This window comes from Trichoplusia ni (assembly GCF_003590095.1).
Source record: "Trichoplusia ni isolate ovarian cell line Hi5 chromosome 6 unlocalized genomic scaffold, tn1 tig00003143_group5, whole genome shotgun sequence".
Classification (NCBI taxonomy): Eukaryota; Metazoa; Arthropoda; class Insecta; order Lepidoptera; family Noctuidae; genus Trichoplusia; species Trichoplusia ni.
This window is the reverse complement of record NW_020799632.1, coordinates 1-54278: the sequence shown is the minus strand read 5'-3', so window position 1 is coordinate 54278 and position 54278 is coordinate 1. Positions and strand designations below refer to the sequence as shown.

Here is a 54278-nt window from a genome sequence, read left to right as displayed (position 1 = left end):
CTACTTATAAAAGAATTACGAATTTCGGACATAAAATATTTTTGACGAAAGTGAACTAAGACAAGATATTTCCTCGTAATTATTAGACTCTCAAAAAATTCTAGAATATATGTTTTATAAGATTTTAAACTTAAATTAAACTGATTGAATTAAAACACGTAAAGATTTAAGGCTACATAAGATATAGAATTCGTTATCGTATTGTCCTCGTAGTAGGCTCTACGATCCGTAGCGCTACGCACGTTCTTATAAGATTTGTTTTGTGTATTGTGAATGTTATAATTTTTTATCAAAGATTGTTTGTTCAGTATTCCTTAAAAAAATTAAAAGCTATATTAAAACACATGTCTAAAATAAAACTAAACTCAATTCCCTCTATGAATAAATATTCTAGATCCAATCTACATGGCCAAGCTTAGTCCTTCTTCACAAATATGTATAATTGAAAGTAAATTCCACTGCATCATAATTTTACATTTCTAATTTAATAGCATCCAATGAATAATAAACCATTTCATTCTAAACAAATGCAGGATACACAAAAGCCTTTACCGGACGGTGGCAACTGCTGTCAAAGACACAACTTATGAATAACACACAAAATGCATGTTTTAATGTATATATGTACATCCATTCAGTAAATACTTGGTTCGTACGAGGCCTACCACAACCTCCTGAAGTGATAATAAGGTTGTGTTGAAAAGAGATGCCACTATACATCGTATAGAGCGACATCTCGCTTTATCAAGTCCAACTGTAGTAGACTAAGAGGTGTGGTAGGTCCAGGCTCAGGTTTTCCGGGTGAATGACTACAGATGCAAATGTACGGAACCCGTCTTCTGCCAATTAATACGAGTACCCGCCGGGAAAATTGCGAGAAAATCGAAAATTATTACTACACTAAACATTTTATGATATTTTATTGATGCTATTTGTTTGCGGTCATGTTTTGTGAGACTGGAAGGTGAGTCCAGTATAGCTTGGGAAGAGGTTGCGTGCACTGTAATCTGTAATGTTGTAGTTAGATAATTCTTTATAAAAATTAATAAAGTTTTGATTAATTAATGCACATGAAACATACTTTACAGAAAACTTACCAGAACAATACCTATTTCTAAATTTAAAAGTCATAATAAAATATCTCCTGTTTAACAAGATTCAACAAAACTATTTGACTGTAGCTAAAATTAGATCAATGAAAAATTGTAATATCAAATTGTAAATCCCAGTGTAAGCAGAGTAAAACTTCTGACAAACAACAACTTTCTGTATTGAAAAGGAAAGCACTACATTTAGACTTCTTCATTTCACCCATCAAGGTCTACTGTTGGACATAAGCCTCCCTCATGTTACACTACAACACCCCGTCCTGTGCCTTCCGCATACAGTCCAAACCAACAACATTTTTAGGCCATCGGGCCATCGGACTGGAAAAAATAAAATAAAATAATAATTCTAAATTAATTACCTACTGTAACTTAAAATACAGAATAAGTCTGAATAGAACCAAACCACTATGTATCTTTGTCAATCGCAGTCCAATACGGAAGCTGTAAATCTCGATACATGTTGTAATCCTGACTGAACAAGTAATTACCGCGCTATCATTCACCTCCAGGTGGACGGGACCTATAATTAGGATTATATTATATTTGCTATAGAGTTTCCGTCACTAAGAAGGTCCTATTTGAATTTACACGTTTTTAGTTGACACGCAACAATGGATACACATGGTATTAACGCCCGTCAGTCAAAATAAAATCCTTGGAGATTATTTCGATTTGTAAATAAATGTTGCCATCATTAGGCTCATACGAGTTGACATTAGTAAAAAGGTTTGTTTAAAGTTTAATTTTACTTTATTTTTTTGTCTATTAAACAACAAAAAATACACTTTATTTACACATATGTTATACCTAGTATTTTTCGAATCGGAAAGAAATCCATCGAGAGATTGAAGGATTTCTCTGAAATGAAAATCAATTTTGATAGCTGACTAGATATCTCTAACTTTACACCAATACACCTCATAGTAAATTCAATACCTTTTTTTGTATTTACAATAAAAATGAACATGGAATCACAAAGTAATATAGTTTATTCCAAAAACTTTTACCCCAACACTCACGGAACAGAAATAGCTTATACCTCTACATTTGACCCCGCGATCAGTGAATATATAATGTCGGATTGATCAAGATATTACATATTAATGGTTATTACAATCCTACGGCAGTTACGTTGCTTGTTTATAATTCAGATTCTGTGTACCGTGTTTAGAGCTGTTTGAGGCTTAGTATGAGGAAGACGATCGTTAAGCATGACTTAAGTGGAAACTCAAAATTGTAGAGTTCTAATGTTATTCAATTGTGTGAACAACATTTTCTTGTTTGTTTTTCTTCTAAATATAATTAAAATATCATATCTAAAGTTATAGTGTATTTGAGCACCTTTTTCGTAGCCTTTAACAATATTTACAACCATGATATAGTTTTCGAGGTAAATAAAAAAAATCGAAATGTCACTGTAGGAAAAGGGTTTTTGTTGTTCTTTTGTCGTATTGTAATAAAATTAAGATGTGGATAAAGATATACAATTAATAATAATTAATAATAAAATAATAATATAAATATCTATATTCCATTTTCTTTGGACTTTAAAATAAATCTTCCATAGCTCTTTCAATTATATAATATGGTAATGCTTAGTATTCCTAGCACAACGTGACATAAGTAATCGGGAGACCAGGATGTGTCAGGATATGAGGTTGACATAATCAGCTGATCTGACTTTATCAGAGCTATCTTAGAGCCATGCGATACGACACACAGGGGTGGGCCGACAGACCTGTAACAATGTTATGATACCCTGGTACTTATTAAATGCGGTAGGGAAGTCTTCTTTGATTTCCATTAGTTATAAGTGACACTTTTTGGATGACAATACTCTTTGAAGGCTGTGTCCTAGTTTTAATTTATCATTTATCATGTTCTTGTATAGTAAAAGTTGAGAAATATGCAAGAATTTCCGTAGATTTTCATTGTCCTGTATGCCTCTTAAAGTAATATTGTTGCAATGTGTAAACACAGCCTAGAGTAGACCGCTACTTGAAGATGTGCTAGCAGGATTTCAAGACCTATACATGCAGTAAAATATACTTTATTTAATGGAAAAAATATGGACAAAAGTAAAAATGAGTAAAGCATAACAAAATAACATGTAGAGGGTAACAAATCTCCACCAGCAAGCCCGCTACAGAAGAAATGGTTGACGTTAGAAGTTAATTAAAAAAAAGAACTACGTACGTCATAAACATAATGTCTACCTCCTTTTCACTGACTGGAATGTCCCTCGCTAATTCATTGATCCGTGCCAATTCATTCGGACACCTCTACACATACCACACGACTTTTTTCATTCAACGATGTTCATCATTCGTTCTCGACTTCCATTCAATTTCTTCTTTAACGGATATTAAAGTTGATGGTATGCAAGACAACTTAATTTTAGGTGATTGATAATTATAATTCTCGTGCTTTTATGTCAAGCTCCTGTTAAAATATTAGGACCGTCTTAGATATGAGTCGCATTTCAGTCTAATTGTCAAAGTCATCTAATTGTATGTTTATATAAGGAGATTTAAACGAACCAACTTTTTAATTATGATTTTGTTCGAAATTAATTTTATATTAAAAAAAATCCTATTTTCCATAATTTTTTCGGTGCAAAATTGTATGAAATGAACATGAAACCTCCTAATATCCTGAGTTTCACACAGTCAATACGGAATACCAGTATCGCAACCCTACCAGGGTACCAGCAGTCTTAGCAAGTGGTTCTTGCACCCGTCTAACTCGCATGTCTGCCAGCACTGGGCTAAAAGTTCAATGACCGCCCACAAGTGACAAACGCTTATTACGTTTTTTAGTACAAGTTCATTTGGCGATGATGGGAATTGAATATGCTACCGGTAAAAATATTACCTACAGATTTTTTTACGTATTCGAGTTTTTTAATATTTTTGGTTTCCAGGTATTTTTGTTGGTGTAAAAGTTTGGGTATACCTTAAGGAAGGCATATGACGTCACTAGCTGTTACCCGTGACTTCGTCCGCTTGGTTAGAAGATAAAAGGAACTATTTCGTAGCTAGTTAAATAAATCTGAATAATTAATCAATAGAATAAGATTTCTGCGTTTGCCAGATGACAATACTCGTTATATTTTTAGTAGCTATGCTTGTAATATCTATTAATTTCCATTATACAGAATTGTCAATAAAACCGGGAACAAAGAAGAGTTTTAGTACGAACTCATCAAGTTTTGCTATTTAAGCAGCTGTTTTGACTATTTTTTTACCTTTAGAAGGACTCTAGGTTTTAAGACTACAATTAAAAATCAAAGACGTGTTCGTCTTTGGGCATATAGGCTAATTTTTTGAGTTAAAGCTATACATGTCCCAAATTTTATCACAATCGGTTGATCAGTTTAGACAAGTGAGCCAAACAGACCGTCAGCTTATTCCACATTTATAATATCTTAGTATGGACAAAGTTCACTGACCATAAACCTAAATATGAGCATGATGTTTATCGCTCGTAAGATACCAGTTGCATATGCGACGTGCATTGTTTAGCATGAGTAAGTCCCTTTTTGCTACCCACCTCTATGCTGAAGGTATGCATGTAAAAGGTATGACTTAGGATTCCATGCTAAGGATACACCTACTTACTTCAAGACTAATATTTCAAATAATTAATTCAAGAAATACATAAAATGTTCCACAACTTTTACTTCAAATTTTGATGTCAATATCTCTTCGATCGCTAAATACGTGGTTTTCTAGTGTTGGTGATGCATTTACAGAAAATTATTCAAGTTTTAAACATCAAGGAAATGTATGAAACATAGTTTTGTCAAGAACTTAAGTCACGGACATAGTTCTGGTAAAATAGGTATTATTTAACTTACTTTTCTATTAAAATCACATCACACAGACACCCAGACTAAGAACAAGTACTTGTGGATCACACAAAATCTTGTCCCACGTGGGGATCGAACCCGGGACATGACGCACACGATTGGTTTGTCGTGGTGACCTTAACCACTCGGCCATAAGTGGACAGTCAGTTTATTGGAGAGAAAACAATTTCCTATTCCATAAAGAAAACCTTTATTAAAGTTTCGAAAATCTCTCTTCAAAACACATATTTCATTTCTTAGACAAATAGTGTTTTGTGCGAAGGCACTTTAACACTTAATCGCAAAAACCAACAATTACGCGGATAGCCACCACAGCATCCGCAAAGCCTTATGTGTAAAGCCGTCATAAGCGTGCTTGAAAACAAACTTACACTTTCAGTCAATTAACAAACACTCCAAGCAAAACCGAACGAAGTCGTCATTGCCGATACGCAACTCATAACATTGCACACCACTTGGAGCGACAACTATAAACTTCTAAAAATAAGAAATTGAATCCTAACACTGCACAATAAAAGTTATTTTTGAATAGAAGGTTATTAGAAGTATCAATTTGATGTCGATTGTAAAAGAAAGCAGAGACCAACATTTACCAGCGAGGTACTAGGAGTACATAGATTGATAGGAGGTGTAAGTTGCGCGGTAACACGCCTCCGCGGAATTACGTTTAATTAACTGACATTACGAGTTTATGGCGCCATTTTTACGATTCGAACGTCGAATGAATCTATTATGAAGGGCTGTATAATAAAATTAGGCGGACTGTTTACTTTACGAGTCTTTTTTGTATTTCGAAGACATCAAATATTATTTTTCTTTTGCATTTTTTTTATTTGTTGCCAGTTATTGTCATTCGTTTAAAACGGAGTAAACCTATTTGCTATGAAGAGGTCATGAGACTCCATTGACATTGGTAGTAAAATAGTTTACGATCGTGAGATCCCGGATACAAAGCGTGTTCAAATTGTACAAAAAATACTTTCCTTGCAAAAAAAATGTATTAGATATGTTAATTTCTCTTGCGGAGTTTTTGTTGGCGTTCGTAATTAAGTTGTACATAATGTTGTTTAAACAAAAACACAATAATGTAAAGGACTTATTTCTTATACCGCGCTTAAGTTGTAAGCTATGCTGTTAAGGTTTATGATCATGACAATCACCTGAATTCAACAATCTGACATCACGAAGTTTGTCAAAACCACAATGTTTGAATGAACCTCACCTCGCATTACAATAAAAAACCGGTACACCCACCTAGTAAACATAGACAATGAGGTATTTACACAACCAGATTGCTATGAACCCCGGGTGTATACACTTCCGTCCCTAAAACGTCCAATCTGGTGTGGAATGCGGAAAACAGAAAGGGTCAACCCACAATAGTGGTCGCAGACATGATTTCACGTGGGCAACATTTCTCAATTCGGTATTCCTTTGAACGTGTGAACCTCTTTAGCTGTGATGTACTCAACCTTTTTGGTGCTTATACTAAATAGTTATAGACAAAACAAAGAAAAGTATGTTACCTACTTACATTTTTGAAAATAGAAGCTATTCTCTCACTGCTCACATTATCACACGGAGGTTGCAATACATTTTTTTTTAATCAGATTGTGTAAATATTTAAAACCATTAAAGCGTTTTGTTTGTATTTAGTTATGATAATTATATTTTATAAAGAATACCTCCGTCATAATAAGCTTGTTAGATCATTATCTATGGTAATACATTAGCATTTACAAAAAGGCTCAGGAACAAGCAACAAACAACTCGCATTTGTTAGCTCTTAAGTAGACATCTAATTTATAGACTTTATTAAGTATTATTCGTTACATACATCTAATTAATCGACATTTATTATTAAAATATACACTACAAAAATTTGAAAAAATAATACTTTAATTTTTATAAGACACCTGGCAACATTGCAGTATTTTTTTCTTGATCTTAATCTTATTTCGAAACAGTCTCGGCCTGAATGCACTTTTCCGTAGTCAGTCAGTCTTATAAGAATTCGTAACTCGTATGATACGATTTCATATTTTTACGTGCTTTTTATACTTTAGCAGGCAGTAAGCGTTTTACATGTTAGTAAGCAGGAAAGTACATGTTTCAATGAAAAAAACTTGCTGAAAATTTTTGCTTTTAATCCTTATCATTTAATTTCCTTTGTTTTTCACTCTCAATTCAATATTAATAAATCAAAAAAATACAACTCCTAACAAAAACACCAGTGATAACAGAGTACAATACAAAGCTGTAACAATCTTACGTAGTTCCTTTGCGTAATTTTGCAGAATTTCCCCTGAAAACGACAGAACAAGTCCTTTCCTGGTTGAATATCGAATCATCGACAAGTGAAACGTGACGCAAACTCAACATAGTCACGTTATCTATCGATATAGCCAACGTAAACCGTCAAAAGTACCAGGCGAGCATAACCAAAACAAAAGTAAACTATTTCGACAGCCGTACGCTCAATAAAAACTTCTAAACTTGAACATACCGCGGGATAGAGACGCCGCTATCTGTTGCATCTCCTCTCTCGCTCTCTTTACGTCAGTTGACAAGCAGTGGGTGAACGAACTTCGAGAGTTTACTGGGCTAAAAGTTGAATGTACCTCCGTTCGCGGACATTACGAACAAGATAGCAACTTTACCATACGCATCGTGTCAATGAAATGACGCGAACACGTTTTGGTGTGACGACGAATTTAATCACTAAATCGTGTTAGTAAAGTTGATTTTCCTTTAGCAGTAGCTACGTTGTTCGCCATTTTGGAATAGAACAGCGAGTTTCTCACGACTACCACTACATTCGCACGTTGGTAGTGAGACGTGTGTGCAGATGGTTGTTGCTGTACGTTTGTGTGCGCTCGAGGTTGGTGTAGTCTTGAAAATAATTTCGCGGTCACACCAAGCCGGCGGGTTCATATAACCTGAACCACCTGTCTGTGTTGTGCGCCTAGTTATTTATATCTATGCGCAAACCTATGTAACATAGCTATATGTATATATTGTCAAAATAAACCAACATAACTTGACATACGAAGTTGTTTCAGCAGTGTCGAACGTAATATATAGTTGGCAATCAGGTATGATTGCCGTCGTAAATTTTATCTACAATGACTGCTAATTTGTCTTCGGTGTGTTGTAACAAGAAGAAAAAACGCAATGAAATCGAAAGCGTAGTTTGTAGAGGCTAAATGAATGTAAGGACACCTGCTTCGAACAATTCTACAGCTGCTAAGACGTATACACGATATTTTAAATGCATTACTTAAAAACTAACGCTTGAACATCGGTACAATCATTATCACATAGGCGGCATTTCTGGGATAATTAGAATAGTCTTTTTTATTTTGAACGCATTTGTGTGTCTACAATTGAACAGGGAACATAATAATTGCAATATACATTATCTAATACATATCTACTACTAGGTAATTAAAAAGAGCCAAATATCTCTTCCTAACACATCGGAAGTCAAATCTTGAATACGAGTGAACAATAGAAATGCTATCGCTTTCTGCTAGCCTGGTACTACCGGAGCGTTTCGCTTGTTTTTTTGTCAATCGTACACTCGTATTGTGCCTCGCAAAAAAAAGTATTTTACCTACATTTTCAACATGGAAAATTTAGAAAATGGTTTTAGTAGGTACGCCCTTCATTTATTTAATTCTATGAAGAGAGATCATTTTTGTGATCATGGATGGATCTTTGAAGTATTGCACAATATTTGGTTTCAGGCTGATCCCATAGTGATGGCAGCCTGTATACACCCCACTGCTGGACACAGGCCTCTACTCATAAAGGAAAGGTTAGAAGCATTGATCACTCATTGATCACCATGCCTGTTCACTGCAGGTGTCGGTTTCAGACTCCAATATTCGGGATCCAGATTTCTTCTCGAATTTTTCTTTCACCCTTAGTCATAAATATAACTCTGATAGTCATATTACTACTTTGCCTATGTTACATTGGGACCAAACCTGCACCTTGACAAAACTATTGCACTATTGCTAACAACTATTGTTTTTTTTAAGATACAATAGCAGCAGTGTAACTCATTTCTGGAAAAGATACGTCAAAAAGGCTTATTCTTTGGAAGCAAAATAAATATGAAACTGAAACACTGGAACACCGAAACTAAATTGAAAGCGTTTTTAAATGTCTAGTTATCCCTAGATTCCAGTCTTTGTAGTATCGTGTTCGTCAACCAAGAAGAAAATTTTCAGAACTGACTACCTATATTATATTAAGCTGACTATATTACATTAGATTTACCCATCTAATACAGGAACTATAGAAATACATTTCTAGCTAACCAGTCTAACAACGCGTGGGACATAGGATGACAAGCAGTTAATACTAATACACTGATTTATAGATCTTATCTCTTATATAAAACAAGATTGTGACGGAGATATTAATCACAATCACACTTTAAGCTGAATAGGAAACAGAAAGCCATAGACAATGTAGATTACTATCATTGATACTTTTTTGAATGCTTGAATGCGACCTTTTTACCAATTTGAATATGGAAGGCAAAGGCTGGAATTGGCGCGAAAGGAGTTGAACATACGCAATTTGGTAAAAGCTTGAAAGCAATATAATGTAGTATCTATATTTCAAGTAACGAATTTACCTTGTTGATTCAAAAGATTTTGGCTTATAAAATATTTTTCATTATCTAATATAATTCGAATTAATCATTTTTTCGGGTGCCCAAACATAAGAAATGGATAATTCTCTCGCTTAAGGCACTATAATACAGTAGAGTCATTCCGAATGACTATAAAAATAAATCCAAACACAAGTTAGACATGACTGTACAAATGTACAATTCTTAGCCATCAAGCAAAGTTCAACGGCCCACATATTAAGCCATCAAACTGGCTAAATATCAAATCTTTAATGGGATTCTCCTCCATCAAATTTCATCGTAAACATTCTGAACATTTCCGCAACGGTTAGCAGTCGATAAAACGTGATTCATTTATTTGACAATATCTTATAATCGTTAAGTTTATGTTCTTCAATTGTGAGAAGGAATTGTGTTCACTGATGGCACGATTTCTTCATTTTAATTTTAGTTTTTCACGTACAGATGTCAGCTATGGGTCCAAAATCTAGTGTGTTAATCTGGGGCTTAATCTAAATCATAACTAGTTAGCTTATCAGCAGGCTTCACTGATTCCACAAACCTCAAACTTCGGTAAGCATTTGAGCATGAAGCAGAAACATATCACAAACTAATATACTTTCCATAATAGGTATTATTTAAGTATTTATATTCCGTGAAAAGAACATGAAAACCTTTAGACTGCTAATTTAACGAGGGATAGACAAACCAAGAGTAATAAATGGAGTCAGCAAATTAATATTACATCTACTAGTTTTATGTAACTCGTCTGCTAATCAAGTACTGCGCTCTAAATACTGCCATTAAAAAAGAACATTTTTGTTTTAGTAAACTATTGTACGTGCCTGTACAGCCACCATTTTAAAAATGGAATAGGGAATTACATCATCAAAACATCAGTTTTCCATTTTGGTCACAAGAAAGTCACCCACGTTCGGATCAATTCAAAACAAACTAAAATAGGTGATATCATCGCTGTATACCTACCTACCTTTATATATGTAATATTTTTTTATGTTTAACCTTTTAAAATGCTGCCAGATCAGAAAAAAAAATATAGGTAGTAAGCAGTTGCAGATGAATTTGTAGTCAAGCCTCAACTTAAGTGCAGTAAAGTCACATCTTCCGCATTGAACATGGAAACCATGGGATCATAAAAGGACAAATAGTGTTCTTTTTTAATAATAGATATTATTGCTACTCAGTGAAATTAAGTATAACCTAAAGATATAACATTTTTTGTGATCAACAGTTTGCCTGCCAGATAAATTAATTCAATGAAAAAAAAGGTTTTTAGTGTATTTTTTTTCATTACGTTAAAGCAGACCAGCTAAGGAAACCCAAGACTAAACTATATTTATGAACATCAAAATAACCTTTTCCTTAATCCCATTGTAATTTTCGTACTCAAACACGACAGCCATTTTGAAAATTCAAGAGAAAAGTTTTGAATATAGAACACTCTACAAAACAACGGTTGGCATCTCAGTGGCCGGTCAACGACCCATCTCGCCAACACTGATTGAATTTCAGACTACAATTGATAAATAAATACATTTTATTACAAGCAATCAATATTTTATGGAATGTGTATTATAGGAGCCGAGTCGATATAAAAAATGGCAAATCGATTAGTGAAACTATTCAAGTATCGATTTAGGATTCAGTTTATGATAACAGTTAAACTTAACGTGTGTTTAATATAGTACTGTTATTTTTAGATTAATATGTGGTAAATTATCACAGACATTTTGAGTGACGTCAGAACTTATCTGTACTCATAAAGCTGAAGAGTTTGTCTGTTTGTTTGAGAGGGCTCATCTCAGGAACTACCGATTTGAAAATTTTTTTCACAGTTAGACGGCCCATTTGACCCATTTGGCCCAGGCTATGATAATATTGTATAATCACGAAAAAATACTACCAACTTTAAATAAAAACTACCTATTTATGGGGCAAAAAGCTATTTCACGTTGAATAAAAACAGAATCAAAATAATCGATGCATGCTTAAAAAAAGGGCGAATCGAGCACCTTCTTCTTTTTAGAGTCGGTGGCAAATAGAAATATGAGACTTCATTGTAGATTCTCGTGTTAACTTTTAAAGATGATCTTATAAACTTTTATGAAATAAGTATTGACAACTAAACATATGAAATAGTATTTTCAATTCGGTTATTTATGTTTTTGTTATTAAAATTTGAATACATTAATGGATTAAGATCATAATGACGTTATTTCATCACATTATTGTGTATTTTGTTACAAAAATGAGCAAATGAGAAACAAAACGAGGATTTAAGTAGATTAAATCTACCGCCGTTATTCGATATTGACAAATATTAAACACATTTTCCATTGTATCTTCGCTCCTATTAGTCGCAGGGTAATGGTTTATCGCGAAAAGCCTTCCTCGATGAATGGTCTATTCAACACAAAAAGAATTTTTCAATTTGGACCAGTAGTTCCTGAGATTAGCGCGTTCAAATAAACAAACTCTTCAGCTTTATATATTAGTATAGAGTATAGATTATCAAAAAAAAATAAGTTACTATATTATCATCAGTATTTATTAGCATTGGCAAATGTGGAAGAATGACGCCGCTACGGCATGTAGCGCGCTGTCACGCTTCCAGAATTGAAACAGTCTTACTTTGAAAGGTCATCGTAGGCCCCTTGGTTTAATATGAGATTTTTTTTACAAATATGTGAGATAATTACCAACTTATGTAGTTTTTTGCTGCTCTGGTGCTTTTTTTTTGGACTCATGATTCTCTTGAAGTCCTTTCAAATTTACAACAGTACGAAAAAACGTTATCCGAGAAAATTTCAACTGTCGAACTATCAGAATCATGAAATCCAGATCCAAAAATGTGTCCAACAGACTAGTAAACAGCGTAGCCTTAAAGTTCCGTTCCCTTAGTCAGAACAATAATACTAAGAAATCAAGGGTTTTTATACCAAATTACCATTTTCCAGATTATTGCATAAATGTCAAAGACTTATTTATCTATGCAGGACATAGTCGGGACTCAACAGAAGCGTGAACCAAAGGTCAGACTTGTCAACAACTGGTTTTTATCTATTCTAACGCCATTTACAAAAACTAGAGATATAGAAAATGACATCAAGTAGATAATAATCAACCTTATAAGATTAGAATAATTAACGAAGGCAATTAAACACATTATTCAAGAAAAGTTTTTGTGGGATCATGAAAAACGTTTGAATAGCGTTAAGTTATAAAAAGTGATGGTTTCTTTGCATATAACTGGGGTAATCAAATTAATTCGTGATTATACGTGCTTGCAGTTAAGTAAAGAAAATTTTTCCTTTTATTTCCGCTTGAATTAATAATTATTTATTTTTTAATCTTCTAATATATAAAATTCCCGTGTCACGATGTTAGTAACCGTACTCCTCCGAAACGGTTCGACCGATTCTTACGAAATTTTGTATACATATTGGGTAGGACTGAGAATAGAACAACATCTATTTTCCATACCCCTAAGTGATAAGGGTTGCCCACACTAAAATTTATTTTTTTATTTTTTGGACGAAATTGTCTGTTTTTATTTTTTTATAATCTTGCATTAAAAATACATACAACTAGAAAAAAACATCGGCAAAACAACGTTTGCTGGGTCAGCTAGTATATTATATTATTGAGATTAGTTTTAATTACAAGAGTTGTTTTGTGAATTCCAGATTGGTCTTTTTGATCAATAACTGTTCTTTATCTATCAGGGTTTTTGATAGCAGAAATATTTTCTCTATTCTACTGGACTTAGATCATAGAGTAAGTGTGGCCTATGGTTTTAAGAGGCTTCTTAAAAAAAAGATAGGAGGTTTATTACCTAAAGATTATCTAATGGCTGATCTTCAATTTTAAGTTAAGTTTTAAGATACTTTTATATCGGAGCCAAGAATCCTGGAAAATTCTTTAGCATGTATTTGTAAATAGCAAATGTTTACTCTAAAGTGTTACCAAAATAGGATCATCACTATGCTTACTATAACAGTGACATTAAACACTAGAAAAACATAAACAATCAATTCAAAACAATGTCATATGATGACCCATGCAGGCGCTACTGACTCAAACAAATGCAAGCGAGGCAATCCCAACGTTCATTGAACAGATGCACTCCAATATCAAGCATTCAGTTTTTTCCTTATAAACAAAGTTAGTTTGTAAACACGTACTGAGTCACCGGCACAGTTCCGATAAATAGCTCGTGTTATAGTCGTTTTGTCTGTCTGTTTGTGCCTGGGAAGTGAAAGTGTATAGAAAGCGGTGAAAATCTCGACGGGCGCACGATCTTTCCTCGGCGTTCGTCGCGACCACTAGACAAGTGCAATACCTATGCAACTCTACGTACAGTACGTACCTATCTATTGTCTACGTTTAACGATCCGACGGCCGATGTGAAATCGGCGACCCCACAGGAATTCTAATCTTCATTGAACCTGCTCAATCTCACAAAAGCCACAACCATTTTCATTAATCTACAATTTTATTGTTTCAACGAATAATCTCGAATGATCTCGATACGACCTACCTGTCTAAAAATCAAAAAGAAATCATCATTAAAACACAATCATGAACATTGTTGCTTTTGACCTACATTCGTTGCAGACAATTTTGTAATTAATTTAACAGAAGATAGAGTTTATATTTGAATGTGAGTAGAGACAAAAAAGTGAATGGTTAATGTCAAGAATACGATAAAAATATCTAGGGAGAGTATGGAGAGTAGATCACGGTCAAATATAGACTTTCACTGCTTTCTCTGACCTAAATGTGTATTGTGGTAGGTCGACTGACGAGTGGTTGGCCTTCGGGGTGTCAGGGCACCACTCTTATTTTTATCCGTCACTTTCATTAACCTATGTTTGTAGAAAGTTGTGACGTATTAGGGAGAAGGTAAGAGTCGGGGCAGATGAGAATTAGGCCGGCGTGGCCTAGAGCTGTGAGCGATGTTTAGATTAGGAAATGAACCGCTACTTATGGATGTTATTTATTTGTTTTTTTTTTATTTCGGTAAATTGACTGTAAACATAAATTTGTTTTTTGTGAAGGACTTGGTTGAATGTAATGTATCAGAATGGCTGCTCAAACACAGATCAAGGACACACATTATCTACGTATGTATGACGTGAAGAACAATTCTAGGTCACTTACAAGAATACAACTATGGCGTTTTGTAATAGGACAGCACGGCTATGGTAGCGTCTCTCTTATGTTTGTGTCTCTGTGGCAGAAGTCTACGATAGTCTGGCGACCTCGTAAACACCAATACGCACGCCAAAACGATACTTTGCTAAGTGACGTTCCAAATAGCCTATTTAAGATGTACATACAGCATTTCATTTAACAAAAATAGGATGAGAGCTAACGGTGACATTTGTCGGTAGGCGCGGGACTGCGGACGGTCAGTGATGGGTAATTCATCTCCCAACAAAGACCAGGCCCGAGCTGAACGACGCTTTCGTGTTCTACGCATGCTTCAAATAGATACTAGTAGTTAGCCAGCTCAGAGGCATTTAGGCCGATGCCTGCAGACAAAGCGGGATTGTCTGAAAGCGTTACTACGGCCTCGGTATACATGGTAAGGTTAAAAAACATGGGTGGGTTTTAGTCAGTAGAATTTGACACTCCCTTCCGCTCAATCTAAAGCGAAAGAAGTCAGTTGGTGTTTTTTCATCTGGGAAAAAGGGAAACTTACAAAGACAAAGGGACTAAGCTCCAACGTTAATTTGAGTTCTCTTTACACACATTCAATATCTGATGTATAGTAAAACTTTCTACCTCTTTGGAAAACTGTAAGCTTTGCATTTTATTACAGAGTTTCTAATCCAAAACATCGTGTAATAAACCACAGACAACGTGTATTAATATATGATGGATGACTTCCAAAGCTTTCATTATGCTTGTGTTGGCCCTTATGTGGATTAAGCTGTGTTCATACAAACAGACTTACATTATGAAAGATATGATTTGTTGGCATCCCACCATCACCACTTACTCTAAAATAAGACTGCTGAAATTGTAGGTGCCATATCACTTCCTATTCTCACTTTATTAGTTGGCAGACCTCCTTTAGGATTAACATTAAGTCTGTAAATATAATATTATTGCCTCATAAATAGTGATTCGACAATGTATCATCCTCACGAGAGTTACTATAAAATATAATTGCAGTTGTGGAAGTATGACACCCCACTACACGGCCAAGAGGGATCTTTTTCACGCGAACAACAACAAAACTAGGAACAGTTTATCCTCGAGGGTCTACCATCACACCCAAAAGCAATATTGCAATGGTTGTGGAAGAGTGAGTTTTACACCTGCGATAATATAACTTTGAGAACTGCCGTTATGCCTCCTGGACGACAGAATATGGGAAAAGAGGGATAAGGCTTTAAGAAAACTACATTATGTTTAAAAAAAATGGTGTTTTATAAATATAAAGTGCTTGTTACCTACTATCGGATATTTAATATATCTATGTACCTAACGCACCCTTGCCTTAGTTCTGCCGTGAAATGTGTTTAGTTACCATGCCGTGAAAACGTGTCAATTGTGAAAACTCAACTGAAACTGGCCCTTAGATTTCTAATTTTAGAAACGCAACATTTCTATTCAGTAACGCGTTAGTTTCGAAATTAGTACCTTTGCCTCTTTCCCTAAATAAATGAGATTTTATATTTATTGCTATTTTCGAAATCTGTTAATTTAAATCAGTATAAAACCCACACAGGCTTAATATGGATTAAAGTTCTAATTAATATTTTCGATGAATTATTTTTGTCGGCAAAAACTGCATTTATAAAATGTGAGAAAATCTGAAAGTATAATAGTTAAATTAGTTAACATAATCGTTAAATCTTAGCAAATATTTTTAGATTAGAAAATAAAACATACCTACTAATTCAATTTCGTTTATTTTTCTACTTAATTGGGAATTAAAATAAATATACTAAATGACAATTTACTTAATGACCAAAAGCCTACTTAAAATGCCGCAAATAACCAGATTGAGATTAAAAACGTTTTCTGTGGCCATCGCATTAAAAAGTCTATAAATCAGACAATTCCATTAAATTCGCTGTAAATTTTACATAATTGAAATTGGATTGAATATTTTTACATAATTATAAGTAATTTGTGACTTCTTAATAAGGGTACACAAGGGTACACACCTAAATCTATGTATATACTAATATATAAAGCTGAAGAGTTTGTTTGTTTGTTTGTTTGTTTGTACGCGCTAATCTCAGGAACTACTGGTCCAAATTGAAAAATTATTTTGTGTTGAATTGACCATTCATCGAGGAAGGCTTTAGGCTAAACCATCACGCTGCGACTAATAGGAGCTAAGATACAATGGAAAATGTGAAAAAAACCGAGCAGGTACACCTAAATCATAACTTATATCTTCTACCTACGGGGACGAAGTCGCGGGCAACAGCTAGTAATGAAATAAAAATCGTTTCAGTACCTAAATTCTAGGTACCTGTCTACTAGTAAAACTCATAAAATATTACTTATAAATTGTAATTTGAAATGTAAGGCTCCTGTCATATTACTCGATCACACAGGTACTCATTTGAAAACAAGACCATTTTTCTACATAACAGCTACCTACTTAATTCCGAAAAACTAAAAAATGCATAAAAATACATGAACTAAAAATAATTAAAACATTTACGAATTAGTAATTAACGTCAAAAAGTCTTTCAAATTAACAAAAACCGCCAATTTTCAATTCAAGTAGTGTAGGCGATCGTCGTCGCGAGTCGCGAGATCACCAAAAATCAAGAACGCATGGTAAAAGTTGCCAAGCCAATGTCATTGACCCGGCGGGCATGTGCGATTTTGACCTCAACAGAAGTTTATGTAGCAAAATCAAGTGAAAGTGGGTGCATCGATCTGTTTGCGGGGAAAGTAACCCTTTGGTTTTGACGGACAACCTTATAAGTAGACAAAAATGTATCACTGACTTTTCTTGAAATATTAAGTCGAGAACTTTGATTAATCATCGATTAAATTCAGGACGTAATCGATTACGTTAATTGTCAGTTACATCGAATTAATTAATCGATAAAAAATGCATTAGGAACTCTTAAACAACATGCATTAAAGGTTGTCTTTTTATGGAAGGATATCAGAGCAGTAAAATCTGTAAACTTGATTGTCCGTCAGGCATCTTTGGAATTTGGGGTTGAATTATGGTAACTTAGTGGCTTTAAGTAGCGTCACAATGCATGCACATTATCATGCTATTATTTTTATTATGACATTGTGCAGTTGGTAGATTTTGGTACTTTTCTTTATTCCGTTTAATATGCGAGTGAAACGCTTAGTTCAACATTCCCTCTTACCAAAACTAGCATCGTGAACCAAATAGATAACTTATTATTAGAGATGGGGTGTATGTATTTATTAGTGTTGACTTAATTGACGAAAATTTATAGATAGAATTATATCTAGTAATAGTTATCTAGAACTATAGACGTATAGAAAAGTCTTCAAAATACAAGTATTCCTTAGTTATTCCTGTCAAATAATTATCGAAGTACCTAGCTTTATTTCCATCTAATTAGGTATTTTGTGCTTTTTTATATTCGAAACACAAACGAGAGCTGTGTTAAGAGATAAAATCCTCTTAATGTGTTATTTACAACCTATATTTCGTTAACAACGCTGTCGGCAACTCTGTGTGTGGATATTTAAGCCGCTAAAATGTTTAAATTATCCCGAAGCAAACAGTTAATTCATTAAATGACTGATAACGGCAGTCCGTCATTTGTCATGGCTCCTCGTTCACGTTATTCGCTTGATCGCATGCAATATTTCGCCGCAGGTGCAATTTGCCGTGCATGTCGATTTACGAGAGGCGATTTTTATTATTCCATTTCACGAATAGTTTGCTCGTGAACTAAACGACTATGACTTCTGTTTTCACCGTTGTTTGAATCGGTCTAATATTTATGTTAAACAAACAGATACAAAACATTATTTCCCTTTTACGCCTACAACCATTTACTCAAAACTACATCTATTGGCGCATTAAGTAACTAACAGTAGTCGCCATAGATATCCAGAAATGTTGGTAGACAACGCTCTCTGTATACAAATGACAGAACTACGACGTTTTTGGCTTCAACTGTTTTATCGACATATATTGGAAGTTGCCACTATTACAATAAAATACCAAACGGCGTGACATTTTGTACTTTTGTATCGTTAAAAATACTATTTATTATTACTTTAAACCTCATGGATGTTAAAATTTCTAATTTCTATAAAATATGATTCATTCAACCCATATAGGCTATAGTAATGAACTTAAGGAAAAAAAACCTACCATTGGAAGAAATCTGAGTTTTGAGCGATCGCCACACCGTTTAGCGGCTGCCATGATTTGGCGTTTGTCTTGTCATCTATTAGTGTATCGTCTAGAAAATTACGAAAATGGTTTATGAGAAGTTGTACTGGGTGCAAGTGTTTTTAGTATCAATACTAATAAGTTCTATTCTAGCAGAATGGAACACAAGAGACTACATCAGACGAGAGCACTCTCTCACAAAACCGTACCAAGGTGAGTGACCCCTGGCCGGTGACTTTGATCTTCTTACCTCGAATTTGCGTTAACAATAAAATTTATCAATTGACTACAGGGAGTGGAATGTCGGTGCCTTATTGGGACTTCTTAGGTAGCACTATTGTAACTTCAAATTACGTGCGTTTAACGCCTGACCTGCAGTCGAAGTCAGGAGCGATATGGAATACTGTGGTGAGTGACTATTATCACCTATACTATATTAATTTGTATGATAAGATGCTTTTCGCGTGCATTAACCAGCACGAGGCAACTTTGATCTTTGGTAATGATAAGCTGAGCGTAGTCTGCAGGTGTTTATCTCTTCATAAACTAAGAATACAATGTATGACTTATAATATCAAGTATTTGTTTACTCAGATGAAACGTGAAGGTATAAACTAATTGATTACTGTTCTGCCTGTTGTGTATTTATTAAAATAAATAACTGTAAATGTGTTGTGTCTGATGCCTAATGTTTCTTTACAAAATTATAAGTACTTGTGAAGGCTTCTTTGTAATAAAAATTACTATAGTTACAATAAGTCAATGAAAATATTCAAAACATGCATTACAAATATTTTATTACATATTTCCTGACACTAAGGCATTAAAATACATAAATAAAGTCAGCATAACTATTGTCTTTATGTATGCTTGGAGACCACATACTTTTATATCACTTTATCATGAGAACATTTAAAACAATAGAAACGAAACCACCTCTAATTTATGCAACATAATTTGTAGCTTTTATATAAATCATTAATTTGTATGAAGCAACAGAAATGTAGCTGAGAATATCATAATTTGTACACACTACTCTCAGTAGTGACAAAAATTTGTCTACTTGGTAATGTCCATTTTATGCCAAACATGTGTTAAATTCTTATACATTCTCACATAGCTATATAAATACTAAAAAAAGTATGATAACATACTTTGTGAATGCAATATAAATAACATTTTCTACTTTTTTTTCACTTTAGTAAGAAAACCATAAACATTGTTATAAGCAGAAAACATTTTGATTAATAGCCACAGTGTATATGGCTATTAATAAGATTGTTATTATTTATAACTCATTATCTGATTTAGAATTGTTTATCATGGTTTGGATTGAAGGGGCTTGGTGTCACTGTGAGGAAATATAAGAATAGGAACACTAATGAAATATATACTGTTTAATACTTGTAACATAATAATTGGACAATAATTTCACTTTTACCTATTTCCATATTAAAACAGTCCATACAGCTATGCTTGAGATCTTTTTGCTCTCAAAAACTACTAATTGGTAGTTTGTTATAAAATATGCTTTAATGATATAATAACAGAGAGCTATCTTAAGAAAACAATGATTATAATAATGCTTGTATTAAAGAAAAGCCTTTGTTTCCTTTACTTTACATTTTATTGTTTACATTATTGTGACATTAGTATAGTTCGGTTGACTCATACAAATGTTGACAAAAGAATTAAGCTTATCATATTGCTTTGACAAAATAATCTAATGACACAACTATATCTATTCAATGATCAAATAGCAATTTCCTTTATTTATTTTTTTGTAACAATGAAAACAAATATTATGGCTCAAACCTTGCATTAAAATGTTGAATAGAGCAATAACTATAAAAATGATGAAAAATGTAAGTTTCATAGTTTTTTATACATGTTCAGTGTTCCATTATTTTATTATAGAGGCTTAAACGCCTGCGACCCACCCTGGCAATGCATGGGTATACTTTTGATATACAGTACTGAATTTCTTTATAGAAAGCATTCAAAACTAAATAAACCTCACAGCATAATAATATTGTGAGTATTAGGCATAGGGACAGACAGACAGCAAGAGTGACGTTTCATAACATGTATTAATGATGTGATATTATATTACAGATCTAACAAGTATTTGTTACATATAATCTCCATTCGATAGGAAAAGGCGTATTTTTCTTTATCAATGAATGCTAATTAAAACTCGTGATGAGGAACATAACTGATTATGCAAAATGAACCTTCGGTAATTGTTTAATTTTGCAGTTAGGCAGGCATCTAGACCAAGGTTATGTAAACTGTGCACATATTACGCAAATCTGAACCATATAGCTCACACCTCAAAGTTCATAATTGCATTGCGGTGTCTTAGTCTCGTAAATTTTGAAGTTTAATAATAATCGCTACTAATTTTACGTTCAATTTCATCGGCAATATCAAACAATCATTCCACGACTCATAACTTTTTTGTTTGAAGTTATTATAAGGCGGGTTTTCGATAAACCTAAATGTTTTAATAACACTTGCATAAAAAGTCTTAAATGACCTGCCTAAATGACATTCAATATTAATAAACTACATTTTGCTCCCTACGACTTCGTCGGAAAACTAACAAAGAGGCTCTTTCAGCTCTCGGCACCACTTTCAGTTTTTGTTTAAGAAGTCTTGACTTGACAGTAACTTGACAGATTTCTTAGTTTTAGTCAATTTCACTTGAGCCCATTTTTTTTTTTTTGTAAAAAAGAAGATCAAAACAGCACAGACATGCTGATACATACATACATATACATATTTTCTTTTTCATTCCATTCTAGAATATTCTCCATACAAAAATAATAAATATTTACATAAGTAATGAACTTTGTTCAAAGCAATTTGCATTCAAGTCTTTGTTTACGTCGTCAGATTATTTTATTTGCATTTACTTTGATTATAATTATTGATTGTTGGTACTATTTTCTTAAAACCGAAGAGAACAGCTATGCAACAACATTTTATGGTAATCCTAGTCAAACGATATTACCATTTTTTCGCTTTTTTAAATTATCATTTTTCTTTTGGGCGGCAGTAGGTAACTCTCATTTCATTTTCGCCAAAGAAGGTATAATTGGTACAAAGAAATAAATGAGTCCATTGATCAGAATTTGTATAGGAGTTCCAAAACTTTTTCTTGGATATACTTAATTCCCTCAAATTGACGGAGCATTTTTATTGCAAGCTGTTTAAATTTTGAAAGCAGCTTTTTACGTCATGATGTCGTCATTTTCCCTTGATCAGACAAGATTCCTGTCTGTAAGCACTCGTATTATAAAAATATGCATTTCTATGGACAGAAAAAACTCAATATAAATTCGCGTCACGTTGTCAAAGTTATATTTTCGAAATTGAGAACAAAGAGACGATTACCACAGTATCTACTTGGCATCGCCGCTAAGTTCCGTCGCCAAATCTATCCTCGTGTAAAAATATCAGCGGTATTTGTTTATTTACATTCAGTATCTATACTCTAATAACTCTAATTATAAAATGCTTATAGTCTACAAGGAAAGTACGTAAATGATTAGCAGTTTATGTTTGCTAAGAAAGTGTATTCATTATGTAGGCGCCTGTGGTAGGCGCTAAAGTCGATATAGCTCTTAATTCTAAAAAAAAATGCCGATATTTTTTAACATTTGCGTAGAAAAGTTCAACATCAACTTCTGATTACTTGCTGAATTATTTCTAACACAGTACTGACACAAGGTTAAGGACAACATCGTGAGGAAACCTGGATTACATTACAGATATTTGAATCTAAAATCGCCACCCTGGGATCTAGCGTGGTGATCAAGGCTTAACCTTCCCTATACGGGAAGAGGCCTGTGCCTAGCATTTTGACGTATATATCTTGTTATTACATTATTTATTATTAAAAAACAATTCTCTCTAATCACAATTTCCTTTTCTCCACAGCCCTGCCAAACCCGCAACTGGGAGCTACAAGTCCAGTTCAAAGTCCACGGGCGCGGCAAAGACCTGTTCGGCGACGGGTTCGCGATATGGTACGTGCGCGAGCGCATGCACAACGGTCCCGTGTTCGGCAGCAAGGACTACTTCGAAGGCCTCGCTATTATATTGGACACGTACAGTAACCATAATGGTGCTCATAATGTGAGTTAACTTTATTTGTGTATTTTTTTTGTTCTTACAGCAGGTATATAGTCTCTTAGGCTTCTTATTAAATCAGATCGAAACTGCAAAACAAAGAAAATTTGTCAAAGGATTTAATAAAATTTCCGATTCTCTCTAGTGATGCAACCTTATTAGTAAGCGAACTTGCGGGCTTAAGGTCGTTTCTTATTATATAGTGTTAGCAAAAGTAACTTCTGTAAAATAATAAAACTGTGTGCTGGATTTAAATAGCCTTACACCTTTTTTTAATAAATAAATTAAAGACTGTCAACCAATGAGAATAAAAAAGAAGAAAAATGTCTAACTTTGTACGTACTAAACAGTCTCCTAAAATAGTTCCTGTAAATACGATTTTTTATCAATTCGAAGCCATTACTGCGATGCCAAATTGCGACCTAAATTCTTAAGACTATAGATATAAATACCTATACATTCATGTAATACACCTATTTTTCATGCTAACCTATGGTTTAACTATTAATTTTACAGCCAGTCATAAAAGGCAAGCAACACGATTAGGAAAATTATTGAACATTCTGCCTACTCTCTTGTAACGCAAAACACTATAAAAATGTATGTTATCGGTTGCTGGTTGACATTCTTTGACTAAGTTATGTAACGGCATATCAATATGAAAACTATTTTGAAGAATGCACTAAAATCGGTAAAAAAATATTTTTTTCCCATTTTTCAAATGGTTCCCGCACTGAGAAATTTAGTCCATGTGTCGCAGCGGGTCCTACAAACATCCAAGTCACATACATGAAACACTCAGATTACAAGCATTTTTGGATCACACAAATGCTTGTCCTACTAAGGATTGAACCCGTTACGCGTTAAGCTCAGTGGGTTTCCCGTTAAAGTCAAAAATTATCGTCCATATTTAAGGAAATACAATACAAAATATACTGTACATCCATTATTATAATTTAAAGTAGTTAATTTATAATTATAGGTAATATGTTACAAAAATCGTGTTACAATACCATGTCTGTCAATTAACACAAACGCAATTGATAAGCAAAGCCATACTTATTAACCCAACATAGCGGCCGTTCGAACCATATCCGATTTATCGCATGCGTCCGACGCGTGAGATGCGACAATACAACGCCATCTATCGTCGAACACTAATATCTGTCGCAGACATGTTTTGAGCTTTAATATGAACTTGTTTTGGTATTGGTCCTGCATTTAGGCGTCTGTTGACACGCTTTTCGTAAGGGAATTAGGAGTGGATAGTTTATTTATCCTGACTCCTTACAGAGGGTTAGAAGCTTTCTGGGGCATACACGGGAGTGAATACAGTCAACATTGAATCATACCTTGTTATATCGATCTCATCTCATAACTTTATTTACAGTCCACATAAGTCTATGATGAATAAAGGTCTTAGCACTTAAACGATTTTTTCGAGTTGTTCTTGCCAAGTTGTTTATCGATAGTATATTGTTACAGCATCAGCACCCGTACATATCGGCTATGATAAACAACGGGTCGCTGCACTACGATCACGACCGCGACGGCACGCACACGCAGGTCTCCGGCTGCGAGGCCAAGTTCAGGAACTACAACCATGATACACACATCTCCATCACTTATATGGATGATACGCTCACCGGTAAGATAGAAACTACTTTATTATTCGAATAATGCAACGGCTCACTCGTCCGCCGCTTCAGTTCACGATTAATGACTACGGTTGGGTCCGAAACTAGTCGGGCAATTCCGATAAATAAGCGTCCCTAAACCTTTGCATTATTTAGTAATGAATCGAATGAAAAGTTACTAATAGAAGACCTACTGCTAATTTTTATACTAAAATTTGTTTCTATGGAGATTTCATTATATTGGAGATTTCTCGTTACAAGTAAAAAGGTGGTTGTAAATCCCCTTACCTTAGTAATTCTTACACGCAGGTTTTAACTGTTACACATGTTCCTTAGATTGATTCTTGTTTAAGAAACTAAAATCACGCCTTATCTTGACAGTTATTCAGTAGGTAAATATTAAAAACATTTCTTAACGCTATCACGAACAAACGTAAATCCTCATTCCAGTATCAACGGACTTAGAAGGCAAGAACGCTTGGAAGGAGTGCCTGAAGGTGGAGAACGTGTTGCTGCCCACCGGGTACTACTTCGGCGCGTCGGCGACTACCGGCGACCTGAGCGACAACCATGATATCATCGCTATCAAGATGTTCGAACTCGATCTATTGGAGGCTGTGAGTATATCTGCTAAAGCTAAAAAAATACGGCCTTAAGAGTTACTTACATCTATTATTATACATACAAACACTTATGTTCATAATTAACGGTAAGAACTGTAAGTGTGTATCTTATACAAAAAAGATGCTGACGTGATACCATCTGTATGATCCACAACTGCTTTTTGCTAAGTAGAATGTGACAGACGTCTCTAAAAGTCCCCAGTAGACAAGGATAAAATACAGAAATGCGAGAGCTTTAAATCTTTGTCAATTGGTAACCTTCTTTGGCACAAACAAATGCTATATTTTCTTCTTTGTCAATTCTTTTCTATACACAACTTCAGTTTCAAGATGTATCATTAAAACTTAAATGACTTAAAAAATACAATTTTATATCGTTTACAGCAAAACAAAGACGAAGACCGTTCAAAGATAATCCCATCAGCAGCATCATTCGAGGCACCACGTGAAAGAATCGATGACTCCAAACCAGCGATGTCGGGAGTCAAGACCTTCCTCTACATGATGTGCATAGCGATAGTCATCATCGTTCTAGTGGTACTAGGTATCATGTGGTACCAGAAGAGACAGGAGCAGAGCAGAAAGAGGTTGTATTGAAAAGTGTTTTAAATAGCTTGGTTTCAAAGACATTCCGTTTTGGTTGGGTTTGTTGGAGCTGTGGTTGTTTCATTGGTAACTGAATACTGAAGCTTGGATTAATTTTGAGTAACTTCTGTTGTTTCAATACCTTAGCTCAGCTCTTACAAAATGTATACATAATCCATCGGTCATTCTGAAAAGTCTATATATATTAAGGATAAGAAAAATTACAAATAGGAAACACCTTATTATCATAATGGAACAATTATAGCTTTAACTTATCACAATACAGCTCTACTACTCATTTCAAAATATGTTCAGTCCAGTCGTTATAAGGTTATGGAATGTCTAGAAAATATGGATCTATAAGTATTGTTAAAGAAGTTTCTCGAAAATGTAAACAGCGAAATACTTGAGGTTGGTAATCTTATAAGATGTAGGCCGTCTATCCATTGAAGCGGGACAATGTCGCAGAACGTATAAATACTTACTAATAAGGTTGTATATCTGGTGAGAAAAGGAGATTTAATGCAATCCTATTGATTTTCTTCGTACTCAGCTTTGCTCCGCTTCAATAGACAGGCAGCTTAGGGCCGATTATTCAATCGTCAGCTGTTAAATTTACTTTAATTCATATCATCTAACGATCGAACAATTGGCCCTTACAATAACAATATCTGCCAAGACCAATACGAGACCTAAAAGACTTAATATAAATCTATTATTCCAAAAATAAAATGTTCTAAAAATGTTACCCTATACTGTGTTAAATTGGTCTCCATAGACTGTTATTAGGAATTGTATTTAATAAAAACTTTGTAATTCTATTTTCGAACTTTATCTTTCTTTTTACGAGAATGGCTTTTGTCAATATTACAACTAAAAATAACACCAGTGCACAATTAAGCTACAGATTACTAAAATTAATATTCGTCCTGCTTGCCTGCCCCCTATTCGATGCATAACCAAAATTTCTACAGCTAATTACGATGCTAAAACTTATTTAAGATTTCAACGTTATTTGTAAAGTATTAAGGGTGTTTTTGTTTGGTTACAAGTTAATTAATATCATGACAATTCTCTTTTATCTCTGGTTTATTTGTCGTCGGTTAGGTTAAAGGGTCATAGTCAATAATAGTCCTCTATAACCATATTATTATTTTTATATCCAAAAATTGGACTGCATTTTTAGTATAGATAGTTTTTTAAGATGACAAATATTTAAGCAATTAATTATTCATTATTATAAAGAAACGATAAAACTTATTTTACGTTGTATGTTTGTCTACTATTAAATGGTCAAAGTATTGGTATAAACATATCATTTTAATTATGTATTTGTTAATTGAAATGCTTTCCAACCTTTGGATTAGATAGTTGTTACATAAACCTAAGTACATAAACTTGTATGTAAAGTCAACATTTAATATTATAACATGTGTTTTTGCTACATAAAACTGGGTAATCAATCTCGTAATAAACCTTTTAAGATTTATTTACCATACACCAAAACCGATATGACTAATGTAAAAAATCAATTTGATTGGCTCTGATTGGCTGAATGGTATTGGTGAATGTTATAATATGCTTCCATCACAAACATTTGTTGTAAGATTAGCATTATAAGACAAACTCAGGATGTCAAATATAAGACAGTTGTTTTTTATCTTGCCAAACCATTGTTTTGGCTTTTATATTATCAGCAGCTGAAAATGTTTCCATAGCAGTGCATTACGCATATATCTCATTCTACCCCAATAGGGGCAAGTTAAAATATCACTTAAGCATCGCACTCTTAATCAAATGCCTCTTCTCACACAGAAGAATCATAAAAAATCTATTCTCTATTCGAGAAAGTAATTGTGTTTGTTATCAATAATTTAATGTTAAGTTGGTTACATTTGAACGATTTTACACGAGATTTCGATAATTCAAGTATTTATTTAAACAATTATTAAGTTCCTTTTGCAATATTCCGTTTAGAATCGTTCAAAAGTAACTATATCATATTATTACGTGAACGAGTGATGTATGTGTGTTTAATAAAAATGATTTATAAACTTTTCATTATTGGTTTTTTATTTCATCTTTCCTTAGCTGAAATAGGTACAACTCGTTGAATTTTTTTTCGTGAAGGATGTCTATTTTTCCCTTTTGTCAGTTTGTGCCTCATGAGACAAGTATTACTGCTTTGTAATTTGACCAAATAAAAGCTTCTCAAAAATATCATGGTATGCCACTTGGCATAGCTAAATGTTTAGATAATAATAATAATATAATATATCCTGGGACAACTCACACACGGTTATCAGATCCCAAGCTAAGCTTGTGTTATGGTAACCAGACAACTGATAAACTTTCTTATATATTTCTAAATACATACATAGTATAGATAAATTACACCCAGACACCAGAACAAATGATCATGCTCATCACACAACAGTTGTCCTGGTCGGGGATCGAACCCACGACCTCCGGTATAGCAGTCAGGGTCACTAACCACTAGACCAACAGTCTTGCCAGATGTAAAGGCATTGTGAATAAAATAAACCAGTTAGCTCCAGCAGTAGCTTAAAACCGCATAACGTTTTGTGAAAGCGCACACTGTAAAAGAAACCCTTCTCGGATGAAGTTCTTACATGCAATCGGGCCGTGGATAAAAGATTTAGCGCAGCGAAATTACAATAATCTCTTAAAGATGATTTTGTTTACGCATTACTTTGTGTGTTACTAAATTAAGGTAGAATTGATATATTTCAATGGACGATAAAGTTCCTTGGAAAATTATTTTTCGTGCCTCGGCAAATATTTCTGGTTTCTTATAATATTACGTACTTTTAATCTCATGCCGTTTGCCACTATTTATTGACGAATAAACTTACGTCAATGTCATATTTTTAATATTATACATATGTCAAAGTGTGTTGCATTATTGCATAGATTTAGGTGTGTTCATGGGGGTGACAGTACAGTACTTTGAGGACAAGAAAACAAAATGTATGGAAAGTGGTGCCATCTATGCCACAGGGCAAGTCAACTAAGACATAATATTCCCTTAAATATTACTAGATGCCGCTACAGTAACTGCTTTCTTCAAAATGTTATTCTTTTAATAATTTAATAAATATTATTTAATAAAAAGTAAACTAAAAAAAATTAAAAAAAAAACTGAATCGCCTTTTCGGTCTTCAATTAATCTTATACGCAATTTTTATTTTGCTAATGACATGACAGCACTGATATGTTTTGAAAACTTTTCACTCAACGTTCGTTTCTTGTGCCGTGAGTTTACCAAGTTTTATTTTCGACTTATTTGCCTATTATTGACCATCGCGTGTTTTCTGGACCTCGAAACTGCTTCCTACGTATTTACTTGGCTTCTCGTGAACGGATACCGACGAATATATTTATTTCTCTTGACCCTGGCATCGTTTAATGGACTACGACGTGTGTTTACATTACTTGATTTAAAAATTTGGCTGCGTTTTTTACGGATTACGATGGCGAGATTACCGAAATACTCTCGCACTCATTGCTATTTTGGATGTGAAGAAGGAGGTAAGATGATTATTGATGATAGAATAAGTGATCTTATTGTAGGAACGATCCGATCGAAGTTTGTACTATTATATATCACTATATTTTTAAAACATAAATTTCACAACCTGCAATTAACTCATTCTTTCTAATTTCAGGTACATTACATCATTTTCCTAAGCCAGACTGTTATAAAGAAAGGTTTGAGATCTGGAAACAAGTTTTAGACGATAATATTATAATGAAAGGAGATACATACATCTACAACCAAATAAGACTATAAACATTTTGAGAAATACTACATAGGTAAAGGAACGGTATTAACGAGAAATGCAGTGCCAACCTTTTACACCAGCCTTATCCCATCAGGTAAATAAATATATTTGCATATTATAACATCCAATTTACATGTAAACAAATATGCAATTAACATTTTGGCAGATGTCTATTAAATGTATGAAATAACTGTGAAATCTGCCCCTAAGATGAACCACAGACCAACAAGTGCTGTTTCAATTTTATTTTCTGTCACCTAATCATCGCAAATGAAGTGCATTAACAGTCCTGTTGGTCTAGTGGCTAGTGTCTTTTAGTGCTATGCCAGAGGTTTTTGGTTTGATTCCCAATCAGGAGAAATATTTGTGTGATGAGCATCATCATTTTGTTCTGTGTCTGGGTGTAAATTATTTCTATATTTAGAAAGTATGTTTATCAGCTGTCTAGTATCCATAACACAAGTTCTGCTTAGCTTGGGACGAGACAACATTGTTTGATAGTTGTGAAATGTTATAATTATGTTAAAATACTTCTAAGTAGTCTTTTGTAGAATTGCACAATTATATTAATAGGTTTTAAAGTATGTGCTAAGTCTTTTCTAACAAGATTATTGCTACTTTCTAGATACCACCAGCTCATCTGCAGTTGCAGAAGTATCAGTTGAACCAGTCGCTTCAGTTTCAATGTTGGAGGATAAGGAAAAGGACATGGAGCAAACATTTGTAGAAGGTATGCAACTCATAATGAAAATCAGTTAAATGTTTTGATTATAAGTATTTTTTATCCATATAAATCATACATATATACTTTTTCTTGTGAATACATATATATACATATATATATTTTGAAATTGATTATATATATATTTTGCATAGGAACATAAATAACCACAAACATTAATGATGTATATATATATTTTTTTGTTTCAGAATGCAACATATTACTAGCTGAGTGTGAAGAAACTGTAGATTTATTGCTGATTTTTGATAAATTATTTGATTCATTTAATGGCCACTCACACCGTGATACAGCAAAAATACTCAAGGGATGTCTTAAAAACAAATCACCACATTTCCCATTCTGGGCAGAAATTAAACCTGTTTTTAAATCAATAGAATTTGAAAAAATTGTAAAGTCAAGATGGGTCTCAAACAGTTAAATATGATGATTTATAAAATCTGATGATTTAGATTCTGATTTTGCAGTTGATTCCTTAATTTCAACAAGTAGTCAAATTATTTTTAGTAATTTGATTTTGCATTCGGAAGCGAAGAAATATGTACCCTGGATATATAATAAAAAAACTAAATCTAATATATTTAAAAATTGTAATTGTATTGTTGATTTACTTCAACAAGAAATTGATCCTAATGCATTTAATTACATGATTGATTATACAAAACAATCACATGTGATTCATTTATTAAATTACTTAATGAAATATATTTTATGATTGAGACTTGATCGCCCGAAATAATAAACTTAAAAAAATAATAATTGTGTTTTTTATAAATTGCAGATGTGATTTTTCAATTATTCAATGCGATGAACATAAATTGATTTTAACTAATTATATAATTAATTTGTTCATCAACTTAATTGTAAATAGTTGGTGTACGGGTGTAAATAGAATTTTAACAGGAAAAATTGCTGATTTTGATAATAACGATACTTAAATTACAAGCATACAATTTCTATAAAATTCATAAAAAAAGGAAATAATGTGAATGATATTTAAAACCTTATTGTTAATTAAATGATTTGATTGATTTAAATCATGTGATTTTTGATGGGTGGCCATTTCCAACCATCTACTTTATTTACATCGATAAATAAAATAGAAGGTTCTCAATTATACCCTTAATAATTTAAAAATGGTTTCTATTAATGTGAATTAATTGGTGATTGTAATATACCATAAGTGTATTATGAATGTTAGCCAATGAAATTAAACCATATTACGATTTTATTAGAGAATAATTTTTCTCCAGAAAATCATATTACTTAGTAAATTATAATAGTAAAAATGTGTCAAAGTAAAAGTGGTTTAATTTCAATTCGTTGTAGACGTTAATTAATAAATTGTATAAATTATCCGTATTTATAAATAAAGAAAAATCTTTATATTTTTGTTGTATTCTTTTTTCTCTTTAGTACATTTTATACACGGCAAAAATGCTGTACTATGCGTAACTACCTATAGCAACCTATAGATATTATGTAGATGAGTGCATACATACATATAGCTATAGATCGCTTCACAGACGCTAGCGCCATCTAGTTTACAGGGCAAGTAGTGAAAAAAAGAACTGATCTGTCAGTGTCTCATCTATACCAGTATTATATGTATTATCTATGGGTGTGTTGCAAAAACTTTCCTCAGCGTCGGCTTCGGCACTGATATTTTGATTTGTGTTCTTGATTTATGAACAAGATACGAGAATCTGGAGTAACAATTAACTTAGTATAAATTAAGCATCCATCATGGACGCAAAATCATTTCTTTACTCTTGGTGCGCGAAGAAAGGATTAACGCCGAACTACGATGTGCGGGCCACAGGTATGGAAAAAAAAACAGCTTATTAGCGAACCAAATACTAAATAATAAATAAATATTGTCTGCTCAGGTCTTTATAAGTATAAATTAATTCGAAACAAAGTCAGGGTACACTTTCATTTCGATATTTGCGTTCGTTTTCTGTTATTCTAAACAACACATAAAAATATGTACCGGCCGCCAAAACTCGCTTTCCGATAAAATTGCTGCTAAAAATCTAAAACGAATTGCCAAATTGATTAGACTTAAGTACAGAAAGCTGAAAAACCTGTCGTAGGTAGTGAAAAGAAAATAATCAAATAATCTAAGAAATATATTTCCAGTAGCAAAACAACTCTTTTTTTCCTAAGTTTTCTACACTACCCAAAATACTCAGTTGCTAGACTTTTGAAGACTTGTATCTAATCTTAGTCTTAATCTTTTCTTTTTAAATCTAACCTTATAGGGCCCAAACATCGTCAACGTTTCCTCTGCGAGGTCCGAGTCGATACATTCTCGTATGCCGGAGCTGGTAACTCCATGACGAAGAAGGAAGCTCAGATGAATGCTTCCAAAGACTTCATTAGTTATCTTGTACGTACCGGTGACTTGGCACCTGGAGATGTACCGGAGGATACAAGAGCTCCTGCGATTAAAACTGAAGATAATGATAATATCCAGGGTCAGGATTCACTTCCTCAGCAACAACAGAGACCTGTGTTTCAGGTTTGTTTGCCTTTTTGAATGTTTAGTACAAAATTTATACTTTACTATAATAATGTATGGACAGAGTGGAAGAATCTAAGGGAGGCCTTTGCCCCGCAGAGAGATGGAGACAGCTGAAAAAAAAAATGTATTGGTTTAGTTAGAGCATTTGGTTGATGTGTATGTTTTACACTTTAAAGAATAGTATCACCTAGTAAAGTTGATAAACTGATTGGATTGTTGAAACACCTTGACATAATAATGTAGATTTGTATCTTTTTGTTTTTAAAATGATAACTGCTGCCTACAAAATCTGTGTTCCAGTGATTTAGAAAACTTATTTTGTTCATTAGTTTTATTGATGATGTTTAATAAAAAATAAAACCCAATTTGTGAACATCTCCTCTAAATATGGGTATGTGGTAATATAGTAAATATGGGTTGTTGAGTACATAATATAAACTTGGGTCAGATCTCATTTAAATATATGCAGAAAGAAGGATACAATATGCATGATAAAGATTCTGAAATTGTCTATAATATCTAACGTTATCCGCGGGAAATTTGTAATTAAAATTCTGAAGTTCAGGTTCATGCAGGTAAAAATTGCCAGAACCAGGAAAAATCGGGTATGCCTTTGCCTAGCAGAGGGATCTCACAAAGGCTCTATAAAAAAAAGTTTTAACAAGACATTTGTTTCCAATTCTAGGAGGGAATGGGACCAGATATGATGGGTCCTGCATACCATGCATACGGTGGTCAAAATGAGAACTTTACGTATATGAATCGTTTACAACAACAGAAGAATGTAGAGGAAGCTGAAGACTTGGATGTTAATGCCAGTTTACATGGTAACTGGACGATGGAAAATGCCAAGTCTAAACTACATCAGTTCTTACAGATCAATAAGATTAATACGGACTATGTTTATAAAGCGGTTGGTCCGGATCACACACGGTTTGTCTTTACTTTGTTCTGTTTAATTCATTTTGTTTCCATCTGGTTCACTTTCATTATTCTTGCCAAGACCATGCTTGGTCATCAATCAATGTGTTCAGCTATCATCAATGGCATAGGTATGCTGTAAAACACATAAACTTTTTATAGAGAACTATACCAAATTTGTAACAAAATCAATCAATACAAAAAAAAAATGGTAACAACATAATATTAATCATATAAATATTCTATTTTTAATTCGTAGTATAATAATATTACGCAACAATATAATAATGTATAAAAGTTGGTAAATTATTGAAACTCATTTTGAGTTCTTGGTGTTGCTGTTGTGGAAGTGAGATGACGCTATCTGCAACATAGCTCGCCATCTCGTTTCTACTTAGGGAAAAACTCATAGTACATGCGCTGATCTCATCTTGGCTTCATATGCCATGAATAGGGTATTTGACTAAAGCTAATAACATAAATCTGTTTAGTCCATCGAACTGATTTCCAAAAAATATTGAATATGTATTTTTCATTTTATCACATCATTTAAAAGTCTAAAAGTCTAGTTAGTAAAAAGTATACTGGTAAGTGACGTCACACGAGACTTTAAATCACTGTATTTTAGATTATTTTTTTGTTTATGTGATAAAATAAAAAATACAAAGCTAATATTTTTTTGGAAATCTGTCTGACGGACTATGCAATTTTTTCTTGTGAAATACCCTATTGAATTGAGCAAGCTAAATTATTTGGTCTGCAGTGTGAAAGCCAAGTTTTCAAGATGCACGAATTCCATTTTTTTGGCTTTCTTACTACAGACATGAATATTGTAGGTATGTTTTGCTTAAAAGCCATTGATTATTCATCTTATTTGAAAAATCATTGGCTATTGGTGACTATAGATAACTGGAAATGTGGCCAAGTAATAGAAGTACTTTTAGATTAATGAATGCTGACAACACTTGTATTCCGGTCTGAATTTTATACTTGCCTTTGCCTATCCTTTGGTTTACAAAATTAGAACATGAATTTCTCCTATTTTCTCATCTTTTTTTTTATTTCATTGAGCCCGATCTAGCCAGTCATTCACTAGAGTGATAACTTTTAAATTAACAACTGGTAACTGGGCTATGAGTGTGGTCAGCAACAAAAAGTAAATCCAAGAAATTGAAGCCAACTTTGCAGACGATATACAAAGTTTGCTTCAGTATTTAAATAATAGTTTTAAGAGCGAAATATCAAACACACGGAATAAATCCAAGACAAGAGAAAAATATGTACAAGAAAATAAACAATAAGGCAACATGATGTTGTAAAATAATACGTAATGTTAGAATGGGGTGCATAGTTAAAATGGGGTGATAGACAAATTTTCGCGGTGTTGCCTATGTTGACGTGACGTGTTCTACGTGAAAAATAATTTTTGATTATTAAGTTATAATATCTATTCGCACCGTTCTATCGGTATTTTATCTACTGATATGTTAATTAACTTAAATTTTCAATTAAACTTGTTAAAATATATTATTATGTGAACATTAAAAAAGTCTTGGATTTTATTCTGAACACAGGTGTGCTTGAGCTCTATAAACTGACTCCACTTGGCTACAATTCCAATATGTATAATGATTGCGTGACTTCCAGATGTCAAGAAGGTAAGTTTTATATAATTATACACATACACTAATAAAAATTAACAGTTTGTTTGTTCTTACTAATATGGGAAACTGCTGGCTTATTATAATGTTGGATTGTCTCAGTTTTTACATCAGAAAGCTGTTGACAAATAAAAAAAAAGGCTATAAACGAGTAAAAAACGACTATACAAAGGAAATTGACGGTATAAAAAATATCGTCTTTATCTCGCGGAGTTAAGGTTGAATTTGCTATAGTAACTTTACATTTACGCTTCGATGTAAAAGATTTGACTCTGTTGTAGTATGATATAAACCTAATTAACTAAGCAGTAAGCAAACATTTAAAATTTCAGACAGACTAAGATATAGATACATAGACAATATTAATTATATTTCTTCTTTTCTTATGGTATATAGACAACCTGGTTTTAAAGTCTCCAAACAGCCCGTAGGCCTTAGACGTGGTTTTCAACAAACCCTCGAAAATATACATATCTATGTTGGTTTTGCTCATGATATTCTTCATCGTTTTTAGCCAGTGAAAACTACTTTTCAATGCGCACATGAATTCAAAAAGACACCTACGACTTTTGATTTAGCAGTTTATTGATCACATCATTAGGCTATCACTGCATGCAACAATACATTTTACTATCGTGTACTATATTAACTAGTTTAAATTTTCAGGAGTTTCTGCTGCGAGTTGTCTATATTTGTACGTCAGTTGGGCCGTAACGTGACCGGCCGTGAGACCGCGTCGAACAAGCAGACGGCGAGCAAGTCCTGTGCGTTGTCTGTCGTAAGGCAGCTTTACCATCTCGGTGTGATTGAGGCCTTCAGTGGCACGCTGAAGAAAGACAGGTGATTGGTTTTGACTTTATGATGACGATGGCAACATGTGAAGTGAAAGTGGAAAATTGGTTTGATTTGAGAACTAAATTAATTTTACTAAAGCTTCCTTTTCTATAAAAACCACTCTCGCATTGAGAATTTAATCCTTGTGTCGCGGGGGGTTTTGCAAACATTCATGTCACATGCACAAATACACCAAGACCCAGGGCAAGCATTCGTGGACCACACAAACACTTGTACTCCCCGGGGCTTGATCCCGCGACACGTCGCGCTCAGTAGGTTTGGCGCGGTGACCGCAACCACTCGGCTATCTCTGCTTTGCAATCACCATTTGCATTAACCTGTGTATTATTTTATCAGGTCTGGAGAAGGTATTATGAAGCCTTATCCGGTGGCCATAAGCCCAGCACTGGAACAACAACTGGAGGAGACATTAAAAGGTGGGCTATTTTGCCTATGTAATCTAAAAACATTCCCGTGGCTCTTTCTACAAAAATATTTGTTTTTATGTTTTGATAGAGCTTTTACACAATTCTCCTTTAACCACTTCATTGTCCCTCCAATAGACCACAGGTTTTTGATTGGGTCTGAAATAATCTAACATAACAAGAACTATGAACATCCATTAATTCTCGAGATATAAACGATCCTCTAAAAAGCTCGCCTTCTTGCTTCATAAAATGAAGTATTTAAATTAAAACCAAAAAAACACAACTCCTTTCCAGAACTTGAAATAGAACCAGTACAGGTGGACCTGTCTGGTCACTACTCGAGTGAGGACGGTCAGTCGGGGTTGACCCTGCTCCAGATGGACCGCGTGAAGGCCATGCGAGAGGCCCGGCCCACCCCCGGCGGCGTCGTGTCCTGGTCACCGCCGAAACCCAACTGGAATGCGTGGACTGGGTGTAATATTGGTAAGAGGCGATGTACAATTGTTCATGAATTTAACTTTTAACGAGCAAAAAATACAGCAGCATTTTTAATATCCTAAAACCCGGGTCAAGTGTGAGTCAGACTTACAATATTGAAGGTTTCGTACAAATATAACAAATAAAAACAAATCTGTGAAAAATATAGGGCTGGCAACAAGGTGACTGCTTATCTTTGATTTTGTTTGAGTTTTTGTATTGAAAGTAATTTCAGAAATACCTGTGAAATTTTCAACTGTCTAGCTATAGAAGTTCATGATACAATCTCGTGACAGACGGACCGACAAGCACCTTAGCCTGTCTGTTCGGGTTGCGTGCTTACCGTTTTTTTGTATGTAAACCTAAAAATGAAATGTATTCATGGTTAAGACTATTACTGGGAGTTAAATTACTCTATGTACGCCCTCCGAGTTGTCTTATAACGAATGTGTTGTCTTCAGATGAAGGGCCACTGGCTACGACAAGTCTTGAAGACATCAGCGCTGACCTTGAGAAGCGCCACAGGGATATGTGCCAGAATAGTACATTGTATCAGGTTGGTAACATTATTATGGACCTCAAAATTTGGAAATTAAACTAGTTCCTTCCTGTATTTGACAGGTAATTTAATTTTTTATTGAAAATAGTTGTAACCTATTGCTATGTTTTTTTATTTTCTACCTTTATATGCAACTTCGCGTAATCTGTTTCTGTTTTCTTGCCCTATAGTTTGCTTTTACTTTTGTCCCTTGTGTGTGTTGGCAATGTAATACAGGAGGTGGTCAATGTGTGCTTTATATAATGAAATGTTCAAAAAACAAAACTATTTCGTATTGTAACAGGAAAGTTTACGCGAAAGGGAAAAACTACCGGTGTACGGTATGAAGTCGCAAATCATGGAGGCTATCAATGAGAACCCAGTCATCATCATCAGAGGAAATACTGGTTGTGGAAAAACTACACAGGTATATTCAACTTGATAATTATATTATATATTTTTTTATTTAAACTTCTTAAATAAAACAATGTTTTTAGTTGTTTTTAATTTTCTTTGACAAATATTGTTTAAGACCAGGCTGTATTTAATGAATCGCTAATCGCTTAAAATATTTATAGCTGATGTATGTCTATAGCCAATATAACAAAAAAATATGAAAATAACATTGAGGTTTACCAACAGTGCGGCCATATTTTTTGTGGCAAATACTTTTCCTCAAGCCCACGCGAACTTTACTAGTTTTTTGTTACAACGTTACAATATATTGGCCGCAGGTATGCCAGTTCATCTTAGACGACTACATAGCGAGCGGGCAGGGCGCGTGGGCCAACGTGTGCGTGACTCAGCCGCGACGTATCTCCGCCGTCAGCGTGGCCGAGAGGGTCGCCAGCGAGCGCTGCGAGGACCTGGCCAATAGCGTGGGGTAAATACTAATTCAATATTGATAAAAATTATACTGGAAAATATGTATTTTTTTGGAAGACTGACTGACTTTCTTCAAAAAGTGTTTCGGAGAGTTTTACAGTACATTCTCAAATCGTGTGCAGGTTAAAGATAGATAAGGGTTTTTGTACTTACCCATGGGTAACCATGTAGTAAAGTCTTATCTTCTAAGTCTAGCTTTTATGCGCTTTGATTCCCATATGATAAATATATGTTCAAAATCAAGCCCTTCCTCGTGGATATTATTATGTTACAAGATAAAGTTAAAAAATATAATGTTATTTATTAGTTTACTAGCTGTTGTCCGCGACTTCGTCCCCGTGGGTAGAACATATAAGTTATGATTTATACCTGCCCTGATTTTTCACATTTTCCATTGTATCTTCGCTCCTATTAATCGCAGCGTGATGATTTATAGCCTAAAGCCTTCCTCGATGAATGTTCTATTCAACACAAAAAGATTTTTTCAATTTGGACCAGTAGTTCCTGAGATTAGCGCGTTCAAACAAACAAACAAACAAGCAAACTCTTCAGCTTATATATTAGTATAGATTATTAACACAGTAAAATCAACTTACACTAACAACGAACATAAAATTAAACATAAAAATATCGCTCAACTACGCAACCGTATCTCAACAATCCAAGCATTTAAAAAATCCCCTCCACTCATCAAAAGACATCAACTTTCAATAACTATCTTACAATATTTTTCCAGCTACTCAGTCCGCTTCGAGTCCTTCTTGCCGCGTCCATACGGCTCAATAATGTTCTGTACCGTGGGAGTACTCCTACGTAAGCTCGAGGGTGGTCTGCGTGGAGTCAGCCACGTCCTCGTCGACGAGGTACACGAGAGAGACGCTGACACCGACTTCGCTCTTATCCTCTTAAGAGATATGGCCCATACGTACCCAGATTTGAGGATCATTCTCATGTCGGCTACAGTCGATACTACTTTGTTCACTCAGTATTTCGGAAATTGTCCTGTAATTGAGGTAAGTCAAGGATTTGTTGTAAGAATTGATCTGTAGTTAGATAAAGTTAAATAGGTTTCACGTCAGATGTATGATTTGAATGCAACACTTATGCGAGCGTAACTGTTTTTGTTTAATGTAAGTTCCCGTCAAATTAGTTGAAAGATTTTTTCATACAAAGATTGTATTTTTTTTCAATTTATTTGCCAGATAGCGGCTCATCACTGATAGTGAAACAGGCGCTCAGACAAAAGAACATAGTGTATGTCAATAAAACTAAACATAGACCAATACAGTCTCAAAAATGGGTTGTGGATGTTTTACTTTACAAATCCTTTTCTATGTTATGCCAATTTAAACCTAACTCTATTTACAATAAGGTATATTTAATTTAATTAACATTATTCTTGTTCTACCTAGGTGCCAGGCCGCACGTTCCCCGTAAAGCAATACTTCCTAGAAGACTGTGTCGAGCTAACTAAGTTCGTGCCTCCGCCAGACACGCGCAAGCGCAAGGCTTCCGGCAAGAAGGCAAACAGCACCAATAATGATGACGACGATGATGATGAAGGTATAATAAGTTTATACAGGTGGTATAGAATAAGTGTGGTGGGTCACTACGTACTGGGCGCAACGGGTCGTAGGTTCGATTCCCGCGTAGGATAAGTATTGTGATCTACAAATGCTCGTTTTGAGTCAGAGTGATCTCTCTCTCTCTCTCTCTTTCTGCACATAACCACTACTTCTTAAACTAAGAATTTAGCTGTGGAATTGAAGAGTCTTTTCACAGCTGTAAAATAAATAATGTTTGTATGAAAGGTGGAGCGGAGGAACAAGATGAAGACTTAAACAAGAACTGTCAACTGTCCAGCAACTACTCCCCGGAAACATCACAAACCATGGCCAAGCTCTCTGAGAAAGATGTTAGTATATTATATTTGACTAAAGAATGGTTTTTGTTTAAGGGTCTATCCTTAAACAAAAACCATTTTTTAAGCTTTGACCTAGGTTACTTCAATGACAAGAAAATATTAGTGTTTGTTTGATGAAACAATCGTTTAAACACCATCATCAGAATCTGTTCTGTGTCTGGGTTGTCTTTATGAGTTATCTAGTTGTACTCATAGTACAAGTTTTGCTTAGTTTGAGGCTAGATGGCGTTGGTTGAAATTAGCTGAATATTTAGAAAAATAAAATATTCTATACTTTCCTTGGAAGTGGTCTGACGGAGATAGATAATGACCAAGAAACTCCAAAGAAACTACACAATCCGTTTATAATAGCCCTTCCACGAACTCCGGTATAGCAGTCAGAGTCACTTAATACTAGACCAACAGGCCAGTCAAATATTTTAGTTTTGTTTGATATAACTTCACGAATGATTAAATAAAATGCCTTATTAATACAAATCTGTCCATTACAGCTAAGTTTCGAACTTATCGAAGCAATTCTACAATATATAAGCAGCTTGGGAAGTGACGGTGCTGTGTTGGTGTTCCTCCCCGGGTGGAACCTTATCTTCGCGTTGGCCAAACATTTGTCCCAACATCGAGTGTTTGGCGACACTTCCAAATATGTGATACTGCCGCTACACAGCCAAATCCCCAGGGACGATCAGAAGAAAGTGTTTATTACTCCTCCGCCGGGTATGATTAAGGTAATTATTTTTTGGTCTACGTCAATCTAACTTTATCCTATGACCTCAGCTGTGTTTACTTTTTATTCCAAACAAAAATACGAACATTTATTTTTAAAATATTTAGTTGGCATATTTGCCATAAGAGTGTTATAAATAAGGATGGAGTTAGCGTGCCCAACTACATTTTGCTACTTACAACAAATTGTCTTAACGTTTACCAATATCCATCCAAAATGTAAGCACCCTAAACACTTGAATTGCAGACATGCGCGAGTTCTGTAAGTTAACTCTTGAAAGTTAATCAATTTGTTTTATAATATACGTTTCTCGTCATATTCAAAATGACTTCCTATTGGATTATATATTTATGGGCCTGGACTCAAAAATATGAAACTTCGAAAAGCGTTCTGATTTTTGAATGTTGCGACTTAAATATGTCCTTTTCAATACTTATTATTTTACACTATTCATACCATTAACTAGTTTGAACCCTTTTTGTTAAATTATTCACCCAATCACCATACTTTTCGTGTCCAGGTGATATTATCAACGAACATAGCGGAGACATCGATCACGATCAACGACGTCGTCTACGTGATAGACTCGTGCAAGGCCAAGATGAAGCTGTTTACGTCACACAACAATATGACGTCATACGCCACTGTCTGGGCCAGCAGGACTAATCTGGAACAGGTGAAATGTTAATTTATTTATTTATAGCTGTATTAGCTGTTGCAGGCGGTACCGCCCAGGAACACAGGATAAAATTAATTACATACATTTTGATGCTGTCAAATATCCTTCAGTTATTTTCAATCGGGGTAAAAACTATTTTATGTGCTATATTATCCTGGTAATAAACTGTGTACCGAATTTCACCCATATCGGTTCAATGGTGTTTGCGTGAAAGAGCTACAGACATCGATCCATACTTACAAACTTTCACGTTTATACAATTACTAAAATATGAACTTGTGCGTTTTTGTTTTGTTGAACGCAGTAGACACCAGTTTCAACATGTTGCAACCAAAATAGTCTTATAATTGAAATTTCAGCATCTACTCCATCGAGTTAGCAATTATTTTCATGTAAAAAGCAATCTGTACTACATTCATGAATACAATATCAATTACTTTCTTAATTCTCCAGCGTAAAGGTCGCGCCGGTCGTGTCCGCCCCGGCGTTTGCTTCACGCTGTGCTCTCGCGCGCGCTACGACAAACTCGACGAACATCAAACTGCTGAGATGTTCCGCACACCACTACACGAACTGGCTCTGAGGTATGTTATTATGGGTACTTTACCGCATAATTAGGGCCAGGCACGTGTCAATTAAGTGCTGATGCTTGCCGGACCAACGGGGTTGTCTGAAAAAGTTATCGCAACCCTTTTACACGAAGGGTGAAGAAGTGAATACACCCGTGTTCTTTTCTGGGTTTTAGTAAGTAAAAGTTTGATATTCTCTTGCGATCAAACCAAAGATGAGAAGTCATTTGATAGTGTTTCGTCAGAAAAAAATTAAAGATATCACATTATCATAAGTCTACTTCTGAATGTGGCCATAATTATTTCGTTGTGACGTTGTATACCCATATTTTTCTCAACATTTCAATCGATATTGACAAATTTCAATCGCTTAGAATGTATATGTCTGAATGAATATATACTATATTAAAATGTGTTTTATGTGTATGACTGCGCCGCGCGACTTGACCAACTAGTAAAAAAAACTGTCTCCTTTCACTTGTCTCCCTTATAAATTAGGTACTTAACAACGACAAGAACAAAAACTCAGATTCGTTCTTGAAGGTGGTCATATGATATTCAAGTGTTACCAAACTCCCCCCAGCATCAAGCTGCTCCGGCTGGGCAGTATCGGGCACTTCTTGTCGAAGGCCCCCGAGCCGCCGCCGCTGGACGCCGTCATCGAGGCCGAGGCGCTGCTGCGGGAGCTGGCCTGCCTCGACGCGGGGGACAACCTCACGCCGCTCGGGACCATACTCGCCAAGCTGCCTATAGGTAGATAAAAATTATCAACAGAAGATTAGGCTGGTCAAAAGTTTTTGTGTGTGTGTGTGTGAACTCCAATGTCTGATTTCCTGTTTCGGGGAGTCGATTTTCCAACTTACAAAAACAAAATGAGCATTCAAAATTAAAAGTGCTATTTCAAATAGGTTGTTTTCCAAGCACGTTTAAAACGTTATAATAATGACTCTAGTTGCACGGTTCCATTTCATTCTTATGGAAAAGAACCGGCAAGAAACGTCATAAGACTTAATTATTATATTAAAACTTAATAGAGCGCTGTTATTTGTCAGTATGAAGACAACTGCCTTCATCAGATTATACCCTTTTCAAGTCACGACTTACGCAACAACTAAATAGGGTCTTGGACACTAGTCTTAACTAATAATGGTTCTGTATCATTATATTTTTAAGACCATCATGTACATTATGGAACGTAATAAATTATTGAGTATTGAGAGTAGGTATCCAGTAATTTTTTTTTTTCGTTTTTATTGTATTTTTCCCCAGAGCCACGTCTAGGCAAGATGATGGTTCTGGGCTTCGTGTTGGGCGTGGGCGACGCTCTTACCACAATGGCGGCCAACTCAACGACCTTCCCAGAGATCTTCATAGTAGAGGGTCGTCGTCGCTTGTCCAACCACCAGAGGGCGCTAGCAGGGGACAGGGCGTCGGACCATGTCGCCATGCTGAATGCTTTTCAAGTTAGTAATGAATTTTAACCTTGATAAATCTTTATGACGTACTTTTTGGTGTAGGATTTGCTGCATAATCGGACTTTTCATTCCCTTAGGATGATTTTGAAAATTAATATCCAGTAAAGATAGATGATATTAATTGCTCTTAAAAGTTTGTCCTTAAATTTATATGAATTTGTAAAGGCCTTGTCTAGAACTTGGTCTTTTTCTATTTAATAGAGATAATTTAATGTCTTTATTGTTTGTCAATCATTGCAGATTTAGGCTTTGAATTCTTTCGAATGTTGCCTTTTTTCCCACGTTTTTATACACTTTTCTTGTTTGTTTGTTTGTCGTTCCGGTTGGATTTTTGCAACTCAATTTTAAGGCACTTTCCGACAAGCTAGCAGGCTGAAACTGCAGGGTAGCTTCAAACCCGAGGTCAATGTAATTTAATTTACAACAATAAAAACGGCTGGACCGCTTTTGATAAAACTTGAATGGAGTGACATTTAAAAACGTGGGTTTTTAGATTTTTTAAATCGATTAATTTAAGAATGTTTCTTTACGGTTTAGTATTCTGTGAATATGATAATATCCCCAGATGTGGGAGCGAGAGCACGCGAAGGGCGAGGACGCGGAGATGCGCTGGTGCGAGTGGAAGGGGCTGCAGCCCACCACCATGAGGGTCACTTCCGAGGCCAAGTACCAGCTTACCAGTGAGTTATACAGTAATCTTTGTGCAATACATACGAATCGAAAAATTAAGTGAACGAAGTATCATCGTCAAAATTAACCTAATTGATGTGATAAATGTAAGTATACTTGTTTTGTGATTCGAACTAGTTAATGAGTAAGAATTTTCTTAAAAATCGTGTGTTTTCACGTGTGATTCTTCTAGCCCAACTGCGTAGTTTAGCTAAAACTGTGTGGCTTAGAGATCAGCTCGACCCCTCTTTATATATAGTTCGGCGGAACAGTTCTTCGACGCTAGCTATCCCGGTCTACTCAGTAATGCTCCTTAACCAAAACGTTTTCCCGCGACCAACTTTTATTTTGTAACTAAATATTCTATATTTTATTTAAAAAAGGCCCTTTTCCAGGCACTTTTAAAACCTGATAGTACTGCTTATAGTTTCGCGAACCACGATTCAATAAGGGTTAGATTCATGTTAATGTCAATCGTACCTTCAAACTGCTATTTAAAACTATAAACCACACTTCAAAACATATTTTCCCACTTTTCAGATATCCTAACAACGACGATTGGTTTCTCCGAGGAGTGTTGTGTGCCACAACGCTGGCACCCCACCGGTTCAGACCCCACCTTGGACCTGGTCATCGCGCTCATGTGTATGGGACTCTACCCTAATGTCTGCTTACATCAGGGGAAGAGAAAGGTTCGTTAAATACCATTGATTTTTTTATTGAGTCCACTTTTAGTACGAGTTAAAAATATTTCTACTAATTCCAATCAAGTTTGAGTGGCTACATCAAAAGATTTTATTTCAAATAGACCGCTTTTCAGGCACTTTTAAAACGTTATAATAATTACTGTAAGTACGCGGTTCCAAAATGTAATTCCTATTGGAGAAGAATCGGCAAGAAATTCTACTTTCTATAAAGTTTTCTAGTACTTTTTTTGCTTAACATGTTAACGAATTGACGATAGCAAATCCGGCCCTTAGTTAAATAAAGTGCGCTATGTTCTGTTGAAAAGCTGTTTACTAAATAAATTACTTTGATTATAAAAGACTTACTTCTTAGTAATTACTACTAAATGATATAATATCTGTCCAGGTTCTGACGACGGAAGGCAAGCCGGCGGTGATCCACAAGACATCGGTAAACTGCAGCAACCAGGAGCAGCGCTTCCCGTGTCCGCTGTTCGTGTTCGGCGAGAAGGTCCGCATGCGCGCCATCTCCTGCAAGCAGACCACCATGGTGGCGCCGCTGCATCTGCTGCTGTTCGCCTGCAGGAAGGTCGAGTGGGTACGTATATCATAAAACATTTGAAAATATTTTATATAAACTAGCTGTTGCTTGCGAGTTCCTCCGCTAAATCAAAAATATATTTACCCATCTTTAAAGAAGCAGGTAAAAAGTATGTCTATAACAAATTTCATTAAAATTGGTCTCCCCTTTTGGTTTGATGGAGGTTACAAAGAAACAAACACTCACATACGTTTGCGTTTGTATTTTAAACAAGCGTGATTACGTTTTCGAAAATATAAGCATCTGTTTATGGGTATTCGGGTAGTCTTAATGGTAAAAGTAGAGTCAAGTTGCGTCGTCTTGTTCTACAAAATATAATATATCTTTTTTTGCCATTTGATTCCACTGTTTGGAGACTTTTGTTGAGAAAGGAAGCAGTCTTTGACAGTAGTGGAACACTTACGGCTATTGTCATGTATTAATATACATGTGATATGCTACTTCACTTTCGCCAAAAATACCACTATAAATGTCTGAGTTAACCTACCCTAACTTAACAAACACAACGTTTCAGATTGACAACGTGGTCCGCCTGGACAACTGGCTGAACTTCGACATGAAGCCGAGCACGGCGGCGCTGGTGATCGCGCTGCGGCCCGCCGTCGAGAAGATCGTCGAGCGCGCCGCCGCTGAACCTGACGCCGCGCTACACTTCTCGCCTATTGAACAAAAGGTTGGCTGTGCTTTGGTGTTATTCTGTATCCAATGTTAAAAAAAAATGGTTATGTTATATTTCTCGGGGTAACGTACTTACCGTAGGTGTCGTTAATTACAAAAAGAAATGCGGTGTCAACTTTTTTGCGATTTTTTGCTTAGTTTAATACAAACGTCTTTCATACTTCCAATGGAATGGCGTGCTTAGATAAAGATATTAAGAAATTTACCCTCAAATCTGTCTGTATGAAACTTAATATTCTTTGTACCTATGGTTGTAGGTAATCGACTGCGTGAAATCGCTATGCATCGTGGACGCGGGCGACTACAACATCCAGCGCGAGACCAGCACACCGACGTTCAGGATGGACGGCGCCAAGCGAGGCAACCGCGGCTGGGGGACCACCGGGCCCCGCGGCGGCTTCGGCGGACAAGGGTTCGGCGCCAACCAGGGCTTCGGCGGAAACAGAGGCGGATTCGGCGGAACTAGAGGCGGCTTTGGCGGGAACCGAGGCGGTTTTGGAAGCGGCAATCAGGGCGGCTTCGGCAATGAAGGTCAAGGTGGCTTCGGAGGTGGATTCCAGGGCGGTTTCCGAGGTTCAGGCGGTTTCGGCAGCAACCAAGGAGGTTTTGGCGGTAACCAAGGTGGTTTCGGCGATAACCAAGGTGGTTTCGGTAGCAACCAAAGTGGTAACGGTTTCGGCCGCGGTGGATTTGGCAGCCGAGGGTTCGGTAATACAGGTTTCGGAAACCGCGGCTATGGTAACAGTGGCTTTAGAAGAGGCGGACGCGGATATTGGTGACCATTCCAGTAAATAGTAGGTATAATAGTGACAAATTGTGTGATCCCAGAGTCACTAAACTTAGAAATAAATTAATACCATAATATTTGACTGTTTTATTTATCATTGGAATACAATAATAATTAGAATAAATTGAAACGATATGTTATACATGCATTAAACTAATAAATAACAAGGAAAAATATAATTAATTTCACATCAGCACAAAATAAGCAAAGGATTCTTCACACGGCGCAGCTGACGATTTAATGCGATATAACGACTACAGTTAATGCTAAAACCGTGTGAAAGTAGCTAAATTACAATAAATTAAGAAAACAAGGAAACATGATTGAATTATAGAAGCAAACACTATTACTTAAAGCCGCGTAAAACAGCATTTAAGTCAAATTGTTAATAAAAAAAGTTGGCTAAAAAGCCAAAGCCTTCGTCATTCAACCGGGTTCTGTACAACTATTAGTATAAAAGTCTTTGTCTGGCGCGACCATCACCTCACTTTTCTTGCTGCGTATCCTTAAAAACGTCAAATCGTTTGAAGGATCAAGATCTCTTACTACTGCTTTCGCTTTATCGACTAGAGAGCTCATTAACCCCGCGTATTGCACAGATACGTGGTTCTCAAGGGTAGTTTTTATAGGTATTCCTTCCCCATTCACCACAATCACTCCAGCAACGCCTTTGTGCATGGACAGCTTTCGCACAGTTTCTTCAGCCTCGTTTGCCATTGTTGATTATTATATTCAGATCTGTCTAATTTTCCTTCTTTAGATTATGCAGTCTTGAGGGCTTCTGATATTATGAATTTTGACGTTGACATGTAAGAATTTGAACTTGGAATAACTTTTATTTCTTTTTTGTCACTTGGTATGTATTTTGGAAAAAGTTTGGTGTATTAAGTCGGGTTGATATTGCAAGTGGTTAACTCTTCAGAGTGCCACTTGACCATCACAACCGTCCTTTAGCAGAGGACGTTTCTCAATTGAAGCTGAGTACCGAAAGGGAACACGGATCCCTATTTCTGAGAGTCTTCAGTTTGTCTATCCCATCCGCCACCAGACTATCTCATGAAACCCATATACCTAGACAGTTGAAATTTTCACATATGATGTATTCCTGTTGCTGCTATAATTACTTAAAATAAACTTCGAGGTTCACCAATGGCTGTCCAGTTTCTTAAGCCATTCGATTCATAAACACAACTTCCGGCTTTAATTTGTTTGTTACATTTAATTTGTTACGTGTTACACACAATAAGAAAAATACGTTATTTTATGCTATAACTAACTTGATTAAATAAAATCAAGATCACATTAATTTAGGAAATAATTAAGTCATTTTTATACATGAAAAAAAAACATTTTATTATTTTATGAATACATTAAAAGCATAATTACATCTTATGACAACAAAAGCATGACTAAACTTATTGCTTTAGTACTTAAATAGATAATACTTAGATCTTAATAAATATGGCAATATAGAAATACTTGAGTAATAACACCTAAATTAAAGAGTCTTGCTGTTGTGGAAGCAAGATAGCATGCTACTGTGTATAGCAGCATCTTTCTTCAACGGCTACATCTGTCTCACTTTGAGGCAGCTATGTTAGTCCATTAATATATAATAAAGAATAGGAAGTACAGTATTTTGTTAATATTTAGCTTTCAATAGATATATCTTGCCCCTGTTGTTGCATACTTTGCACCTTCAAATAAAGTGGCATCCTACCACTTTTGAGTTTCTCCCTTTTATGTACTTTTAGCTGATGTTTCATCATCTGCTTCCTATACCCAAAGGCTTTCCCACATATATTGCAGACATGATCTTTGATCCCGATATGATCGACTTGGTAATGTAGATCCAGTTCTCGATGAGTGTAAAATCCTCTCCCACAAAAATCACACTTAAACTCATGTTCACCTTTGTGTGTCAACACATGCTTGTTCAAGTTGCTTTTGTTAATAAACCGGGAAGGACATTGAGTACATTGGTACGGCTTTTCCCCGGTATGAGTCCTCATATGCATCTTGAGTGATTCTCGGAATCTACCCTTGTAAGGACATAGTGAACATTTGAAGGGTAGTTTGTAGAAGTGTGTGAGACGATGGCGTGTGAACTGACCCTGCATTAAAAAGTTCTTTCCACATATATCACATATGTGTGACGGCTCCTGATTATGTAAGGCTAAATGCTTTTTAAAGTACAGTGCTGTGTAAGAGTTATTGCAGACTGGACATGTAACTCGCATATTTTCATGTTCCTCAGACAATCTGTGTTCAGTATAGTCTTTAAATGAATCAAATGTTAAAACGCATTTTTTACAACGGTATGTACGATGTGATTTGATTTTACGCTCGTATTCGGAAAAGTTGTCGTCATTTTCAAGAAATTCTACTTCTGTGATTGGCGGCTCTTCAGGCGGCCGTTTTAAGAGTTCGTCGGATTCTTGTGCAGTTTTTCTAAATAAAATAGCGCCTTGTAAAAGGGCATTACAAGGCTGACATAAAAACTTTGGATAATTATCGTCGATTTTTACTTCAATCCCGCCAAAAGTAATCAAAGATTCCAATATATTTTCCGCTGCACCGCTTCCGTAAATAGGTATGCTCCCTTCTTTTAAACAAACTCTACAAATGTTGTCTTCATCATGTTCGTTTTTAACTTTAATTTCACGAGGTTTTTCTTCCTGGGAAGTTCCTTCGCCGGAGTAGTCACCTGCACTTGTTTTGTTATCATTGACTTGCTTGCAATGCAACATTTTTAGCAGTAACAGGGCTCCGACCATTTTCTACATGAATCAATATATATATTTTGTTGACAAATAATTAGAATTTCTTTTAATCCAAAATAAAAAATATAAATATTTTTACGACTATTTATTTGTTGTTTTTTTTATCCAAATTCCAACTAGAACTGTCAGTGTCAAATCATTCGGCCGTTTACGGCCCACGTCACGGGAAATATTTTAAGAACAATGGTCATGCACTTATAAAGCATGTCACGAAAGCGATAAAAACTGGTCAAAATGTATTATTATTGTGTATTGAATTAGAAAACGATGAAGGAATTATTGGCAGAAGTTTAACAAAAATGTTTGAAATAAATCGGCATTTGTAAATGTTTCCAGTAATGTCAAGAAAGCAGGCGACCAAATGTCAAAATCACCCATTGGTAAACATGAGGTTATGTGATAAATGCAATAAACTATAATCGATTTGGATATAATTATTACACATATATTACTAGAACAAATAAGGAGGCTTTAATAGATCCACAATGAACGCGATCAGGGTAATTTAATACTTTCCTTAATTTACATAATCGAGCTATTTGCGACTATATTAGCTCGGTTTTTAATTGAAAAAAATACTTATTTTTCAGAGTTTATGGCGTTCAGCGCCTGTAATACGTAGTGCAGTAGCATCTAACTACACATTTCGGCCATTATCATCTGCGCCTGCTACTGTGGGTTCTGTTCAGAAGGTTGAGCCAGTGCCGCCGACAGTAGAACTGGACAAGTTATACAAACGAGTGGAATTGGAAATGCGAGGCATAGACCCCGCCGTACTGCTGAGTTACTCCTGGTTTTGTGTCGCAGCCGCTTCTCATTTGGGGATTGAAGTAACTAAGAGGTGAGATTTAAGGTCATAATAGTTTCTTTTGGGAATATAATTTGTTTCTCTTTTGCTAGAGACAAGCAATTATTGAAATTTGAATTAATTATTTTATTCAATAAGATTATAAAGGCAAGATTGCCATGGTAAAAGATGTAATGTAATAAAGTGTCACTAACAATTTATACTTATATTAACTTCTGAAGATATACTAATATTTTCTTTATAATTACAGTTGGGCACTAAGAAAAGCAGAAAAGGAGAGGCACACTTTACTCCGAAGTGTCCACATCTACAAGAAGCATAGAGTCCAGTATGAAATAAGGACTTATTTCAGATTTGTCCACCTGCAAAGACTAACAGGATCTACTTGTGACACCTACTTAGAGTACATTGAGAGGAACCTACCGGAAGGTTGCGCTTTAAAGGTCACTAAGGTTGAATGCCAGCCATTACCTGAACACATTACACCACCCACTGAATAATATATTGTAAAATAATTAGAATTAGAATAAACAGTAATTTAGTATTGCATGAATTTTATTTTAAAATTACAACTATAAAATTGAGCTTTCACACAAGTCATTTTAGGAAAAAAAGTTTGAAAAATTCTAGACCATATTTTATAGGAATCAACACTAGACAATCTAATATAAAAAGTAGGCACTAATACTAGAAATAGTACAATTGGAGTATACTTATATAATAGACAATTCAAGCTTAAAAAAAACACTCTCAGTTATACATTAGAGTTAGGCAGTATAAAAGTGTCTTACACATTTCTTAGTGGTAAAATACAATATTACCTTAATACAACAAGAACAACATTCTAATATTATATCTTAGTAAATTGGTACATCAATGAGTAATCCTAAGAGAGTTAATAGTTTTTGTCTACTGAGGCACATCCACACTGGATTCAAGTGATTACTAATAGAATAAACACTAATTTTGAAGCCCTTTTTTGGAGTAAATTTTCACTAATAATAAAACAACACTCGAAACATTTGGCATCAGTATCTATTTGGCAGGGATGTGCTCTTAAACTTGTTCTATTCATACTGTTGGTGTTTACACACTGTGAAAATGAAGAGGATGGCAAAAGCCAGCTCCAAGGCATGGAACATTAACATGACTGCACACCATATGTATTCCAAGCGCAGAATAAGTCTGGTAGATCAAAAAGTAGCATACACCAACTGCAGAAGGAATTGTTAGGATCACTGAGAAAAATACTGGAACCTCTGTAAAAAAGAAAAAAAAATTAAAAAGATTAATTTGAAATTGGAACAGATAATCATGTGACATGTTGTAAAAAAATGTTAAATTAGTTTCTCATAACATAATTATTACAATATTGTTTGATTTTAAAGTGAGAGCTTTCAACAAACTACTTACTCTTACTAGCTAGATTTCCTCTTCGCCCTAAAAATATACGAATTACTTCAACGAGACATAAAGCACTGAATATACCAGCTTCCGTCAGCAACGCGTTTTCTGGATAAGACACATTAATAGCTTTTAAAATGCCCATGGCCACTTCACATACGAAAAACATCCCCAAGTAAAAACTATTTAAATACAAAAGTATTTCATATGCCAGACTTGAATTAACATTAGTAACTTTAGACATTTTCCTGAAGGAATCAATGATGACTGCTGGTTTGTTTACTTTTGTTGACGTTTTTTTTTTGTTTATACAATCGACCGCCAAGGAAACGGGGGCCGAAAGTTATCACCGCCAGGCGCCAATCACCGGGATGCAGAAGTGACGTAATGGGAACTGTCAAAATTGTTGACAGCAAAATGATATATTCGATTTGAATATTGCGCGCGCATAATATCGATTTCCGCGTTTTGTAATTCGTGTTTATAGCGAATTAAATGGTAATAAGAACTTAAAATAAAATACTGGAACTATAAAAACGTTGTTTGTTTCATTTTTAGTACCTTGTTATAACAATGGTTCATTCTTTTCTATTAATCTAAATAACTTTTTTTCGCGTTGACAAGTACAACGTCAATAAAGTTATACAGCCTATTTCCTCATTCAATTTTCATAAGACTCCCATTCATAGGAATTATCTTTCACTGATTCGTTTACGCACCGCATCGCGTGTGTACAGTGACACGGTCGAGTGCGTTTGTACGTTACGCAACGAATGCTATCACACACAGTAATGTACGTTGCACTGACGAAAACGGAAAGTTACCGAGTAGGAAGACGGGCACGGAAATAATGTGCTGAGCCGTTTTGTGGCTGAAGCAATTTCTACTCGTAGTTGGGTACAGTTGTTGTAAAAAGTTCTTCTCTCAAAACAATTTAACCGACTTGCTCAATCAAAACTAGTAAAGTCGACATGCAATAAATAATATTTTTCAGCTAGCTACCGAAGAACTCTATAAAGCAACGACACAAGTTATTTTAAGTTAATGGTCTCTCGTCTTTCATTTTGACTTGGATATTTTCTTAAGGTCTTGATCAGAGCTGTTGTTTTAAACAAAAAGGGACTCACAAGAATATACGTCTTTTTCATATTAGACTTTAGAAACTATTGATTTTTATAAAACTTTATCTCTTGAGCGTACACGTCGAGTAAGTGTCCTGTTATAAGAGGTTGGCAACTGATCATTGGATTAAATAGGTATATTTATTCACTAATTATGTTACATAATACTTAATATTTACTTGATAAATATCTACCTATGATAACACAAACAGATTAGCGTTTAACAACTTATATTATGTACGGTTTATGTTCTGTGCATGACAGAGCAAATCACAGTAATATTTTAAATGAGAGAGTATTTTAGTGTGTATGTGTTACTTAACATTCAAATGGCTGGACCGACATCGATTGCGATTTGCTCTAGCATAAATGAGAAAAACCGCACATTTTACAAAAGTATTAGTCTCACACGTGCCTTCTTGTTTTTCTTTTCATTCAAGTTTTTTATTTAATGCTATTTTACATAATAAGATGTACCCAACATAGGTAGAAATTTACATAGTTAAAATACCTGTTGGGTAGAAAGTGCGAATGCATTTGTTTACTATGG

The 54278-nt window shown here is 34.9% G+C and overlaps 4 protein-coding genes and 2 pseudogenes across 5 annotated transcripts; 3 read left to right on the top strand and 3 right to left on the bottom strand.

The window, feature by feature from the left end:
- The first annotated feature begins 19046 nt into the window (after nt 1-19046).
- LOC113506244 (vesicular integral-membrane protein VIP36-like) lies at nt 19047-27767 on the top strand. Its single transcript, XM_026889088.1, has 6 exons — nt 19047-19235; nt 19315-19430; nt 22968-23165; nt 24645-24807; nt 25247-25413; nt 25804-27767. Exons 1-6 carry the CDS (start codon nt 19109-19111, stop codon nt 26014-26016), a joined length of 984 nt encoding a protein of 327 aa, XP_026744889.1. The 5' UTR covers nt 19047-19108; the 3' UTR covers nt 26017-27767.
- A 4409-nt stretch (nt 27768-32176) lies between these two features.
- LOC113506242 (dosage compensation regulator-like) lies at nt 32177-47689 on the top strand. Of its 2 annotated transcripts, XM_026889086.1 has the most exons (22): nt 32177-32371; nt 32814-33073; nt 33762-34009; nt 36325-36498; nt 36850-36929; nt 37215-37403; nt 37859-37953; nt 38240-38362; nt 38670-38818; nt 39557-39833; nt 40233-40383; nt 40632-40735; nt 41236-41469; nt 41989-42144; nt 42601-42731; nt 43300-43469; nt 43986-44179; nt 44757-44871; nt 45401-45552; nt 45953-46144; nt 46662-46820; nt 47083-47689. In XM_026889086.1, exons 1-22 carry the CDS (start codon nt 32296-32298, stop codon nt 47602-47604), a joined length of 3951 nt encoding a protein of 1316 aa, XP_026744887.1. In that variant the 5' UTR covers nt 32177-32295; the 3' UTR covers nt 47605-47689. The 2 variants fall into 2 exon arrangements, with proteins under 2 accessions (XP_026744887.1, XP_026744888.1); XM_026889087.1 differs by lacking the exons at nt 32177-32371; nt 32814-33073 and adding an exon at nt 35572-35655 and having other exon boundaries at nt 33935-34009.
- A 48-nt stretch (nt 47690-47737) lies between these two features.
- On the bottom strand, nt 47738-48598 carry LOC113506243 (annotated as a pseudogene).
- A 489-nt stretch (nt 48599-49087) lies between these two features.
- Nucleotides 49088-50460, bottom strand: LOC113506247 (gastrula zinc finger protein XlCGF17.1-like). Its single transcript, XM_026889089.1, has one exon. The coding sequence runs from the start codon at nt 50387-50389 to the stop codon at nt 49262-49264; it is 1128 nt and encodes a 375-aa protein (XP_026744890.1). The 5' UTR covers nt 50390-50460; the 3' UTR covers nt 49088-49261.
- A 281-nt stretch (nt 50461-50741) lies between these two features.
- Nucleotides 50742-51747, top strand: LOC113506241 (28S ribosomal protein S10, mitochondrial-like). Its single transcript, XM_026889085.1, has 3 exons — nt 50742-50895; nt 50986-51236; nt 51454-51747. The coding sequence occupies exons 1-3, from the start codon at nt 50881-50883 to the stop codon at nt 51701-51703; spliced, it is 516 nt and encodes a 171-aa protein (XP_026744886.1). The 5' UTR covers nt 50742-50880; the 3' UTR covers nt 51704-51747.
- An 81-nt stretch (nt 51748-51828) lies between these two features.
- Nucleotides 51829-53138, bottom strand: LOC113506246 (annotated as a pseudogene).
- Between the last annotated feature and the right edge of the window lie 1140 nt (nt 53139-54278).

What these genes read in the sequence shown, in the direction of transcription:
- LOC113506244 (XM_026889088.1), top strand. Translation starts at nt 19,109, where the DNA reads ATGGTTTATGAGAAGTTGTACTGGGTGCAAGTGTTTTTAGTATCAATA. An exon ending in TATGGATGATACGCTCACCG is followed by an intron (nt 24,808 to 25,246) that starts GTAAGATAGAAA and finishes TCCTCATTCCAG; the next exon opens with TATCAACGGACTTAGAAGGC. An exon ending in AACTCGATCTATTGGAGGCT is followed by an intron (nt 25,414 to 25,803) that starts GTGAGTATATCT and finishes TATCGTTTACAG; the next exon opens with CAAAACAAAGACGAAGACCG.
- LOC113506242 (XM_026889086.1), top strand. Translation starts at nt 32,296, where the DNA reads ATGGACGCAAAATCATTTCTTTACTCTTGGTGCGCGAAGAAAGGATTA. An exon ending in GCAGGACTAATCTGGAACAG is followed by an intron (nt 42,145 to 42,600) that starts GTGAAATGTTAA and finishes TTAATTCTCCAG; the next exon opens with CGTAAAGGTCGCGCCGGTCG. An exon ending in ACTCGCCAAGCTGCCTATAG is followed by an intron (nt 43,470 to 43,985) that starts GTAGATAAAAAT and finishes ATTTTTCCCCAG; the next exon opens with AGCCACGTCTAGGCAAGATG.
- LOC113506247 (XM_026889089.1), bottom strand. Translation starts at nt 50,389, where the DNA reads ATGGTCGGAGCCCTGTTACTGCTAAAAATGTTGCATTGCAAGCAAGTC.
- LOC113506241 (XM_026889085.1), top strand. An exon ending in GGGATTGAAGTAACTAAGAG is followed by an intron (nt 51,237 to 51,453) that starts GTGAGATTTAAG and finishes TTATAATTACAG; the next exon opens with TTGGGCACTAAGAAAAGCAG.